Genomic DNA, 60,948 nt, shown 5'->3' with positions numbered 1-60,948 from the left:
AGAACCATCCTCGTCTTCCCCCCAACGTTATCTTTTACAGATGTTTCAATCGCGGCGCTGCCGGCAGGCAGCTCAGGGAAGGCGGCCGGCTCCGGCCCTTCACCCCTCAGCTCGCTCCCGAGCCCAGCGCCATTTCCCTTCCCGGCCGCCGCGCCTCACCCCTGGCCGTGCCCCACGACGAGGCAGCCGGGCTCGGCCCCCCTCCAAAACCTCCCCGCCACTAGACCGGCGCGGGGCCGCCTTTCCCCCCGCACCCCGGGCCCCTGAGGAAGAGGTGTGCCGGGACGGACGACGCTCCCGCCCGCACAACCGCCTTCAGGCGGGGGCGAGGCCCCGCCCCAACGGCTCCCGGCCGGCGCGCACACCCCCCGCCGCCGCCGCCAACTGCCGGCCCCGCCCGCTCGAGCGCGGTCCCGGCCCCCCGCCACCGCCCCGGAAAGGTCCTTAGGCTTTCCCGGAAAGGTTCTCTTTCCGGTCCGCCACAGCTGTTCGCTTCCGGTTCCGTGCCCCCAACATGGCGGCGGCCCCTGCGCCAAGCGGGCTCTAAGCATCTGCCGAGCCCCCCTCGGTGCCGCCGCCGCCCGCCCGCTCCAGCGCCGGGGCCCGCGCCTGTCCCCGCCCCCGGCTTCCTCCCCCTCCCTCCGTGCGGGGTGAGTCGGGCCGGGTGCCGGTGCCGCCGGGAGCGCCGTCCGCCCTGGGCTGCCCAGCGGTTCCTGCCCGGGGTTGAGGCGCTGCTGCTGCCGCCGCCGCCGCCATGGCGCCGGTGCAGCTGGAGAGCAACCAGCTGGTGCCGGCCGGCGGAGGCCCAGTGTCAGCCCCGGCCCCGCCGGCCCCCGGGGCCGTGACAGCCGCCGCCAGCCCCGGCTACCGGCTCAGCACCCTGATCGACTTCCTCCTGCACCGGACCTACGCCGAGCTCACCGTGCTGGCCGACCTGTGAGTGCCCCACATTCCCTCTGGCCTGCTCCCGTCCTTCTCCCGGTCCGGCTGCTAGGGCTAGGGGTGCCGCCGCCTGGCATCCCGGGAGGATGAGAAGGCCTCGCCAGGGATCTGCCCCGGACCACCGGCCCGGGCTGGCGGGAGGGGAGGTGGTTATTCCTTCCCATTCTCCCACCCTAGGGAAATGCACGCCCTGGTTTGTCTCTGCATCGGGCTGTGTTGAGGGGCCTAGCGAAAGCTGCTGGGTGATCTGTCATTAAGAGCAAAGATGCTGGTGAGGAATGCAGGGCAGCTGAGTGCAGGTTGTCTCATGAAACACTTAAGTTTGCCCCTGAGTTACTGTCAAAAAAACTCAACTGCAGTGGCTGTGCCGATATCAAAATACATTAAACTGTAACATGTGAAACGGATATATTTCAGATGCTGCAAGTCCTTGAGTTACCTGTGTACTCTTTAAAATACCATTTGATTATTTGGGGGAAAGAAAATAAGTTATTTACATTTACTCTACGATCTGCTGTGCTGATGTTGTTGTGTTTGAAGTGGCAAAACAAAGGAATGTTTTTTGGGCCAAGAAAATCTTTAATGAAAGCATTGGACTCTGAATAAACCTCTTTCCCTTTTAGTTTGTTTAACCTTAGAGGTTCTTGTGGGGAACCTGTATATTTTAAGAAGTGACATACAGAACAAGTGGAAAATATAGGTATAGTTCTTGCAAAATACTGTGTCTGGTAAGTATGAAAACAGAGTGTTGCTTGGCTTGGGTTTAAGAGTGTTCAAACTCTGGAAAGGACAAGGAGTTTTAGAATTTTAGTTAGCTTTGGAAGAACTTCCAAAAGGTCAGTCAAGAGGTCTTTCCTGTGTGTTTATGATATGTGCAGACAGTAATTGGTACTGTATGCGTTCTTGTAGGAGTGTGTGCCTGTGATGTCTTTTATTCTTTTTTTAAGGTATAGAACAGGTCCGCTTGGCTTAAATATGTCATTAAGGTACAAAATAAAATGAGTAGTGTGAACAACACGTGGAGAATGCCTTGGGCACTTTGATTCACCAAGCAGTTTATAGGTTATTTGACGTCCCTTCCAAAAGCAGAGTGAGCTAGATTTTTCCATTGTATTTCTCCCTAAAGTATGGATTTGGCTAGTAGAAAGCTCAGATGGAAAGTGTTCTTTTCCTTCCCTCCAACAAAATGATTTCCTCATTCTTTTACCAGCACCAGCGTAGTCCTAGAATAAAAAAAAACCCAAAAACTTTTTAAATGAGATGCCTGTGATACCTGTAGAATGTTACAGAAATACTTGTCACACGGGTCACTGATAAAGTTCTGGAGTATGGCATTTCTCCACTTTTAGATTCATTAAAAAGTGAAGACAAACTCATTTCAGGCAGGTCAGGAAACAGCCAATTTTAACACCTGCTGCAGATGTTCTAGGGTTGCTACTATGAATTGAGTATGCTTAAACCATAGGCATGGATGCTTAGTGAGATTCATCAATTACAAAGCACAAGCAGTGATACTATGTCGTTTACTAGATTAGCAGAAATCTTGGAATTTCAGCACCCTTCGTCAGTTTTTAAATTAATTTGACAAGTTCCAGTTTATGTGGTACAGAGTAGTGGCAGGTACCCTGTGGTGCCATTATACACTTGATCTTATTTTCTTTTTCCTCCTTAACTAGGTTGCTTTCTAGAGCTGTCAAGCTACTTCCTTTATCAAACACGTAATTTCATTGTATTTAGTACACATTTACAATCATAGAAATTTTGAAATGCTCTTTAAAGGTATGTGGAAGTTCTTCATGTACTTAGTTGAAGGTTACTAACAAAATTTCTGGTAGACTGAAATGTAATAGAACAATATATAACGCACATTTCTTTTTTTCTCCTCCCCCCCCCCCTTTAATATAGATTACCAAGAAAGACTGATATGGAAAGGTGAGTTACAATAAGACAATCCGTAATGCATGTTAAAATATAGAACTTTGTTGAGGATGTTAAGATTGTATAGAACTGTTTAAATAAAAGATTTCTCTCCTAATTTTAGATTTTATGCAAGAAAGTAAGCCTTGTCTGTCTTGCTGTCACTACATAGTTTCAAGATTTTTCTCAGCATCAGTGGGAATATTAGTTTTTGTTGGGTTTTGGTTTTGTTGTTGTTTGGGCTTTTTTGTTGTTGTTGTTGCACTGTTCAGTAACATACTGTTGCTGTTACAGTAGGGGAACTCTGTTAAAGGCATTTTTTTCTTCATGAATCTTGAAGCAATTAAGTGACAGTAAAGCTGATGTGAAAGTGAACTGGAGATCCTAAATAGATTCTAGTTGGTATGATAAAGAAACTTTTTGGTCAGAATAAGCAGTTCAACAACTAAAACAAGGTAAAAACCTCTTTTCTGCTTTTTTCCATTTTACTTAATCTTTCTTATCATGAACACTGTTTTCTGCTTCTGTTCTGTGGGGTTTTTGAAGTGTGAAAATTATTAGAAAACAAATGTAAGAGACCAGAAAAGGCCTTTTTTTTTTTTTTTTTTCTTTGCCCTCACTGCACTACCCTAACCGCTCCTCCTCCCCCCGCCAGGGTGAAAGAACTTGATTTTTTGTTTCTTTGAATAAATTTTATGGAAGTAGTCAGAAAACTGTTTCCTTTGCTATTTGTATTGACATGCTAATTGACCTAAGTTTCTTTGGAGACATACAGCAGCTATGATATTCCTAAGAATGTTAATAAAGAATTCTGTGTACCAGGATGATCGTTAATGCAGTTACCTTAAATCTTCCAAAACTCTAATAATGTGTTGTGGAATTAATCCCATTTTCAGCGAGTCATAACCTGGGATGATTCCTTGTGCCCCTTTTCCTTATGCATAATATTTTATGAAGAGAAAAAAAAAACTGTTTTTTGTTGGTTTTCTGATTGTTTTTTAATTATCACTCTATTTGCTGAGGAAATTACATTGATCTTAAGTCCAGAGCTCCCGTGTACTGGGGATGGGGGGTTGTCGCATTTAAATGTTTAGCGTTTCTTGGTAAAGCTGGAATCTACTTTGTTGGGCACACAGGTCTGGAGCAACAACTAGTTTTCAATTATAGGAATAAATAACTTTGGCAACAAGAAAGAAGTCGTTGGATTAAAAAAAAACATTAGTACTGTGGTGTAAAATTAATAGTGCTGAGTTCTAGGGGAAATCCAGGGGCTTGCTTCTTGATAACGGAGACCTTTTTTTTTGCTCAGTATTCTCTATCTTTTCCTTTTTATCCTCCAATAAAGTGTAATATGTGGGGAACTTTTATCTAAATACAGTAATGGCTGCATGAGATTTAACTGGAACTTGAATTATAATGACTTTGCAAGGCCCTATCTTCTCTTGTGGGGAAATGAAAAGTAAAACCTTACACCTGCATTCCTGAATGAACAGTTCCCACTGAGAAGTATTTAAAAGAGAATTACTGTTAAAATACTTCCAAGAACTACATAAACGTACTGTTTTCCAAAAACAGGCTGTTTTCCTACTGATTTTGCAGTAGTTCCTGAACAAGACTCTTACTTCTCAACTTGCAGCAAACGCTCTATCAGCTACAGAAGTTTGGGGTTTTGTTTTTTTTTTTTAAAAAAGCCATTCAGAACTGTTGTAAAAACGTGTTACTTATTACTTCAGCTACAGTGCAAATGCACACCTAATTTTTGTGAAACATTGAGTTCCATTCTTTTCTAATGACAAAATGACTGTTACTTTACTTCTTTCATAGGCACGGGTAATAATTTTGGTTGCAATGGTACTTTGGAGATACCTAGTGCAACGCTCTACTTGAAGTGAAAGACAGTTGCAAAGTTGATTCAGGTTGCTTAGGGTCATATCCAGTTGAGCTTTAAATATTTTGAAGGATGGGAATCCTGTAACCGTTCTGGGCAGCCTCTGTCAGTCTTTGACCATCTGTGTGTTTCTTTGTTTTCCTGATATCTAACTAGTTTTTCACTGTTTTAGTTTGTGGCTGTTGTCCCTCAGCCTTTTGCACTTTTGAGAAGAGTCTGGTTCCATCATCTCTGTAACACCCCTTTAGGTATCTGAAGACAGCAGTAGGATCTCACCATAGCCTTCTCTTCTTAAGCATAAATGAACATACCTTCCTCAGCCCCTAACCCAGTTCTGTACAGCAGGATCTTTCTTGCCCAGGGAGTATAAAACTGGACATAGCGCTTCAGATGCAGTCTCACAAATGCTGACTCAAGGTGAACAATCCCCTTCCTTGACCTAGGCTGCCCTGGTGCTAACACAGCCTGTCATTGTTGCAAGGGCACATTGCTGATGCCTGTTCACCTGTCCAGCAGGACCCCCAGGTCCACTTCTGGAGAGCTGCTGCCCAGCTGCTGCTTGGTACCCATCCCGTGCTGTTACACAAGATTGTTTGGTTCCAGATGCAGGACCTTTCATGTGGTTTTGCTGAACTTCATGAGGTTCTTGTCAACCAGTTCTTCCAGACAGCTGAGGTCCCTCTCTTTGCACCCACCGATTTGGCATCACCTGCAAACTTCCAAAGAGTGCGTTCCTTCGCATCATGCACGTTGTTGATGGAGGTGTTAAATTGTGTTGACCCCAGTATAGACCCTTAAGGAACACCACTAGTAACCAGTATTAAAGAAATCCATCTGGTAGCCAGTCACAGCCTTTTATTCCTGACAGTGCAGCCAGTTTTTCACCTACCTTGTAGTCCATTTACCCATGTCGTATCTCACCAGCTTGGCTACAAGAATGCTATGGGGGATCTTGTCAAAAGCTGTGCAAAAGTCAATGTAAATGTATCTTCTGTTCTCACCTTGATCGTAGAGCTGTTCGTCCTGTGGAAGGCAATTGCACTGATCAGGGATGGTTTGCCTTTGGCAAATCTGTGCTGACTGTTCCCAGGCTACTTTCATGTTCGTTATTTATCTGGACGTAGCTTCTGGAAAGATTTGGTCTACAAATTTTCTTCTTAACTGAGCTTAGGCCAACTGGCCTATAGGTCCCTAGATCCTTTGTGACCTTCTTGAAGAAGGGCATGATATTTGCCTTTTTCCAGTCATCAAAGATCAAGACCTTTGATCACTATGGCCTTTTGAAAACGATGGAGAGCTACTTTACAGTGGCACGGGTCAGCTCCCTCAGCACCCTTGGATGCATCCTATTCGCTCCAATGGACTTTTGTATGTCAAGCTTGCTTAAGTGGTCCTTAACTTTATATTCTTCTGCTGTAGCTAAGGCTTCACTCCCCCAGACTCAGCTACCAGTCTGAAGGATCTGAAACCCCTGAGATCAGAACTTGCCTATAAAGACCCAAGGTACAGAATGCACCGAGTACCGTGGTCATTAGAAAGCTTTTTAGTGTGCTTTGCATTGCTTTTATAGGCCTTGTAAATGTACTCTTTCCTTAAGTTTCATCTTCCTTGAATAAAAACTTTTGTGCAGCCCAGCATAAGGTCCTTTATCTATAATTAAGGGCAAAGAGACGCAGCAAAATTGAAATACTTTGGGTTTTTAGTAGATGAGTAGATGGATGTGAGTTCCCAATACAATTGTTATTCAGGTATGATGGTGGCAGTTCTGGAAGCGGGATTCTGTCAAGTAGAAGGAACAAGTCTTCTGTAACTTCATACGTGTGGTATTAATGGAACAGTTACTGGAATACTGTATCTAGTTTTATCAATAATTTTCATTATTATATTGCTGTGCTTTTTTCTGCGTTTTGGGTGGTGTTGGAGGGGATATCTACCTTTGACTTCCAGTCGCAGAACATCGGTTTGAATTTTTCTTTCTGTTGTGCTCTTTTCACCACAGAAGTTTGATTGACATAACTACTAGATTTTAGCAACTTCTAAGTGGAGTTTGTCTGAGAGATTATGGGCTTTCTGAACTCTCGCTGTAGACATCTTTCAAATCCCATAAAGCTTTTTCTGAATCTTTCAAAATTCTCAGTATCTTTTTTTCATAGTGTGATTACTATTAGAGCAGTATGTACTTACAGTGGCTTGTCCACCACTTGGAATCTTTAATACCAGGCTGAATGCCATTCTAAAACATATGCTCTAGAATACAGAGAAGTTATTGGCTTAATGCCCAAGATGAGGTTTGTAGTATATAATGCAAGAAACCAGACCAGATGGTATTAGTTGTGCGTCTGGCCTAAATGTTCATCTGCTACAAGCAGATTATGCTTTACTTATTGCACAAAAGAGTTAACCTCATTACACCAACACTTTCAGCAAAAACAGGCTCTATCTATGTTATGAGTATGTGTTCTACAGATCAGGGTCAGAAGAAGATGCAACTTCTGTTTGGTAGAGGCCAATATCTGTTGCACTGATTAATGTTATTTTTGTCCAAATGCTTTTGTTACTTTAGAAAAGCATATCAGGAAAACATCTTGGCTTTGTGGTTGTTTTTTTTTTTTCAAAGTAGCTGGAAAATCATGGTGAAATTAATGAACTGAATGTGTAGAAAGGGAGGAAAACCTCTATAAACAGCAGACGAAATGGTATTTCAGGGTGTATAGTAGTACAGATCTACATTGTAGATCTGTGTGTATTGTCTACAACATAGATCTATAATGAAGGGGGGAAATCTGGGTGTGATCCTATTACATTGTCTCTTATGAAAATTAACTCTTAAGACATGCAGCTATACACTGCCTCATTTTGACTATTTCGTGCAAAGCAGGGTGGGAGAAATATTGACTGTTGCTAATTTCTCCTTACCCCAATTTCTTTGAAAGGCAGGAATGGAGAGGAAAGTAAAAGGGTGGGGGGTTTTCTGGTCTTCCCCACCACCATCGTGTTGCCTGGCAAAATGGTAGCATATTGTAACATATGGTGTAAAGACATCTTAAAATTACTACAGTTACATTTTGTTTAGCATCTGATTTACTTATTTATTTTTTTTTAGTGAATGTCAGTGTAACGTTCCTGCCAGGTCCTGTAACCCTTAGGTATATTGCCTTGTCTACTTTAAATGTAATCATAAGCCCTGGGAAAATCCTGTAAAAGATATTAAAATAATTCAATTGAGTTCACTAGGGAATTGCTTCTCTTAAAATTTGTGATTATTTCATGTGAGTATGCTTTTTTGTTTCCCCAAACAGCCTTGATTGGTTAGAATCCATGTGTGTTGTTAGCATTTAGGTATTCAGAACAGTGAGCTTTTTTTTTTTCCTATGTTCTAATCAAACAAGCCATATATTAGTGATGATTAACACACTTTGAAGTTATCATTATAGCTTTTTTATTTATGCGGAGTTAAATTGCTGCTTTATCTGAGCACTGGCTTAATGGACATTTGTTCTTTTACAGAAAAATAGAAATAGTGCAGTTTGCAAGTCGCACTCGTCAACTGTTTGTTCGTTTGTTAGCCTTAGTCAAATGGGCTAATAATGCTGGAAAGGTGGAAAAATGTGCGGTAAGTTAGCAACAGAGTTTGGTATGAAATAATCTCTAGGTGATATGGGATTTTGGTGCAGACTAACTTCTTGCTACTCTAGAAGTGTTTTTTTTTTAAAAAAAGACTATTTTATAGGCAAATAAATATTAAATTATAACCAATTTCTTCCTATTTAGAAATTTTATAATCTTGTCTTTCAGTAGTTCACGTTCACAAAATCTCATTAGCGGCAAAAAATGAAAGACTTGTCTGCACATAGTTTCAGGAGCGCTTTGGGGTTAGGTGATAGGACAGGTCTTGGTGTGTTAGTTCTTATTATCACTTTCATCCTACTCTTGTTTAAATAAGAATAAAGTCCAGAATGTTGCAAAAAACAAGCCCCAAGTGATTACAAACAAGTATGGTTGCATTCCAGTAGCAATCATCAGATAAAGAAAGAGCTGTGAGGCTTTACAGATCCTCCACAGCATCAGAAATGGCATGCGGATTTAAAGTGTCCTTGCATACGAATGTAAGAAATGACCAGAATAGTTATTCTTTCTTTGTTTTATAGGTGTGATTACTTGAATTGGAAGTGACAGATAAAAATCATTTCAGTCGTGTGCACTAGATGAACTGAATATAAAGGGGCGTTGATTTGTGCATTTTTTTGGAAACATACTTTTTTTTTTTTTCTTTTTCTCCCTCCTCCTTGTCCTCCACAGATGATATCAAGTTTTTTAGATCAGCAAGCCATTCTGTTTGTGGACACTGCTGACCGCCTGGCGTCGCTAGCTAGAGATGCTTTGGTTCACGCTCGTCTGCCTAGTTTTGCTATCCCGTATGCTATTGATGTTCTGACAACTGGATCATACCCGCGTCTGCCAACCTGCATTAGGGTAAATAATGCTACCGTATGTCTTGTGGGGGTGGGGAAATCCCCTTTACAGTATCAAATGCATGTTAATGAAACTAATTGTCTGTGTGCAAATGGAACTGTAGTTTAATGCAGGCCTAGCGCCAAGTCTCTCCAGTGTCAATTTCTCATGCAGAGCACTTCCTACTTGAACAAGTTATGGTTTCCCAGTAAAACACTCTCTCCATTTAAACTGGTTCTGCTCTAGGATGAGTATAGTAGCAACTCATCTTTCTTGGTTCTTTAAGTACTTGCATGTGCTAAGCCACCATTCTAGAAAAATCAAGTGTGAAAAGGAGATACTGACATCTGTTGTTCTTAGAGGTTTTGCCTGTATTTGGAAATGGACTGAAATAATTAACAGCTCTCTCTTAATGCTGCTTTTCTTACTGTTAAAATGCAGAATTACAGGATTTTGTGAAGTAATATAAACCTGTGACTTAGATCTATAGCTACAGATAAGGATTGGCTTTCAAATCTTAGTATTCAAAAACAAGTTTAGCCTGCTGTAAGGTCCTGAATTTATTTAATTGATCCTAGTTGAGCAATTTTATTCAGTCACTGGTCTCAGGTAAAACGTAGTCAACTAGAAAACAAATCTTAGTGTAAGATATAAAACTTCTCTTGTGTGTAATGGCCTATAGTATTTTCAGACTTCTAGTCTGGTTAGTTTTCACCACTGATACTGTCAATGTATTATGCACATTTAAGCTATGTAGGCTTGTTTGTGTTTATTTTAACAGGATAAAATAATCCCTCCTGACCCAATAACCAAGAGTGAGAAGCAAACCACGCTTCATCAGCTAAACCAGATTCTTCGGCATCGACTAGTGACTACAGATCTCCCTCCACAGCTGGCAAATCTTACAGTTGGTAAGAACTGGAATTACTTTTTGAAGAATTTGACTATTGCAGACTGATTTAAAATGGTTGCTTTAGTGCCAAAGTAAAGCTAAAAGATAGCTTAAGTGAGACTGTTAGGCGTTGCTTCATCTATTAAGACTGGGATCCTGTCTCTGTATGACATGAAAATATCTGGTTTTCCCCTATTGAAAAATGACAGCACTGATAATATTCCTGAAATATGGTTTACTTTCAAGAAGAAATCCTGTGCAGGTAATGGCAAAAGATTGTAGACATTGTCTTGCTCTTCCAGCAAACGTGTTATGTTAGTCTTAGGCCTAACAATGTAACTGCTTTATCTTAAGTTAATTTTAAAATGCAATTTAAATAATCTGCTAGGTGTTTCTGTAGAAACTCTTTGAACTTTAGCTTAAACAAGTCACTCCAATGTTGCTTTATAATCTGTTTTGGTATTCATTTTCATGCATAGAATTTGTTCATATTTATGCATACCTTTTGTTCTGTGGCTCACTGCAGTGCCAGATCTCTTAATCTGTTTTCAGGTCTCTGTTTTCCTTTAGCCCAAGTAGTGGTATTCATTAAGATTACCTTTTTTTTTACAGGAAGGATGTCTATAAACTGTACTAGGTTATTGCAGAATTGCAGAGAATAGGGCTGGAATGGACCTAGTCCATGCTTTTAGCTAAAACAAAGTTAGCCACATTTAAACCATAGCCCAACAGACCCAGACTGAAGATGTTTCTGAAAAATCTTGGTAATAGTTTTCACTGGTCCCTATGTGAATGCTTGCAATATCGGTATTAAAGCCATTTTTGCCTAACGGAAGTGTAAACGGATGTGTGTCTGAGCTCTTCAGATTTTTCAGTTAACTAAACATTTCAATGACTAATAGTTTCTGGTTTGGGGTTTGGTTTGGTTTAAGAGCGTGTCTGGGATGCTTTTGAGAATGAAACTTCATGAGTTAAAACGATGAAAATTTCAATAGGAATATGTCTATTAATGTCTGCTTGTAAAGGTATATGGCATATTTTGTTGACCCACAGGTTAGAGTAAGGACTTGTATTAAACTGTTTGCTATGCCACTCATTCTCTTTATGACCTTGCTTACGTATTTTTCACAGTCTTTGTTCCCAGCTCTTGAAACTGATAGCATTGTTCTCAAAGGTGTGAGGATATGTATGTCAATTAGATAAATAGTGTGCATAATCTTTGCTTGTGTGCATATATATGTTATGCAAAAGAATATCTTCCTCCCATGAAAATGGAGTTACAGTACTTTAAGTAAATGGTTTGCAGTGAGATGTGTTTCCAGGGCTAGATTTCAGCTGGGGCTGAGATTGTGTCTGGACCTCTTTTGCATATTGCTTAAAGTATTCATTTTTGATACAGCAAAGAATTGGAAGAATTAAGCAAGACGTTTTGTTTGTGCGACTTGTCAGGCTGGTAGTTAGCTCAATGTTTCCCTGTATTGCAGTAGCAAAATGCTGCTTATTGACACTGGTTCCGTTGCAGAAGTAACTGTGAAGTCTTCAGAGAGCAGAAACCATAGGGAAGTAATCTATTGTGAGTGCCAGGAGCCTACCACGCTGATATTTTGAGGTATCTTAGGAGACTGAGTAAAATAAAACATTTTTTTGTTCCTTAGCCAATGGCCGTGTGAAGTTCCGAGTTGAGGGTGAGTTTGAGGCCACCTTGACAGTGATGGGTGATGATCCGGACATCCCCTGGCGCCTTCTCAAACTGGAAATTTTGGTTGAAGACAAAGAAACTGGTGGTAAAAAAAAAAAAAAATCAAACCTTTACACTTTCTTTTTAACATGATGTTCATATCTGATGCTGTATAATTCTTGTTTATACTGGGTCTTCTGCATATCACATCTTAAGATAATGAAGCTGTATATACTTGTGCTGTTTTCACCTTGCTCTATATTTTTTAATACCTTAACAATGGTAGACTGTGACAGTGTAGTAGACTGAAGTTTCCAGAGGAAACCAAGGGTTTTGTTATTTTGTTAGAAATTCTGGTGTGGAAATTGCTCAATACAGTTTTTTTTTCTTTTTGATTTATTAATTTATTTAATTATTTTAACTACCTAGTTTCTTGATGTCTAATCTGAATTATTTTTAATTCATGAAAGATGGTCGAGCCTTGGTTCACAGCATGCAGATCAACTTCATCCATCAGTTGGTCCAGTCACGGCTGTTTGCTGATGAGAAGCCACTTCAGGACATGTACAGTTGTTTGCGTATCCTTTTGAAAGTCGCTTCCAAATAAGCTGTTTAATGTAGCCTTACTATTCCTAGTAGCTGGAGGTCAAGAAAGATGGATTCCCTATTAAGCTAGGGGGAAATGTCTGGATGTGGAGTAAAAGTGATGGCCTTGGAAACAGTTATTCTCAGGTGCCAGCACATAAAATTTGATTTTACACCCTTAATCAATGAAGGTAAAGGTGAGGTACTCAAGACAGCAGGTTGTGTGGTAAGTCAGTGCAGCAGCAGCTGGCTGCATGTGCTAATTTCAGAGACAATACAGTGCTGACTTGGAAGGTATTGGGAGCTGACAATTCTTGCTACCAAGAACTGCAGTGAGGTGATGATGGTGTGTTAAATGTATTGCACCTGTGTGAATAATAACATGAGATATAGCACGTGAAGGAAGCAGCGCAGTGATTTTTACATGCAAAAGGAACATTGCTTGACAATGTGAAACAGTTTTCAGTGAGCTTCTGCAGAAGCAGACAGAACCATGTTATTTTAGGGTGACCATGGGAGATGGGTTATAGGGTGAATTGAATTTCTTTGTTAGTCATCTTCTTTTCCCGAAAAGATTTAAAATCTATAAAACAAAGCTATTGTGACGCTCTTGTCTAACGTCCTGCTGTAGATAAGAGTTAAAAAAAAAAAACACAAAAAAACCAACACAAAACCCAACAACTTTTGAGAAATATTTGATGCTGCTTTATCTCTGGATTAGTACATTAGTGTGTTTTCAGATAGCATCTTGTCTGACTTCTGTGACAAATGGATTTACGTAGTGTATGGAAATGGATTTATGTAGTGTACAGACTTTTTGGAGGTCTCGTATTTTCTTAACTCTGTTAGACTCCTTCTGCTTAGCACTTCAGTTGGAAGTCTTGCATTCACAAACACTAATGCTGATTCGAGAGCGCTGGGGTGACCTTGTGCAAGTGGAGCGGTATCATGCAGGGAAATGTCTCTCGCTCTCTGTTTGGAAGTAAGTTAATTTTAAAGGGGCTGTTAACAAACAGTAAACGAAATAATAGGAGGGTTTTCATTTACTAAGCTTGAGACAGAATTTTCAGAAATGTGCTTTCTTTTTGATGTGAGACTCCTAAATTCTTGTAGTTAAGTACCTAAACATGTTGCTTGACTTGCAAAGAAGTGAGGGGGTACATCAATGTACAGGAGAACAATGGATACAGTTATAAATCATATCATATTTGTGCAGATAGCTAAATAAATTAGTTCTTTGTCAATCTTTTACTATATTTATTGCTTGACTTGGACCAGATAAAATTTTAAAAAGCAATCCAGATGCTCTTCTGTGTTGAATTTGCAGCCATCTACAACTTCTTTATATAATTATAGTTTACAAACAGTTTTGCATTAAAATGTAAACTAAAACAAATGCTTTTTTTTCAGTTCAGCTGACATAATCTTTATTTTTAACCAAAACTCTCAAAATCAAGGATTAGCAGAAAATACGTTTTTCAGTAGCTATTACAGTTACATGGTTTAATTATTTTCTTTATTTTAAGTCAACAGGTGCTTGGCAGGAAAACAGGGACAGCATCTCTTCATAAAGTCACTATTAAAATTGATGAGACTGATGTCTCAAAACCCTTACAAATATCTCATGAGCCTCCACTGCCAGCCTGTGATTCCAAACTGATGGAAAGAGCCATGAAGGTAAAGGTTTGCTTTCCAAGAGGTGTCTAGTTTTATAAATCAAAAACTTAAAAATGCTTTGCATTGTCAGTTTGCTTCACTTTGATTCTATTTAAAGAGCTGTTTCGAAGTTTTCTAGTCATCAGTTACTGTCAGTTGTGCTGTTTGTATGTTGGGACATAAAGTTATTGTTACAAATTATTGGCCTTGACTTCATTTTAAAAATTACACCTACTTCACAGTGCATTATGTACCACTTAGGGGACAGAATGCTGAGGCTGGGGGGAAACAACAGCAAAGTTTTTCGGCTATGGCTAGCATTTGGCTTGAAATGCTTTATAGAGAGCCAGTTCTTCCCTTTTCTGTCTTGGAGATGCTGTGTAAACTTCCTCTGAAAATCAGCTTCCTTATGTCACTTGAGTTGGCTACCCAGCAGTGGTATTCACTTTAGAAAAATCTTACGTTATGATTTGGACATCTTGTGCGAAAGAGCTAACGTGTCTTGCTTGTTACAAGTGTTAGGTGAAGCTTGGTTTTACATCACAACTAACCAGATTATGTCATGTGGCCTATTTGAATGTGCTTTTGTATTGTTCAAATTCATGTATGTTAAAGGTGGGATTGTTGAAATGATCCAAAACGAGTAACTGCAGTCAACTTCCTACTGGGATAAGGCTTCACTGGTGATAATTATAGATCTTAGTTAATGATATGTAAGAGAAACTGCATTCTAGGTTTTATAATAAGTCTTCTGTAAGATCCTCAGCAGGTCTGGCTGTGATATATCAGGATGTGTGTTTGAGTTTTTTAAGAGTTAACAAAATGGAGTGAATGGTGTAGTTTTCAAACTTTCAGTACAGTTTTTCCACAGTGGAAAAAATCCCCAGCTCAGATTCTTCACCTGTCTTACAGAACTTTCTACTGATGATAGCATTCACCTACTGTACATACTTTGTATCTGAGCCTCTTGGCCCATCTTGTTTACCAGGTCTGACAGACAAGTCTCTATATGATGAATGTCAAGAACTTCATGTGTTTGGGCTACAGTGGAATGTGGGAAACTTAGTGGAGCATAGTAGCCTTCTACTCTACTTCTAGAGTAGAAATTCTACTGTTAGTATAGTACATATATACTAAATTTACTCATTTAATAGCCTAAATTAGCATAATTAGGCTACTAAATATACAGTTAGTTTAGTGAAGATACTGTATTTATGCCTAAATCCAGGAAAATGTGCTTTATCTAGAACATCTGCTGAAGTTCCACTGGTGCTGACGCAATCTGAGCTCACTGAAGCAGGTCTACAGACTGTAGATTAAGATACGAGGTGGCTGTAAATTTGAGACTTATCAAAGTTAATGCTGACTCCCTTTATAACTACTTGCTCTGAGCTTAAAAAAATTATCTGCTGTAGTATATACACTGCTGTTCTAGTGTTTGAATAATGATCTCAGCTGTAATGACGTAGATAGTGCATTGTGTTTCTGTATATTTAAGATACTGTATAAAACAGTGCCATGAACAAATATATTTATCTAAGCAGGTTATTATACATTAACCTACTGAAAATTGGAGGTAGCTACAGAACCTGTAGTTGCTTGTTTGTGAGGAAGATTTAACTCATAGCAGCTGCTGAGTTGAAATGCTCTTGTGGGTGGGTAAACATTTTTAAGGCCTTGTCTTGGAAAGCCAGTCTTTAGGGGAAGGTTGTTCTGGTATATATGAAGGCATGCACTGAAATTCTATTCTGGCATAAACTTCTTCTGCGTTTATCTTTTATGCTAGAATAAAATTTGAGTGTAATTCACCTTGAACAGTTTTCAAAGCAGTGTGAGGTTAACTCGAAAAAGGTTTTGCAGTACTCTGTAGCTTTGCTTATGCAAAATATGTAAATAATATGACTGTAATGTGAATGGATATAAATGCAAATGCTTTAATTTAGGTTGGACAAATAAGCTACAGTGAATATAAGTGGTGGCATAAGCTTCAGCACTGGCAGGGCAACAGCCTCTAAATGCAAGCCTCTAGATACTCCTGGGTCAGTGTCGGCCACTGCATCTTCACTGCATTGTTACCCTATTAGCAGGACTACAACTAGTGTGTTTTGTGTCATGCTGCAGCTACATATGTGTTTGTGTAGAGGCAACCATATTCCAAGAGTGTGGGTTTTTTGAGTTTCGTTGTTGTTTTGAACAAGCAGGTCTGCACAGGGAGTGGTAACAGCATAGTTTGCGAAACTTCTTTTCTTTTACATTTTCTTCTAGTTTTCTCTCAAAAACCCTCACACTGCTTGCTGCACAGACAGAATCTTATGTTAGTTTGTTCTATTTTATAGTAATCCAAATGCTCAACTTAATAGTTCATTTGTTTCACTACAGCTCTAAGCAAATTCTTTCTGAAGTGATTGTTTTATTAAGTAGCTTTGTTCCAGTGTGCTAATGCATAAAGTCTACGTATCAAATTTGAATTTGCTCAAGTACATTCCTTTTTTACAGATTGACCACCTATCAATAGAAAAACTCCTAATAGACAGTGTCCATGCAAGATCTCATCAAAAACTTCAGGAGCTGAAAGCCATTCTTAAGAGCTACAACGTTAATGACAATTGTATGTATTTTCTACTGAAGTTTGTTTCAAGTTAATTTCTTTTTGTGCCTAGGATTCATTTCCTCTTTTCTTGTTGTTTTCATTCATTTAAATGAAAATATGAAAAAACAAAGGGAGATGTGTTCAGAATTAATAAGACTTAGTTTTAAATTATTCTGTGTTGATAACTGTAAAATACTCATACCTCTAAATGCAGTATAATAGATGAAGCTGGTAGAACATTATAGTCTGGGTTGAAAGGTTAAAAGCTGTCTACTGTAAAACTTGCACGTGTTCAGAATTGAAAGCAAATCCTTCATTGTCTTGAGCTAGCTTTGGAGGAGACTTTGCTTAAACTGTTGCTGAAACTATTGTGGTTTGAATTGAGCTTATCGTGAAGCAGTGAGTTAAAAGACATTCACGGATTAACAATTTCCTTCAAATATGGTCTGTCTTTTCTTGTTGGTTTGTTACTAGGGCTGTTTTCACAGAGATAATCTTACATTCAGTTCCCTCTTGATGTTAACAGTCTAATAATGTGCAAACGAAGATGCATCTATGAGAACAAAAGTTTTGTGGTTATAATGGACTACGTTTTAATATGATGAGCTTGAATTTTGTGTCAAATCATTAACATCGATTTTTTTTTTTTTTTTTTTTTTTTTTTTTTTAGCATTCATTGAGACGGCTCTTCCAACTCTTGTAATTCCAATTTTGGAACCATGTGGTCGATCAGAGTGCCTGCATGTATTTGTTGATCTCCATTCTGGAATGTTTCAACTGATGCTGTATGGTGTTGGTAAGTAGGAGCAAAACCAGGTTGTATTTAATATCTTGCAAGAATCCTGCATTTCAAGGTAATTTTGTGTAAACAGGTCTGTCAAATCTGTGAAGTTCTGTAAATAAATAAGGGTAGTGCAAATCAACACTTGGGTCATCATCTAGGTATTTGAATTTGAGGAATGGACAGGTGGGTCTTTGTGCTTCATGGTCACGGTGCAGTTAGGTATATTTTAAGAGGACCATAGACTAAATATTGCTAGGCTTCATTTCAATGCATATTCTTTATGACTCACGATTCCTGCGTTGTGCTGCTAATGGATGTGGTTGTTTCATATGGACCTGGTTGAGAATTGAATTATGTGACCTTGTACATCTTGAGTTACTGTTCAAGTCTTAACTTCAAGTTTCAGATTACTTAAGAAAAGAAGGAAAACAAATTCTTTTAGGTTATTTGCCTAATAACATACTGCTGTGGTTTTACAAGCATTATGGATCATTTATTGTGTATCTTAATCTCTCTCTTCACAATGAGCCACATGGAGAAGACAAGGGGCAGCAATTACAAGTTGCACCAGGAAAGGCTTCATCTCAGTATAAGAAAGAAATTTTTTACAATGAAAACAATCAGTCACTGGAACAACCTCCTTCCCAGGGACATGGTGAAATCCCCATCACTAGAGGTTTTCAAGATGCCATTGGACAGGATGTTAAATAATCTCATCTAGGCTCCCTTTCCCACAAAGGGTTGGGCCAGATGATCTTTCGAGGTCCCTTCCAAAGTGGGCTGTTCTATGATTCTGTGATTAATTGTTAAATTAGATGAGACACTTTCCTTAAAAGGTCAAAATTGTGTTTGAAGAGCAGCTGTTAACACCATTCACTCAACTAATGTTCTTGCAGATCAACTGACGCTCGATGACATAGAGAAGTCTGTTAATGACGATATGAAGCGTATCATTCCTTGGCTTCAGCAACTCAAGTAAGTGACTTGAGTAATTCACTTAGTTTGCATAGAATGAATCACCATATTCGTATTTTGGATGATCACACTTTCATGGCTTTGTGTTTTACCACAGTAGGGGATATCCTTTCTCACTGTTCTTAGCAACCTTGAATATTTGCCATCTTTTCTAAATGGGTGGAGGAAATTCTGCTTTTGCTTGGAGTTGATTCCATAATCCTCCTTTAGTCTGGCCTCTTACACGTAGCCTCATGCATTGCTATGTGCACACTCCACATGAAGTCCTTTCACTTTAAGTCAGTAGCAGACCACTTGCTTCCTGAGGAACTCATTTTGTGATCATGTTCATCTTCTATCTCCTTTATTCCACTCTGTTTCTACAGCTGAACTCTGCTTGTTTCTCGGCAAGAGCGATTTATCTTCTCACAATGCAGAGGAAAAACCAGGAAGTGGCCTAGGATGATCTAAATAATATCTGTTTGTCTTCTAACACTTCAGCCCTTGCTGGTTTAAACTAATCTTCCTTCCATAAAGCCCTGAGATTTAAGTACAAAATACATTTGGCTCCCATAAGAGGTTGTAGCAGATAATACAAATATGGTTTGCATCTGCATGAAAGCTAAGTTCCACCTGCTCTGTCATTTTGGAAATTCCCAGTACTGTGAGCTAATTGCAGGGTGAAACCTCTATTTGAGGAATTTTGCTTCTAAAAGAAGCATGATGACGCATGAAGCACTGGCACCCTGGAGAAAGTAATCAGCCTCCCTTTGTTACGAATAATGTACTCGAGATAATGGCTTGGGTAGTGCTGAGGAAGCTAGGCAGTCCCACAAAATGTCTTTTAGGACAGCTATATCTAATGTGTATCTATGAGAATAAATGCGGTGTGTCATGATGGAGAGATACTGAGCAACCACACTTTCCACTGCTGTTTTCAGTGGAAGTTTGACTGAAAAACCAAGTCACGCATTTCTGAGCCCCTTTCAAGCCTAGCTAGGCTTTCTGGCCTTGTCACTATAGCCAAAATCCAGTAGGACAAAGTTTAATTCCAAACATTAGAATAAATTTGGTGTCTTGCATGTGGTTCTTTGTGACCAAACTTATTCAGGTGAATGAGTTTGTTTATAACGTGATCCAGAGTGACATCCAGCTTTGGTGACTCTTCTTGCTGTATTGCTTACGAGCATATGGGAGCAAAGGTTTTTTCTATACCAAAAAATAATCAAAGATTCCAAGTTGTAAAATAACTGTAATCTACATGTTTTTTAATTTGTCCCTTCTTTTTTATATTGTAATTTCATATTGTGTATAAAAAAAATTATTTATTCCTTCAGTGAGTAATTTCAGGGCTGTTCCTCTTAAATTAACAGCTGTCTGTTACTCAAGCTGAAGACAATATGTAAAGATAATAGTAAGAAAATATAAACTCATTAAATTTGCTGTGTGATTTTTCTGTATATAACTCGTGCAGCAATGATAGTTGTTGACTTAGAATATGACTGACTCTTAACTTGACACTAATGCTCTAAACAGCAGTTTACTCGAAAAATGTAAAACAGTCTCAGGGTACTAATACCTTTATTTCAATGCAAGGTTCTGGCTTGGACAGCAACGTTGCAAACAGTCTATAAAACATCTGCCTACAGTGAGCAGTGAAACTCTTCAACTAGCTAATTATGCTAGCCATCCAGTGGGAAACCTTTCCAAACACAAATTGTTTATCAAACTCACTCGCCTTCCACAGTACTACATTGTAAGTAACTGAAAAATGCTTCTATCTTTTGCTCCCAGTCGTGGGTATACCAGATAGTTTGTCTCTTGTACTGTTGACTCGAACATTTGGAACCAAGTGATTGATGTAATCCTTGACTCTCCCCTCTCCCTCTTTTCTCATACTCAGTGGGTTTGTTAAGCAGTCAGGCTTATAGAGAGGAGGGGGACATAAAGGTTTATTTCTCAGCAACCTTCCCATTCTCTCTCCATTTCCCGAAAGTTTAGTCTTCCTTCTCTTCTTGGATCCCTTTCCTAGCCACAGTATTAATATCTTGAAAAAGACTAATGTCTTTTCCTTGAAGGGGAGAGGATAGGAGCTGATACAGACATATTCTTAGCTTGAGGGTCTTCTAAATTTGTTGTTTTGGTTAAACATAGGTTGTAGAGATGTTTGATGTTCCTGGCAACCCCACAGAACTAGAGTACAAGTACCATTTTCTCTCTGTGAGCTATGCTGAAGGAGATGACAGCCCTGCTACTGCACTTTTACTACAGCAGTTCAAACCAAACATTGAAGAGTTGGTACTGGACACAAAAAGTGGGAAACAAATGAAAAGTGGTGTCAAGCGCAAGGTATGTCCTTCAAAAGCCATTGGGCTAGTTATAGAGCGTGAAAGCTAAACATGTTCTGGGCATCAATACCAGCTTTAGTAGTGTTGTTTCAAAAGTTTGTATGGTTGACATCTTAATTGCGTTGCGGCTTGGTTCTCTGGACTGCTTCCCTAGGGAGATGTTGGGAAACTATTTTGCAACAGTTGTCTTTTAATTCATGCCAGGCCTTCTCAGCTCTTCTAAAGAGCCATGGCAGAGCACCACACTGAGGTAGCTAGAGTAGCTTGTATACGCAGGGCACTGGTATTTGTGTGATAGGTTTTGTGCCATGTAGGTGTAGTCTTTGAAAGACTTGCAGGGTCTGATAAGAGTTATTTCTTAGGGTCAGGCTGACATGGCTTAGTGATATGTAAGTACAATTTCAAGGAAGAAGGTGATTACAAAATTACTTTAACTGAATTGTTTCAGTCCTGAAATGGACCATATCCTTTCAGGAGTTTGTGCTCAGGGTACGACTCATTTAAAACTGGGATGAATAAGAGTATTCTCTGACATCTTTTCAAAATGTTTACTCCAAATGTGCAAGTACATTTGTCTTTATTTTAATTCTAGTTGTCTGGTGATCCATGTTCCATAGAACCTAAGAAGCCAAAACGGTCGGGAGAAATGTGTGCCTTCAATAAAGTGCTAGCTCATATTGTAGCCATGTGTGATACAAATATGCCATTTATAGGGCTCCGTATAGAGGTATGTATTAAAAAATATTTTGTTTCCTTCCCTTCTACTACTCCTGATTCTATTGTCTAGATGCAACTATTCGGCAAACTTGTGGTCATGTGTTCACTTTGGAGTTTCCCCACCAGCTGAGCCTGGGTGACTGATGTTCTACACTGGATTGCTGTAGTCTTGTTAGAGCTGGTCCTCTAATACCAAGCACTGCAAAAAGCTTGAAAAGATGAGGAACAAAGGAAAATGAGAGGATGAAAGACACACTTTTGGCAGGGGGTGGGAGACAACTTCATACCAGATTTGCACAGACTGTTTTTCGGCTTTCCAGTGTTTGAGGATGTGAAACATCTGTCACCCTTAGGGAAAAAAAATCCTTGAAAAAGTTACAGTCATTTTTCTTGACTTTTTGCTTGGGATAACATTTTCTTGTTCATTCCTAGTTATCTAATATGGACATTCCTCACCAAGGAGTACAAGTAGAAGGAGATGGCTTCAGCCATGCAATACGTTTATTAAAGTAAGAGGATATGTTTCTGTGTTTTGTTTTATTTCTGTACATATGCTTGAGGGGAAAAAAAAAGCATTGTTTGGAGAGTAACATTAAAAATATCGAGGTGGGTGGAGATTTTTTCAGGGGGTATTTTGTTTGTTTGTTTTAAATTATTGTGTGTCTTGCACTATCCTGTGATGCAGTGCTGGAGAAAGAGGAAGTAAGAGTAGACACAGAGCCAACTATAATTTGTTTCCTTCATTGGCCTAAATTGGGGAGCTCTGAAAACAGTCTGACAGTCCTCAATCCTACAATCCAGGAAATACTAAGGAAGATATGGTGATGGTTCGTGAATGTGTAACTGCAATTTTAGATCAGAGGCCTGCATATTCCATATGTTATTTGACGGTTACCGGTATCTGATACTGCAGAGGAAAATGCAAGGAATCCCAGAAAAGACAATTGCATGGTAAAAAACTTGTAGAGGAAGCATCTGAGAATTGTACAGACGTTTAAGAGTGAAGGGACCGGTGGAGGTCATCCGATACAACCTTCTGCTTAAAGCAGGGCTCGTCAGCTGCATTTTCCAATCTCCACGGGTTTTTGTGTCCTCCCTGGGCACAGCAGTCTCAAATGCTGACTAGGGGGGCGTAGTCACTTGATTGCCTGGCTAATACAGCCCAGGATGGTGCAGTCTGTCATTGCAGCAAGGGCATGCTGCTGATTCCTGGTCAGTCTGTCTCCCAGGCCCCCAAGTTCTTTTTCTGCAGAGCTGCTACCCAGCCAGTCGGTCCCCACTCTGCTGTTGCTTGAGGTTATTTAAGCCCAAGTGCAAGACTTTTCGTTTCTTTTCGTTGAACTTCATGAGGTTCCTGTTAACTCGTTCCTCCAGCCATCTGAGATGTCTCTAAATGGCAGCCGTGTCCTCCAGCGTGTTAAGTGTTCCCTTCAGTTTGGTGTCATCTGCAAATTTGGTATTCCTTTGCATCATGTAGGTTATTGAAATTGTTAAATAGTATTGGCCTCTGTGTTAACCCTGAGGAATGACAGCCAATACTTGGACATGCAGCTGTTGACCACAGTGCTTTCCACCTGGCAGTTCAGCCAGTTTTTCACACTTCTTGGAGCTTACTTCAGGCCTCACCGGTTAAACTTTGGATTGTGTTATGAAGTAAAACAGATTATATCAGTTTAAAACATAAAAAAACAACCCCCAAAGACACCTTCTAGAGTAAAACCTTCGAAACTTCTTTTATGCTGCATTAATGTGTAGTGATATAAAGGCAGCGGTCTCTAAATGCATCAGACCCTACCTTTTTTAACTTTACATGTGAACAGAGAAATACTGAGAACTTGAGATGAAGTTAAGGGTGGCACATGAAATTTATGAATAGACTCTCAAGAGATTTGAAAAAGTTTGGCATGTTTTTACTTACGCTTTATTTAGTCTGTCCCCTGAGCTCAGTTCCCACATCAGGGTACGAATAAATTAGTGGGTACTAAGATAACTGTGAGGTTGCTCACTGCATTTAGAGTGAGCTTGTTCTAGAAAGGGAACTGATTCATGAATTCAGGTTGCCACAGAACTTACTTATTTTCATCTCTTTTGGCTTGTTTCTCCATAGAAAAGCTTTATATTGGTACGCTCTTACTTCACCAAGAGATCAGGGCAATTCAACAGATCCCTTAACAGTCTGTAATTTGCAGGTGTTGAATCCATATAAAAATCTGTCTTAACTCAGAGTGCTTTTGTAACATGCTTATTACAGTTCTTGAAGAGGAATAGGATATCTCGCTGTGCAGTCCAGCTGTCTTTGCTGTTCATTTGTCCATTCTTTCATGTCCAGACTTGGAAATCCTTCAGGAAATGGTAGAAGGTAGTATTTTTAGTTTTGGAACTGTGCTGCATGTAATTGAAATACCTTTTTTTATCGTGAATAGAATTCCTCCCTGTAAAGGTGTAAATGAGGAAACGCAGAAGGCTCTGGACCGATCTCTTCTTGATTGCACTTTCCGATTACAAGGTAGAAATAATCGCACGTGGGTGGCTGAGCTGGTGTTTGCAAACTGTCCACTTAATAGCACTTCATCCAGGGAGCAAGGTAAGTTTTATTTATGAAGACTGGTACATTTTGTTTCTTTGTGGTTTACATGGTCTATTCCAGTAGTTCTAATGTTTTGGTGTTACTGGACAACTGGCCGCTATTAAGATTTCTAATAAACTACAGTGTACCTAAATAAAAATTTTGACTGCTGAGTTGATGCACTTCTATTATTTAAATATGCTTCCTGGTCACTTGCTACAGTTCACTCATAGTCTGTAAACCACGGTTTAGGAACCACTAGTTTAATCAGTATTTACCATCTTCTAACACTGCAGGACCAACCCGTCACGTTTACCTGACGTATGAAAACCAGTTATCTGAACCAGTTGGAGGTCGCAAAGTTGTTGAGATGTTTCTTAATGACTGGAACAGTATCGCTCGGCTGTATGAATGTGTCTTGGAGTTTGCACGATCCTTACCGGGTACAGAAATCACCTCCTTTTCATTAAAATGACGTGTTTATAGATAACTATGGTTTTCTCAGTCTAACTCTTTTCCCTCCTTTCTTCAAAGACATACCCAACCACTTAAACATTTTTTCAGAAGTTCGTATCTACAATTACCGAAAACTTATCCTTTGTTACGGAACTACCAAGGGGAGCTCAGTAAGTAACTCCTAAGCGTACTTAAAATATGTGTTTGAAAACAGAATGGATAGGCTTAGTGTTCTCAATTGAGCTACAAAATATTTCCTTGTATTACATTATTGTGGAATTAATATTGATGAATGTAGAAAAGACAGAAATAGAGGGTGCCACATTGCTAATTTGCTAGGTCACTACATGTTCGGAATTTTTGAGAATTTGTGTAAGATGCTTTAAATTGTGGGAAGGACAGTTGCGTGCTCCTGATTGATGAAAGCTGGTGTGACAGTCTTTGTCTGACAAATTTCTGGTAAGTGTTGCTACTGGTCACTACTCTACTGGGATACATGGATTATATGTAAGCTGAATGCCTAATTCTGCCTTAGAAGAAAGGACTCTAACAAAGTTTTAAATGTAGTAGTATGCTTTCAGATTAGGTGGTCCTTAATTATTTTGTAGCATTGCTGTTCCCTTGTTCAGAACTCTAGCTTACTCTGTAGTATTTGAATTTACATCTTCTTAATTACTTGGATAACTGAGTACTTGCTCACACTCTTGCCGTAAATGCAAGGTAGAGGAGGAAGTACGTGCATGTTTATTACAGACTAAGAATATATTTTTGTGTGTGGCTGCTGCAAAGCAGCTGATGCACTTGAAATTTGCTTCCTGGAAGGTTTTTGTGTTCAAGTTCTAAGCTGAATTTTTAAAAGTATTTCTATGTGCATTTTATTGGGACAGTTAATAAGTAGCAAGAGTAGTGGTGTGGATTTTGCATGCCACTTCCTTACATATTAGCATGTCCAGTTCCCGTTTTTGTGTGATACAACTGAGAAAACCAGTCCACGTCCATCAACTCAGGAATCAGTTCTTTGCAGCATGAATCTCTCGAGTTTATTTTGTCTATCTCACCTTTGGCACAAAAGGCTTTTTTTCTTTCTGGTTGACTCTCTAAAATAATTCCTTGGTTTTGTGGTTGCCAACAATCCAGTTAGTTAAATGGATAATAAAGTTAATAGTGCATTTTTTTCCCCACAACCTCAGCAACTTTTGAGGAAAGTGAGTTAGGAATCTGTTGAGGTGTGAGGAAAAATAGGGGGAAAAAATTGAAGCAGACCAGGTTTCTTGTTATAAGCTTGTAGTTGTTCTAGTTTCCAAGACCATTTTATGTTCTTGACATTGCAGATCAGCATTCAGTGGAACTCCATACTTCAGAAGTTCCACATTTCACTGGGAACTGTTGGCCCAAACTCAGGTTGCAGTAACTGTCACAACACAATTCTGCACCAGCTCCAGGAGATGTTTAATAAAACACCAAATGTGGTGCAGTTGTTACAGGTAATGTTTTAAAAACTTCTCTCGAGAAAAGTGCAAGATAATTAAAAGCTGAATTCTGATGAAACTGTTCTGTTCAAAATTACAAGTGTGTTATGATTGTTTATGGATCTCATTGGCAGAAGGTGGCTTGGGGAAGATTGTATCCCCCCCATGCCCCATTTTCTCTTACCTTTACTTAAAGGTAAGCTACCTCATATCTCAATATCTGTTCTCTCTCAGGTTTTGTTTGACACTCAGGCTCCATTAAATGCCATCAACAAACTTCCAACTGTGCCCATGCTGGGTCTGACTCAACGCACCAACACTGCTTATCAGTGCTTCTCAATTCTGCCACAGTCACCCACGCATATCAGGCTGGCTTTTAGGAATATGTACTGCATTGACATCTACTGCCGGAGTCGTGGTGTTGTAGCGATACGTGATGGGGCGTACAGTCTCTTTGACAACAGCAAAATAGTTGAAGGTTTTTACCCTGCGCCTGGATTAAAGGTGACCGTTCCTGCGTTTTCTGGCATGTTGTAAATAAATAAGCTTCTTATTTGAAATATGTATGTGAAGAGCTGCAGTCCTTCCAAAATTCTGAGCACAGAAAGAATTTTCTGATTTACCTGATTTATTTGAATTAACACATTTCCTTTAAGAAACTAGCATGAAGGGTCAGGGCTTTTTTTTCTTATTTATGTAATAAAATAATGTAGAGGCTACTTCAGGCATGCTTTTGTTTGAACTTGCTGAAGCTTTGTGACTAGGCTAGATGTATTCTCCCGAATTAACAACAACTGCTCCTCACAAACTATGTTGTGTGGCAGGACAGTGCTCATACCTTGCAGATGAGGAAGTGCTCCATGTTAGATGTTTCTAGACAGAAACTTCTCTTTTCAAATAGTTTCCATCAGTGTGTGGCAGGAGCCTGTGGCTTTGCTTCTGAATACAGTGCTGGTTTGCTCTTCCTGAAAAATTAATCTGTGCACGCTGACAGAATACCTTAGCTGAGGGCAGCTTGTACCAGTACTAGTTATACTGAAATACTGGAAAGTGGGGACCCGTTGTGAAACAGGATAGTTTGCTAATTTTTTCTTCTGACAGTTGCAACTGAACACTCGTTCTCTGGTACTGCAGTTAGCTGATCCTGAACATCTACCTCTCTCACAAATACTGAGTGGAAGGCTAATGAGAAGAGGAAGGGGATTGTAGATACCAGTGGAAAGTATAAGAGAATTAAATTGGGAAGGTAGAGGAGGAAGTAATTCAAGAGGGTTGGCAAATTGCTCTGGGTACAATGGAATGCTATGGAGGAGATGTCCTGGGCATTCTTACCCAAACAGGGCAGTTGTAGGTGTGATAGAATGGATTAGTAGGTTCCGGATACTAATGAGTTGTTCTGGAACAACTATTTCCAAGTGTTTCTTCTGTACAGTACTTGATAAAGGTAGTATTAAAACTCAGCAAATACTGTGTTCATTTATATAATGAAATTTAAATGGAGAAATTGCTAACAAAACTGATTTTTCCACAGACATTCCTGAACATGTTTGTTGACAGCAATCAGGATGCACGAAGACGATCTGTAAATGAAGATGATAACCCACCTTCTCCTATTGGAGGAGACATGATGGATTCTTTGATATCTCAGCTTCAACCCCAGCAGCCACCGCAGCAACCACAACAACAGGTACCCTCCAGGCAAAATAAGAAATGTTTATTGTCTTCCACAACTGTACGTTTCTAAGAACTAATGTTCTAAAAGGATTAGCTGTAAAAAATGGAAAGTGAGACTATAAAACTGCTCTGCTGTGGAATTCCCCTTGGGGCAAAAGTATTAATTTATTTTACCATTTCTCATTCCAGTGTAAACAGCCCATAGCATATGAACAGCAGCTTTGGAAGGTCACATGAGACTTGCTGCCTTAGAAGTGAAGGACTGAGGGGAGGGAAAATGACTGTTTAAGATAAAACATGGGAAGGGGAGTCAGGAGGCTTTGCTGTTATAGGGTGGCAGATAAAAATGAATGAGGTGCCTGAGGTATTATGTCTTGAAGAGAAACTGCGAAAAGTCACTGAAAAAATAGTGAGCACTGAACATGGTGATATAGAGAATCAATCAGTTATGTTGATGCACCGATCAGATTTCATAGGTGGGGACCAAACTGTCATTAGTGTTCTGCTCCACGTAATTAACTTTAGTTTTAGTACAAAGTGATCAAAAATTTTCGTTGTCCTGTGTTGACAATTTCAGCCATTTGCAAAACAGGCAGGAGCATCGGGAGCATATCCTCTTACTTCACCACCCACCTCCTATCACAACACAGTGACGCCATCTCCATCCATGATGCACACACAGTCACCAGGTAAGATGGCTGAAAGTTTGCGTGCTAACCATGTGCTGGTAACACACATGCAGCTCTTTGTGCGTGCGTGCTTTCTCTATTATTTCATCTGTGTTTAGCTCCAAGTTAGCCAAGAGAATGCACCTTGTATCGGGGAAGAATATCAAAACAAAGTCCTGCCATGCATGTTTCGGAAAGTACATTTTGAAGCTAACAAAAAAAAAAATTCTGTGGAACTGTCATCTTTAGCTATGTAATATTTGTGACTGTTTCATTCTTATGGCTTAAAACTTGCTCAGATCAAAATCTGTTAATTTTAAATAACTGCTTCAGAAAAGCTTTTCATCACCAAAGCTCTGTTTTCTGCTCCCAGCTGTTATAGCGCAACAGCTGAAAATATTTAAATTTGGGGAAGGGCTGGGCAGGAGGGAAATGCCATTCTTCAAGCCAAGTATCTTGGAAAGTTTCCTTTGTATGGTGAATCAATCTGGAAAATACAACACTTGTGCATGTACAAAATAAAGCCTTTGAGTGCAATAACAAATTTTCATGAATCTTGTTGGCTGTCTCCCTGAAAAGGAGATAGCTGTAGCAGTTGATAAAAAAAAATTATAACAGAAAAACAGGAAATATGTATGTGGAAGTGACGTGCTGTCTTTGATTAGGAAATTTGCATGCTGCAAGCTCACCTAGTGGAGCTTTAAGAGCACCATCACCAGCATCCTTTGGTCCAACTCCTTCACCTTCCTCTCTGGGAATCACAATGGGACAAACAGCTAACTTTGCCAGCCCACATGGTGAGTTCTTTACTGGCAGGTTTATATATAGTGACAGGGAGAGCACATTTGCTTCTTGAAATTAAGTCTTCCGGAGCAGACCTAAGTTAATTAAGAAAAATTTCGTGTTTTGTAATGGGCTTAAGTAGCTGTTTTCTTACATGTGGGTGTAACTCTTAACAGCAGTCAAAAGTAGCTGCATGGCATGTTGCGGTGTTCCTAACATTTTAAAAATTGACTATCAGTCAGTCCTTCCTGCTTACTAATGTGGGGAAATTCCGTGTGGTCTTGTAGCAGAACAATGGCTGCAGCTTTTAATGAGCACTGTGTCTTGTTAGATTAGTTAATGTATTTTCACTGCTTACGCTTCCTGGAAGAATAACTGGAACAGGTTAGAAATTCAAATACTTGCAATTTGAAAATGTTGTCGGAGTCTTGCTGGTTTGACATATGTATATATTCAAGCAATGTGCCTTTTGGTTGTTTCCTTTATTAAGTTTTTTTGAAAAGCTGCCAAAATAATTGTGTATTGTAATCACAGTGCATTGGAAACCATTCCAAAGATCACAATAAATGAACAGTTCAGATTGTAATTTTAGCACACCAATTTAACTGTCAAGATGAACAAAGTGAGATGGATCTACAACAGACTGTTTTATGAAGCTTGTTCTGGTCAGTCTTTATAGTGGAGTACAAAACTGAAGATACTTTTGCAGAAATAACTGCAAGATACTGGATAGATAAGCAACAGTCTAGCTGAGGCTTTCATTTGCTATGGAGCAGTAGAAGTCCAAGTATATAGGCAAGAGCTCTTTTTAGTTTAGACCCCATTACGTGTTGAACATGCCAATTTGCCTTAACGTTCAATTTTATTTTACTTTTCAAAAAATACAATCAGAAAGCACTTGAATCTGTATCTTGATTTTTATTTTTTATTTATTATTCTTCCCCTCTCCCTCATTGTGTTTCTTATATGGTTGTAGAATGTATACTAAAAGCTTGCAGACACTTTCTTACTTTACAAATTTTGGTAAGCCTTTTTTTAGATTTCTAGATTAGAAAGTCTTGTACTTTTTTAAAAAAAATAAATAAATAACAATGGTCTTGTAACATCTGTAGGTACCATAGACCCAAGTTCACCATACACCATGATGTCACCCAGTCAGCGTGCAGGGAACTGGCCAGGATCTCCCCAGGTCTCTGGTCCATCACCAGCAGCACGAATGCCTGGAATGTCACCAGCCAACCCTTCCCTTCATTCACCTGTCCCAGATGCCTCTCATTCCCCACGAGCTGGAACAAGTAGGTTTCTTTATCAGTGTTACGACTGTGAAACACTCATGTTTCTAGTTCTGTTCTTTTTGTTAGTTTTGTGTGTCGGCCTAACAGTCGTTACTGCCCTTGTGCGGTAAAATATCTAAGGAAATTAAGCCTTTATTCCGTCCTTGTTCAAGTCTTCTGAAACAAATTGGAAAACGAGTTCAATCACATAGCTTAAACTTCAGAAGGAATGATACCTCTTGTTGCACTGCAGAAATTAGTTTTAAACTATCAAGCTCTGTGACTAAGAGAAAATTCTTCATAATGAAAGCAATGATAGGTATATTTGCCTACCCAAATACTAACTTTTCACATCATAGAGCTGCAATGCTGCTCTTGCACGACTGATTTAGCCATCTTCACATCTCATTGAGTTTGTTGTACAAACCTGCTGTCTGCTGGCACGCTGCAGAAAGAGAAAAAGGGAGTAAGACTTTAATGTTACTGAGACTCTTTGCGTGGGTGGAGGGTTGAAACTCTAATTCTTTGACTTTGTCTATCTGTTGCCTATCACTAGGCAGCCAAATTCTTTAATACGAAAGATTAAACTTTGATCTGGAGAAGTCGTTGCTTGTAGAGTGACAACAAGTAAAGTGAACATATCTTAGTTTCAGTTTAAGTCCTTCCTTACTGCAAGTACTTCTTCCATATCAATAGGTTCCCAAGCAATGCCAACTAGCATGCCTCCACCTCGTAAACTACCTCAGCGCTCTTGGGCCGCATCCATACCTACAATCCTCACCCACAGTGCCTTGAATATTCTGCTGTTGCCCTCTCCTACCCCTGGGCTTGTGCCGGGACTAGCTGGCAGCTATCTTTGCTCCCCTCTTGAGCGATTCCTTGGATCAGTTATTATGAGGAGGCATCTTCAGAGGATCATACAACAGGAAACGGTATGGTTTACGTTGTTTTAATATTGACCTGTGAGTATGACTTCACAACGCTTCTTTTTCATGCTTCTATACTTCATGTCTTTCAAATCAGGCACAAACTGAAATGCTTCAGATACAGTACGTATGTGGTGTTGGACTTGTGCTATGCTTCTGAATCTTGACGTCTAAAGTGTCAAAATTTAGAGAAAGTTTTTAATTCCACTTCTTTTCCACACAAATTGCAAGTGGAAAACCTGTTTGGTCAGGTGAAATACGATAACTTATATGATCGTAACTGTACTGTGACTGTTGGGAATTACCTAGAACAGCCACAAGGTTACTATGGATGCCACTACTTGGCAGGAGTGCCCAAGAAATTAGTTACCAATTGACAATAACTGAACTGCTCAGTCATGAATATTGCTTTAGGGTTTGGGACAGACAACTTCCACTTCTTCACTTCTTTGGCATTGATTCAGTGACAGAGAAAGAAGCCAAATCTTGCATAAGCTTCATTCTCAAGGCAAATTTACCTGTACATAAATATCACATTTCTTTCTGGAAAGAGGGCAGATTGATCACTCGAGTCTTGGTAGTGAACGTGTGTGTGTGTTCATGCTATTTAATGAATGACCGATTGAATGTGACGCTTCTTTTTATGCAGCTACAGTTAATAAACTCCAATGAACCAGGTGTAATTATGTTTAAGACGGAGGCACTGAAGTGCAGGGTTGCTCTCAATCCCAAAACCAACCAGACCTTGCAACTGAAAGTAACACCTGAAAATACAGGACAGTGGAAATCAGAGGAGTTACAAGTTTTGGAGAAGTTCTTTGAAACAAGAGTATGTACTCAAATCATTAACGTTTATATTTTTGTGCATTGCTTTTAGTCTCTGTTGGTGTTTTAAGTGGTTCTGCTGACTTTGCTTGGCATGTGTAAGGGCTGCAAAACTTAAAATTAACAGCTGTGCACGCTGGTTAGCATATTAAATAATATAGCTATTATCTAAATAGAGAGTACTAAATAGTGTCTTTCTTTAGGTTGCAGGACCACCTTTTAAAGCGAACACTCTAATAGCCTTCACAAAATTACTAGGGGCTCCAACGCATATCCTCAGGGACTGCGTGCATATCATGAAACTTGAGCTGGTAAGTTAACCGTTCTATTTAGTTCACCCAACGTAAGTTACTGTATTTATTTCTTTTTTTTAAAAAAAGGTATCTTTATCTAGAAACACATAAATTACTCTACATTTATATGAATGTTATTTAGTGTTAATAAAGGAAGCTTCATTTTACTGTTAGCTCTCCTGGAAACTCCCAAAATTTCTTTTAAACTGATGGTTTTGAGAAACGTCAGGCACATTACTGCACAATGGGCCCGTGCATAAGCTGGCTGGAATCTTTCTGATTGTATTCTTGTTTACCATATGCCAGCTTCTTTCAGAGTTATTCTGACTTGTGCCAAACCTGGCAACATCTGCAAGTTTAGCTAGAGAAGCACATTCTACTTTCTCACACTTCCTTAGTTCATAGCCGTGTATGTCACTGACGTGAGATTTTTGCTGTTTTTTCTCTGTCCTGCTCTTTCTAAACAGTTCCCTGACCAGGCAAGTCAGCTGAAATGGAATGTGCAGTTTTGTTTAACAATTCCTCCTAGTGCACCGCCAATTGCGCCTCCAGGAACACCTGCTGTTGTGCTGAAATCTAAAATGTTGTTTTTTGTAAGTAGAGCTATCTGTTTTAAAATGTTGTGGGCTGCATGCCTTTGAAATCATCACCAGTTAGTAGCAAAACATAAGCATGCCGTATCAGACAACCATAATAGCTAAAAATGCTGTTTGGAAACCTAGATTTGTGTGCATCTCTTCTGTAATGAGTTTGGATGGTATTCCTATTCTCCCTCCTACAAAAACACAACAACTCTGTGTGTTTTGTGGTTTTGGAGAGATGTTGGCAATGTATCCTGAAGTTCAGTTCCTTTGGGTTGTGGGTATCTTTGAACGCTCAGCTTCTGGGTATTTTGTTCTTCTTTGAGGCAAAAACCACCTAGGTTAAGTGATACACACATTAGTGGTGCTGGGAAAGGGTAGCAGGAATGAGACGTTTAGAACAAATACTAAGTGTCGTCTCTGAGGCAATGCTTACTGTAGGGTGCTTTTGAGAATAAAATAGTCTACACCCGATTGACTTCTCTGTTACAGAATTGACGTTTGAAAACTGACAGGCTGGAAGTTCATGCTGTCTGTAGGTCTAAAGTGTTTAACTGTATCGGAAGTTGTGCTGAAGTATGTGGTCATTCAATTTAACACACTTCTTTGCTTCTCCTGCAGCTCCAGCTAACACAGAAAACAACAGTCCCACAGGAAGCTGTTAGTATTATTGTCCCAATTATTTATGATATGGCTTCGGGTACGACGCAACAGGCTGACATTCCCAGGCAGCAGAACTCTTCTGTTGCTGCTCCAATGATGGTTAGCAATATTCTAAAGAGGTTTGCTGAACTGAATTCACCACGACCAGGTACTGTACATGTCCAATAGATATATTCTCTTCACCCAGACTTCTGTGACAAATCTCCAGTGTAAAACTAAATCTCTCTTAAGTCTGATTTCTGGTTTCTATCATACTTCTTTAGCCATTAAAAACTGCTGATGTGACAGACGATACATAATAGCAAGTACTGGCAACACAGCAGACATTTATGCCAGAGGGTTACACTGATGATTGAGGCTGGATTTTGCCATTCTGCCAAAATTATAGAATGCACCTCTTGTTGGCTGCATGGTGGGAGTCATAGTTTTTAACAAATGGCCCAGAGTGAGTCACAAGAAATATGCTATGGTTAAGTGTCAGTTTTCATGGTTAATTCTGAGGTTATTGAGCTTAACAGTAGAATATAAAGGGATGTTAAAAATAATTATCAGAACTTGTCCACGTGCTGTGAATGATTAAAAAGTAACTGGAGTGATTGTATACTCCTTTGTCAGTGTGTGCACTAACAAAGGCGCATATAGTTCTGTCCACCAAACGTGCTGTGAAGTGCTTGAGCTAAATAGGTTGTTCTCAATGTTCATTGGCCTGTAGGTAGTGCGCTGTGAGCAATGTTGTGCTTTGCTTTCCCTCGTGTTCGTCATGCTTTTTATTTATTTATTTTTTGATATCTGAAACGTAGAACAGCAGCAGCAGGTTCTTTGGGCAGCATGTTGTCTGTAAGCAGTGGTTTGGGGTCCTAATGCACAGATGGCTCATAAGAACAATAACTTTCAGTTCTGCTGTATCTACACGCTAAAAAACAGACTTTTCCCAATAACCCAGTGAATAGATTGAAGTTGTGAATCCAGAGGTTGAATTCCACTTCTCTTATGTAAAACTATTAATCTCGTTGTTATGCGGTAATTTTAACTATGCTCGATGGTTTATTTCGATTGCTAAAACATGAGCAATGTTTATCTTAAATTGGTGTGGATATGCATACATTTCTGAAAAATAGTGATGAGATTAAATTAATATGCATTTTCTGGTTAACATATAGTAATAGTGTAGGTAAATGGGAGAGAGAATAGCCTTGAGGGCATGTGGGGTTACCTGTAAGAGTTCTGTATGTGGTACAGAACTGTTGTTTGTATAGCACTTTTATTTCAAGATAACATGAACTAAACTTCAGGTGGTTTTTAGGAAGGTGCTTCCCCACTGAGTTCCCCTAGCACAGCGGGGAAGGGTAGATACTTGTTTTGGTGTTTGTTATTGCATAAGCTGTGTTTTAAGGTAAACTCTCCATGAAGTACCACAGCTTAGGGAGTAACTGTCAAAGCTACTCTTGAGTATTGCAGGTGAGGTGTCTTCTGATGATCATTAGATAGATCAGGATAGACAATTTTTGTTTGTCACACAAGTTTTGAAGTAGTGTGGGAGTGCAGTACAGGGAGCAGAGTATAGACAGAGAAAAAACACATATGAAGAGCGCTTGTGGCCCCAGGCAGGACCTTATCCAGGCAAATAAGAATGTAGCTAGCTGAGCAGAGGACATTTCTAATAGTCCATCCTCTGACTTGTAAAAGAAAGAATGAGTCTGGATTTATTTGTTTCTTTATTTCTAGCACCACCACCCAGCTAAAATAGGATCTTCCCTGAGAACACTTAAGAACACAGGAAATTACATTTTATTGTCAAAACTTACACTATTATATCTTACAAAAGAGAACAAGATACCTTCTTTTCTTTGCCATTGAAAGGTGGTAGGGGAGCCAACAGACGAAAGTAGATAGTTGGGAGGCTTCTTTTACGAGAGCGGTACATGGGAGATCCCAGATGCATATGCTTTCCCTTGTGGTGCTATTGTGCTGTACCCAGGATTTTCCTACCTGCCGTTAGCTCTTCTGCTGCACTAATTGCAATTTGCTTGGTTAAGTGAATTTTTCACTGTTTCAGTCAGAAAAGACCAGGGCTTCCCATCATGCACGTATGATACTACTGGCACTTTCATTGTAACCCATAATCAGTGTTGCCTTGTTTTGGCTGTATCTTTTTTACCTTTCTCTCTTCGTGAGGAAGTATTTTGTATTCAGCTTAATTTTCCTCTTAATAAAATGGTAGTGCCTGAAAAGTAAGTTCTTTTGGAAGAGTTTTCTTTTCAGACCTGTGGGCAGACACATTCTGCTGTGTTTAACAGTAAAACATTGACTCATTGTGAGTACGCTGTCTTTCTGAGATCACTTTACCTATGCCTCCATGGGGAAAAAAAAATTTTATTTTTGGGAAATAATTACATGAACTGCGATGGAATCAATGCCCTGGAATAATAGGGTTAAACCTGAGCTGCAAGTCTACGACCTGCATTATGTAGTGGACATCAATCTGGCAAGGAAAAAATGTCCCTACAGATGCTGGAGGTGACACTTAGAGAGGCGCTCAGGGGACTCGTGATATTTCTTAAAGCACTTCACGACTAAGCATTTTTCAGTGTCTGATTTTCAGTGATGTGGTGGATGGGATGGTATTTAGTCCAGATTTGTAGCTTTGATACGATAATGACCTGCCCAAAATAATCTTGGGAATCCCTAGGTTGGCAGTTAGGATTAATGCATCCCAACAGGCTCTGCTCTTATCTCTTTGCTCACACTGTTGCTCCTTCAGCAACAAAATTCAGTGTCTTCTAATGGAGGTTTCTTGAAATATGCAGGAAAAATTCAGCCTGCGGTGACCAGGGTACGATAGTGGCTATTAATTGTATTCTCTTATCAGGAAACAGTATATGAAAGTCACAGCTACCTAATACTTCACCTTTTGTTCTAATGAAACCCTTCTGATTCTATTGGTTTTAACTTTTTTAAGCTGTTTCAGAATGTGTGTGTGTTTTTTGTCAAAAAATGCTGGTATTCAAAACTTGAGACAGCTGTGGCTGGTTTTTCCTCTCTGTATTAGAACTCAGCTGTTGGAAACAAGTTTGCTCTGTGTTTTATTTTGCAGTTTAGATGTCAGGGGTAGAGCCAGAGCAATTTGTGTGAAAGAAACAGATTTCTCACTTTTGCCCAGTCTTGGAATTAGAAATGTTTCCAAAACTAGGCTTAGGACAGAAACCATCTTCCAGCTGTTTCAGACTTGAGTCTTTTGAAATGTTTTGTTTCTGCTCTTAATGAATACAAATAGAACTGGAAAAAGGTTTTTTTTTTTTTAATAAGATGTTGAGCTTTTAATTAATAACATAAATAAAAATATGGATCGCAGTGCCACGTATGAGAAATTCTAGCATAGATTCAACCTGACATTCCAAAGCTATTTAAAAGTTAAGAGCTCCTTGCAATTTCATGACCAACAGGAGCAATCCTGCTGGGAAAGCCAGAGTTCCTTCAATTAAAATAGTGACAAATCCTGACGTCCGTGGAGGTGGCTGGGATTTGCGAGTGGCGGTCACCCGTCTGTGGTCACCCGTAGCAGGCAGTAGCCGTGCCGGCGCAGTGGGAGTCGGTGTAGCGCGCTGCCTCGCGAGGTTTTTAGAGTGAGGTCCTGTCTGTGAGGTGATGCTAACCTGTCTCTTTTCCCTGTTCCAGGTGAATGCACAATATTTGCAGCCGTTCGTGATTTGATGGTTAATCTTACGCTGCCCCCTGGTGGGCGTCCGTAGACACTTTTAAAAGAAGGCTGAAAGTGAGACAAAACGGCAAAAAAAAAAAAAAAATCCAAAAAAAAAAAAATAGTAAAGCCTTCGGTTAAAAGAGGACGTTTTAATTTTACCTTTTTATTAAGAGCTAACTATAATAAACTGGCAAACTTTCAGGGATGCACTTTCATCAAATGAGTATCACCACGACTTTTGTATAGTGCTGTTGTATAGTGTGTTTTAATGGGAGACACTTCAGACTAGGTAACAGATTGAAGTATCAGCTTGCTGGTAATAGATTTAATATTCTGTTTTATACTATAAAGATTATGAAAATGCCAAACTTGTTTGTTTTTCTGTTTTTTCTTATGTTTTGGTGTAATAGTCTTTTTTTAAGGCAGGTCTGTCATTTTTGAATACTGTAAAACTGTGACAAACTTTATATTGAAGCTGTATTTTAATATGACTGCTTTGAATCCTTAAACAATTTATTTGGGCTTGTTGTAAACATGTCCCCAAAAAGCAATATTTAATAAACTGGATTAAAAAATCTTAATGTTGTATAATCTTAAACTTTATTCCTCTCTACTGTAGCCACTGGCCAGATCTCTTGTATTCACACTTACTTGGCTATCTCTGTATCTGATCTCGTTTCTGCACATAGAGGTGCTGCTAACTTAAAACTAAACAAAACCTTATTTGTTTATTCTGTGGGTTTGATTTGTTCCAAGTCATAGGGAAAAACTTTGTTCATCTTCCTGATTGTATAAATAACGAGTAATTACTTAAAACAATGCTTTGTTTCTTACAGTCATAAGGAACTACATCTGTTCTGTCCCAAAAGCAAAGTTTAGTGGACGAAAGAACCTTCTTTCATCCATTATGGAGTTTGTAGTTATAGACACCTCTGTAGTAATGGGCTTTTATTTGTCTTATGGTAAAGGCAGGTGAGGTAGAAGCTTGGACTGTATACCATGAAATTGCAGAGGCTGATATGAAAAAGAAACAACCTCACATCGAACTTTTTTGATTGGATGTATGTAGGTAACTTAGTGATGACTGAAGGCTCTTGTAATTGAATTAAATTTCCATCCTTTGGAATTACTCTGTGATTTAACCATTTGTCTTCATGGATCGGTATTCTCAAATTTTTGTTGAGTTCAAGTTGTTTTGTTGAGTTCAAGGAGTCAAGTTCCTGACTTCCTGCAAGAGGAGCTTTCTGCTGTGCTGCCTCATGCCCTTGGCACAGCTCTGTCAGCTTCCTGCTCAGTTGTAAACTAGTTTTAAAAATCTTTTGGTGGATGTATTCTAGCCTGCCTTGCTGGCTGTAAGGCTGCCCATTGCCCCTACAACTGTCACAACCCTTCTTTCTCTATGAATTAATGAGTCTCTTTCAAAGCTCTTGCCATTAGAAATAACCTTTTGGTTGGTGTCCACTTCAGATTTCAGCCTTGAACCTGTGTTTTGGGGTATTGGTACTGTGTCAGTAGTTCTCTGATCTCTGTGTATCTAACAGACGGTGTACTGGTTCAAGGAAAACAGAACCAATTTTCTCTTCAGTAATTTCACTTTTCAATCAAGTCTCTTCTAACTAACTGCACTCTCTGAAATTAACGGCATATACGGTTTCTGGTTCTGAAGTACAAAACTCATCCACCGGAGTGAAAACCCTGGTTCTCTCTAAATGCTGCTGCTGCTGCTACGCAGTTGGAAAGATTTTGTGTTTTTATTTTTTCGCAACTAAACCGATGTTTTAAACTTGAGAGGTGATGCAAGTATGTCTGAAAAAGACCGGCTATTTTGCTGGCTACTACTCTGGATTCAAGGTCTGAAACATTCCCATGCGTAAAAGCAGCTTTCTGGTACGCAGAGAAGTATCTGCTGTTCTTTGTGCTAAGGGGGAGTGAACGTGCTGGCGGGCAAAGGCCCACCCCCTTGAGAGCTTCAGGACTTGAAAGTAAAGGGGAGGGGGGAGGTCTCCCCACAGGGCGGAGAGAAAACAAAATAATAACAGCATCAATGATAATACGTAAACTCACGACAGATGGTTATGAAATGATGTTCCCAACCCGAGATTGTGGGGAGATTCATGAATTTTATTTTACATATATACACCACTTCTCTTAACATGCGCCACATTTTAAGCCTTTATCCTAAATAATTAAATTCTCAAGGAAAACACTACTAGTAAAAGGAAGCATTTCCCACTGACCAGTGCCACTTGTTCATTTCAAAGGAATGACACCGTCTATTTGTAAGTGCAGTTTTAAGTTTCATTTTTCCATGTGTTCGGTCTAGTTTTCTGGTAGCCAAATGTTACACCCACCTGCTGCATTGGGATCATTTGTAGATTTTAATTGTTATCGGAGACTTGGTTATCCATTTATTTCGCTAAAAATGCTGCAGCGGCTGCACACCCTGCGGTACCTGTACATTGTTTCTGATAAACCGGCCTGTGGGACAAGCGTGAAAGAGAGGGACTGTTCTGGACTGATCACAGATCTGGCACAGCAATGTCAGACAGCGTCAACTGGGAACACACAACTTGTTAACTGTCCAAAAAGCCATCCCAGATGACGGCAATAGACTTTGTGGCTTTACGGATAACAAATATTTATCAAGTTGCGTTAAAAGTTTTTTTTCAATATAGGAGTGAGGGGAGAGGCTTTTTTTTTGAGCCCGGCAAACACTGACAAGGAGCTGAATCGAGGTGAGGTTTGGAGGTTTTTTTGCTTGAAACTAAGTTTAAATTAGTTGCTATCCTTCCACATTGGAGTGTCCTGCAGATTGCCTTTAAGACTGCAGATGTTTTACAAAGATTGCAGGAAACAAGTTCTGATAATAAGTAGCTGAGACGAAACAAAGCTCCATTCAACTAGAACCTGTTTTTCTTTCAAGAGCTGTAGTTTATCTCATCAACTGAGTGTGTGCTCAGTCTCTTCTACTAGTTGAAAGTTGCTCAAGTTAGCGGGCATTTTAAAGCAAAATCTTCTGTATGAGAAATAGCAGATAGACTATGAGGAGAATATTTGGGTCATTTTAATCAGACTTATGATTAAACTGTCAAAGGTGTCACTTCAGAAGTTGTGCTATACTGGTTATTTCAGCTCAAGTGGTTATAGTTGTTCCCCTGGCCCAGAATTTCCATGTACCGCGGAATTTCAAATGTTTTTAAGGTAAGAATCTATTTCAATAAATTAATGTGTAATTGAAATGTATTAACCATATGTAGCATCTGTAGTTAACAAAGCTGCGACTGCCGTGTAACCCCATAATAGCAATATAATTGAGAGTTTTGTACTCAGATTAAATCGCGTTGACTTCAACTATTGCGGGGTTTTTCCTAAGACCCTCCAACAGCCACTGGAGGTTTGGCATTCAAGGGGTAGGCCATAATTTTTGGGAATGTTTTTAAGACTTAACTTTTCCTCCGGGAGCATGGCACGCCCGGGAAGCAGTGCTGTGCTGCCCCTTACCTGCGTGACGCTCTCCCCGTGTACTCCTCACGTTCCTGCAGAGCAGTAATTAACTTCTTTGGGAAATGACCCCACGTAATAGGTTTTACAGGAAATGTCCGGCTGCTGCTCCAAAAGATAAGAGATGCCGAGCAAGGAAGGGGTTTGTACATGTGTTGGCTGGGGGCTGCGCAGAGCAGCACGGATGCACAAAGCTACGGCAGATTAAGCCTGGACAGCTTGAATTCCTGCCCCAAGAAATGGAATTGGGAGGGTCCCGAGGAGGCAGAGCCCCCTGGAGCAGCACCGTCCCCTCGCGCTTTGCCAGAGAGCTGCTGCAGGCACCCAGGAGCGACCGGCAGAAGCGAGTGCTGTGGGGAAAACGGTCTCTGCTATTGAAATAGGGCTCTCAGGGGGGTGCGAAAGCGAGATGTTTAGGCTTGTCATTGACTGTTTTTACTCCTCCTGTGATTCCCTGCCACCACGCATGTTTTTAAAAGGCCGTTATCGAGGCCACAAATACCAGAGGGGAGGGGGGAGCTTCAGCTGCACCTGAGGCTTTCTTCTGGGGAGCAGAGGCTAAAGGGGGAATTTGTCAGAAGCTACAAAAAAAGGGGTGTGTGTACAGAAAAGCTGGTCTGAGGCACGGAAGGGTTTTGCTGACATCCTTGGCACCTGTTAAGGCAGGCAGCTCTCAGGGCAGAGGGAGGCCAGGTGAGAAGAGTTCTCCTCCATCTCCTCTGCCCCAGCTAGGGATGCGCCTGCCTCCCTGATGCCTAATCCCTCTGTGGGTCGCTGCAGCTAATCAAAGCTAAATGAGGACTCCTACCCTACCCTTAGGAAACCTGCACTGCGGCCTTCAAGCACTTGCATCTCCGCATGGCCGTAACCTGCTGTGTATGTGCAGGCGAGCCCAGCCCCCAGCTCTTGCCTGCAGCCCCCCACCAGCTTGGTGGCCCTAGTGGTCCTGCCGGCAGGGACCCCACACCCCAGGACCGTCCTCCCCGCAGCCTGGCTCGCCCACAGCCCTGCCTGCTGCCGCGGGGGCTGCTCCCTCATCAGGCAGCACACTCCTTTCTGCATCTTTATAATAAAGACTTCCTCTGTGAGGAATACAGCCTCGAAAGCAGCTGGCAAGCCTGCAAAGCAGGAGGCAAACCTTAAGTGCTGCGTTTAAAAGAGACAGAGCAAAGCGCTCCCCGTCCTTTGAAGCTGGTTTTGCAGCGGAGGGAGGGAGGGGGCGGCTGGGCCCTGTTCTGCTTTCGGCAGGGATCCGTGCAATGTCGATCCCGCAAAGCCGGGCCGGAGCCAGCCTGGCCCAGGGCTGGGAGCTGCCGGTGGCGTCTCCGGTGCCGCTCTGCACGGGAGCTCCTGCCTTGCTCCTCGAGGTTGCACAGAGTAGAGTAGAATAGTGTCCTGCCTTCAGCTGGGATTGAGTTAATTTTCTTCCTAGTGGCTGCTGTGTTTTGGATTTAGTGCGAGAATAATGAAGATAACACATACTGTTTTAGTCATTGCTAAGTAATGTTTGTATTAAATCAAGGACTTTTTCAGCTTCCCATAGAAGCTGCAAGGGAGCATAGACAGGACAAGCTGGCCAAAACAATATTCCATACTGTAGATGCCGTGCTCTGTATTGAAACGGGGGTTGGCCGGGGGGCAGGAACCTGCGATCACTGCTTGCTGACAGGCTTGGGGCATTGACTGCCTCTCTAGGAACACGCTGTTCCAGTGTTTGAACACCTGCTCGGTAAAGAAGTGCTTCCTACTGTCCAGTCCAAACCTCCCCTGACTGATGTAGCTTTGAACCATTCCCATGGGTCCCATCACTGGATCCCAGGGAGAAGAGCTCAGCGCCTCCCTCTCCACTTCCCCTCCTCAGGAAGCTGCAGAGAGCAATGAGCTGGTCCCTCGGCCTCCTTTTCCCCACACAGGGAAGCAGCCTGCTTGAGCCCGTCTTAGCCACCGAGTCCTGCCTAGGTGTCACCTCAGTGCCCAGGGGAGAGCTGCCAGCTTTTCCGCCAGCTGAGCCCTAATCTGTATTTGAACCCAGCTCTGCCCTTTCCACCTGCTGAGCGCTTTTGGGTTACAGTTTTCCAGTTCAGCTCTCACTTAACGTGTAAGGACGCCATAAGAGAAGCTGTTTGCTGAGCAGCCATCCCAGCAGCACCCTCCTGGCAGCTGCTGGAAAAACACCCCTTGTGTTCTCTAGCCTGTCGCACTGTGCCAGCAGGGATGCAGGAGTCGGCTGGGGAAACCGAACCACAGACCTCAGCTTTCCCCGGGCAGCTCTTGGGAACCCGCAGCGGTCACCCTATTGAATTTTCTGCTTAGCAGGAGTCTCCGAAGGGTGGGCTCAGTTCAAGCGCATTTCCCCCTACTAAATAATAGTGGGCCAGGGAGCAAACCCGGGCTTGCCATGCTGACCTGCAGAGCCTGCTGGCTAGCAAACTTGCCGGCTCTGTGTGGGACCGCTCCGGCTAGCTCTCCACAAGCTGAATTTGCTCAGGGTGGGTATGGACGCCTGTGGGTGTGAGTCAGTCCGGGACACTCGTCCAAAGGGCCCAGGATGGGTCCTGTTCCTTTCACACAGCAGCGCAGGTGCAGTCCCTCACTGTCATGTAGCTGCATGCTGAACTCATGGGCATAACGTGTATTTGGGGTAGCTCTGGATGGTCAGAAATGTTAAATTCTTTTTGATTCCTGTGGGCTGAAATTTACCTTGGGAGCGACTGCTGTGATGGGTGGTGTCTTTCCCCTCCTGGCATCTCACAAATGGGGAGCAGAGCAAACTTTATAAATAAATCCATTCTTTTCTATGCTGCAGGTATCCAGGTCTATACACAGTTGGTCGTAGTCAGCTTGACTTCATCTTAGATTTGAAAGCACACTCACGGGGCCTGAAACTGGAATTGCAAGTTTCTTCTCTTACACAATTCTGCATTTGTTTTTCTGAGTTTGTTTTGTTGCAGACGGGTGCTAAAAAAAAATTAATGTTTGCCTATACAACCTCCTGCCTCTTGCTCGCTGCACAGTTTGTCGCAGGATGGTACCATCCACGTTCAACTCTTACCGAAGAGTCAGCTGCTCAAATAAGGAAAGATTTAAGTCTGAAGAAATCAACCTTTTTATTCAAACATGCTGTTAACTAGCAAACAGCACATTCTGGGCATCCTGGGAAGAGGATTATTCCAGTTTGTTTCTTTTACTTCAGATGATATGACCTTGAAACAGCAGTAGCGTTCACGGTCAGGTAGTGATGCTGATGCCCAAGGTGACCCATCAGCCATGTGGGTTTTGTTGTGCAGATGTACCGAGCTTGTGGGCAGAAGAAAGTTTTGGGGCCAGATTGGTGGGACGCAGCAGCACTCCTCCATCTTTTTAACTTCTACGACTGCCTCAGAGACATAGATCAGCAGAAAGTCACAGAGGTCATCCTGACCAGAGTATTTCCAAGGAGTCCTCCTTTCTTTCATAATATCTTACATATCTTACACATACAGCCCCACATTACGCAAGTTATTTGTGGGCAGCAGTACTGGTGCTGGGTGCAGAGCTGTCGTGGCCCTGTGGTGGCACTGCTTCTGCTCTTCACCTTCTCCCTGGGGGGCCGGAGGCCGCAATGAAGTGATGTGTTTTGCAGAAATGAGTTTCTTCTTCCTCCTGGCTGAAGGGGTTTGGGAGGGAGACCCACGATTCACTGTGCGTGTTGCAGAAGGTGCCAGAGGTGTGACTGCTCATACGGCTATAAAAAAAGGTAAACCAACGGGTTCTGCTTCGCATTTAGTGAGATATATAGGGCTGGCAGTGGCCTCCTGTGTCTCCAAACCCAGATCCATTGCAGGAAAACACACTGTAAAAAGCTCTTTATGAACTTAGCAGGCTCCATCTTAAAGTTAGATGCTTTGGCCTAAACTGACAAGTCTGCTCAGTATCCCCCGGGGAGGGTCTTTGAGATCCTCACTGCTCTGAGCTTTGTGGTGCACTACAGAGGTTATGTCAGGCACAGAAATCTGTGAGCATGAGGTGATATTTGTAAGCATCCAAGGAGAAAAATGCCCCTGTTCTATCTTGTTGCTGAACTCCAGTCCCTTTGGGCAGGATTAGGACCACAGTCAGGCAGCAGCTGTTAAATCGTGATTTTAGAAGCATCTTGACTTGTTCTCCTGCAAGAACAACAACAGCAAAACCCACCCGGCCACAGCTCTCTTAAAAACCTAGCTTAAAGTTAGGGAGGAGTGGAGGGAGCTGGAGGAAGGACTGCAGCACAGGCTGGCCCAGGAGTGTTCAGCATCCTGGGGAGGACCCACCATGGGCTGGGTAGAGGGACTGTCCCTGCTGCTTCCCTCCTTCCCCTTCTCCACGGCCCAGGTGCTGGGGCGCCCTCCCTGCAACTGGAAGGGAGCGGGAATGTCTCTCTTGGGCTGGCGTTGCCTGTCCTGTTCTCCTCTTCATGCCTCAGACAGATCATCGGGCTGGGTTGTCCCTGCACAGGAGGAGGCAGATCCATGAGGTGGGTTGCAAGAAGAGATGGGAGGGTGCTTGATCTCTGTGCAAGTAAATGAAATCGAGCAGGAATTAATAAAGGAGAGACTTCAAGAGATCTAGAAGAGCAGGAGAGGCTGCCTGAGAAGGTACTTCAGTCCTCCTCGTGGAATTCAGTATATCATTTCAGAGAGGTTAGTTTTAGGAAAGCAGCAGGCACATCACTCTGTAGGATTCCTTGTTTGGCCTTCGGCAAAGTATTTGCTGATGAAGGTCTGCACAAGCAAAGGCAGATTTTTGGTTTGCCATGTGACAAACTTGGAGCCCCTCCAAAAGGTATGAGAAATGTTCTCCATCTTCTCACAACTCTCTTGTTCTAGTCAAGCTTAGCAATTTTGCAGGGAAGGCCTCAGGCATTCGCCTTTGCCTCCGTTGGTGGCATTTGTGAGCTGCTCTCTCGCTCCTTGGTGCAGTTAGGCAGCGCTCCCAGACACTTCTTACCAGCCTCTGCCAGCAGCAGGGCTCCTCAGTTAACCAAACGAAACAAAATAAACACAAAAAAAGGACTTTAAAAGGAATTTGAGCAGCCTGGTCTAGTGGGAGGTGTCCCTGCCCATAGCAGGGGGGTTGGAACTAGATGATCTTTATGGTCCCTTCAAACGCTAACCTTTCTATGATTCTATGAAGTTATTTTTCTCTGATTTTTTTCCCCCCACTGTTTCTTGGAGCCTTTTTTCTTACAGTCAAGATTCTGCATGCATCACACTATAACTCTGGAGGACTTAGGTTAGCAAAGCTTTTACAAGGAAATGGTTTAAAAAAATACTGAAGCCAACACGTCATTATCGGGTTTTGGAGTGAATGTAATTATTTGAAAGCCTGTTTATGTCTACATGGTTTGATTTAACACTACAAGGAAATGTTCAGACATTTAAAGTTTTTTAAACATTTTAAAAGTTTAGAATGCGATTATTACGAAATCAGTCTCTTATGCGAAGTCTAATTCCAGTGGAGATAGCTGAGACAGGGGTACTGGGTTTTGGGGTTGGATTTTGTTGTTTGGGTTTCAGGTTTTTTTCAATGTGAACACCATTGTGTTGTTGCAAATCTGAATACAGCGACATTGTGCTAATCAACACCACCAAACAGAAAGTGAGGCGGACCACCCTGTATCATTGTTTTATTTCAGTGCTTTTCATACCTTAGTTTTTAAGGAGAGACAGCAAAATCTTACTCTGATTCTCTTTGATTTTCCAAATTTTCCTCACAGTTTGAGTTGCACAGACGTTTAAATAAAGAAATAAAAGTAACCCCCTCCATCCCATCCCAAATTTTTGCCAGGGTGCCCCGCTTGCTACAACATGCAGGATTCGCCTGGTTCGGGGATTGGCAGAGCGCAGGTTAAAGCTGATGAAACGAAGATCGTGCAAGCTGTGCGGGTGCAGGCCAGCCACGGAAAATGAATCCACATCGTCCTCTTGAGCGAGAGGTGTCCCGAGGAGCCTGCTTCTGGCTGGCACCCGCGGGAGCGCACCGCAGGAGACCTACAGGTCTGGGGCCAGGACCGCACGGAGTCCTTTTGAGCTCCATAAGCACTTTGACTTCGGAAAAGATTCCTTCTTCCTCCCTTCCTCCCTTCCTCCCTTCCTTCTTTCTCTTTCTTTCTTTCTTTCTTTCTTTCTTTCTTTCTTTCTTTCTTTCTTTCTTTCTTTCTTTCTCTCTTTCTCTCTTTCTCTCTTTCTCTCTTTCTCTCTTTCTTTCTTTCTCTCTTTCTCTCTTTCTCTCTTTCTCTCTTTCTCTCTTTCTTTCTCTCTTTCTCTCTTTCTCTCTTTCTCTCTTTCTTTCTCTCTTTCTTTCTCTCTTTTAAATAAAAAAGTGGCTCTGAACCTAGGTTGAAAGGAAAATGCGTTTAACCCTTTAGTTTCCAACTGTGGGAGGATGCTAAACATACATGTACACACACGCGCTCTTATTTTTACTTTAGGTGAACCCACGCTCTGGACTTCACAGCGTTATCCCAAATTCGGCTGTGTTTGACTGCTTTGATAATGTTTTGCACAGAGAAATTGGGTCTTTCCTGCCCTCCCCCTCACCCCCCAAGGCCTCTATTTCATTCTTGTGCCTTGAAGCCTTTGGGCAGAAGCTGACGTGGGAGCTTTAGGAACAAAAAGCAACTAATAGCTGGGGTTCGGTTGTGAACCGCTGCCCACGTTGGTAATTTCTGACCTTTAGTTTTGGATGTGCACTTACAAAAACCGTGCCGTCAGGACCCCGTTTTCCTGCTCTAAATATGACTCCGGTTTTGACAGTCTCTGCTATTGTCTGGCTCACAGCTTCCCCCAGCCCTCCTCCCTGCACAGCGCTCGCTTGTTTTCCTCCACAGATCGGGAGTTAAAATAAAGCTTTTAGCAAATGTGGCATTTCCTCCTCCTCCACTCTTCTGTCGTCACAGATGATTTGATAGAACAAATCTAATTTTACCTTTAGCAAGCGGGGTGTTTTTTGTTGGTTTTTTTTTTTTCCTTGTTGTTGTTTTAAACAGCAGTTCTTATAATGACAGTGGAAATGTTCTTTTAAACAAAGTAAGTGTTGATTTTTCTGGGGAAAAACATCCTCTAGCCTAGCTTTCTCGTTTCACATATTTTTCCTAAAATTTGTAGCAAGTTTTCAATTTATATGAGTACTTTTAACCTCTTGGGTACTTGGGACATACCTGGATCCATAAGAAAATGAAAATGAATGTTTTCCCCTTTAACTGTTTAATATAGGACAGTTACTTGCTGTCCAGCTGCGCTGTATACTCAGTAGCATCCCTTCAGATGGAATATTTTCAGCATTTTGCAACCAAGCTTTGTGTATTGGAGGGGTTTTCCACTTCTGTTCTCCTTGTCCACTTTGGGGAAGAGTGCCCACGCTGTGCATGGTCACCTCCCTCCATCCCTCCCCATCCGGAGAAAATCTGGCATTTCATAGGCATTCATCTGAGAACCTTTGTTTAATTTCACAGATTATCTTCATAAATTTGTTTCTGATGGGGAAACTTAGTTATTTTTTTTCCCCCTGTACTCTCAGCACCAAAATCCTCCTGGTGTTTCACTGTTGGACACGGCAGAAATTTTTTTGGACTCTCCCACTGTTGGAACACTCATGGAGCATGGAGATGTGGTCCAGCGCTGCCCCCCCAGCACGTATGAAGGGCATAAACTTATCGCTGCTCCCAGGAATGGCTCTGGTGGTGGGAGTTTCTCAGGGCAGCCGTAGGTTTGCCAGGTCCGAGCAGGCGTTCCTCGGAGCCGGCGTCCCCGGCGGCCTCGCTGCTCTCAAGGACAACTTGATTGTAAGGCTGCAAACCGATTTTCTTCTTTTTTTCTTTTGCCCACTTTCCCTGCGTGCGCAGGCAGGCTGGGGGGAGCTGCCCCAGGGGGGCTCAGGCCATCCTGTGGCAGGTGCTGGGGGGACACAGCTGAAAATGGGGCACGGGCAGCTGGGATTGCCCCCCTGTTCTGGTCGGGGACAGGGGGGGCTCCACATTTCCATTCCGGGTGTAAATGACAAGGTGAGACGATGACTGAATGATCTGTGCCATGGGCGGCTGGGTCCGTGCTGTGGCCAAGCGGGGTCGTCGGAGGCTGCTCTGACTTCGACGGGCCGGGAAACAACCGGATCTTTCACACCACGTCCTGCTTCTCACTGAGCCGCCGCTTTCACAAGAGCATTTAGGAAAATGCCGGCTTTTCAGATGGCAAAGTCCCAGAAGCTGGCCAGTCACAGCCTGGGTGGTTTTTAACACTGGGAGGTGTTAAAGAACCTGCCAGCGCCGTAACCCGTTTGTTCCAGGTGTTTTCTGTAGCTTGGTCTTTTCTAGATCCTGACTCTGATCCATAGCTTGTGCTTTTAAAATCATTGAACCACAGTTATTTTTTGCAGTTTGTGGGAGAGTCCAAGATCAGAAATGTTTATTTCTGACTAGAAAACACACAGGTTCACATTAGACATCAGCTATGAGGAAAATGAGGCACTTCTTTACGTGGTTATAATTGATTGAGTTAGAATATTTTTGTCTATTTGTGCTACTCCTGTACTTGTAAAAGATGCTGATAACAAAGAACTCCTTGAAGGAAAGGAGTGCAGAGGCTACAATGCTTTGAAAAACAGAAACCAAATTTTAACACAGACTGGAGAAGAAAAGCTTGAGGAGGAAAAAAATGAAGGTAAGAAAGTAAATGTATTTATTTTCTAGCGAAGGCTATGTTGCACATTGCAGGGAAATTCCTAAAGGAATTTGGCAGGCAACAGGGTTTAAAGACAGGATTTTAAGATTTTTTTTTTCCGCTCTGCCAGATAGTTAATTTAGGCTACAGTAACTAATGACTCCTCCACAGCGCTGGAAATGCTAGCAACCGGGACTTCCTTCACCATTGCCAACAATCTGGATATTTCAGCAGCTGTGGAATTTGTTAAGAACCAGGTCTGTGGTGTGGAAGTGGCCAAACACAGGGTGGAAAGGAGAAATAAAGGTGATTTGTGTGGATGAACTCCTGGGAAGCTCTGGGATAACAGAAGGTAAAAAAAAAAAAAGGGCAGCATAGGAGGAACTAAAATGCGGAATGGTTGTTTGTGATGCTTACATCTAGACTGTCCTTTCAAGACAAGGAAGCCGGTCTCATGATGATGATCATGACTCCTATTGCGACATAGTATCATAGAGTCACAGAACGGTTCGGGTTGGAAGGGACCTTAAAGACCATCTAGTCCCAACCCCCTGCCCTGGGCAGGGACACCTCCCACTAGACCAGGCTGCTCAAAGCCCCATCCAGCCTGGCCTTGAACACTGCCAGGGATGGGGCTTCCACAGCTTCTCTGGGCAACCTGTTCAGAGGCTTCTTTCCCAAGCAAAGTTCCTGGGATGGAGCAGTTTGTCCCAGCAGCAACCTCCTTGCTGGGAGCACGGGAGGCTCCAGCTCTGCCCTGAGATTCCAGGGAAGACAGACTTCGAGGGAGCGCTGCCCTGGAATGACTTTCTAAAGTCTCAGGCTTTCCGCTGCCGTTGGGACGAGCTGCTCCTGGGCATTGCTGTGGGGAAGCGTGAAGAGGGGGCAGCGGGCTGGGGGCTGCCTGTGCCCAGCAGCGTGGGGTCCCTGTGGGGTGCAGGCAGCTTGTGCCCCTGAGCTTCCTAAAAGTTGGGAAAGAGGACGGAGGGGGCTGGTGGCCACAGGCTTGGCACGCGTCCCGCGGCACCTGCAGCTGCCTGCAGGAGGTATCGTGGCTTTCAGTGTTGTGCCTGGCTCCTGTGACTCCCTCTGCGTTCCCTCTAGTACTGACTTTCCCATTCCCTTGGATAAAAAACAGTAGTTAGGGGACAAAGGCAAAATTAAAGTGACCGCTGTGCTGCAGGCTGACACGGAGGCCATTATGCTTTGACCGTACCGCTTGTGCCCCGGCACGCTTATTTTCCTGATTCGCTTGTGCTTATTTTTGGTATGCTTGTTTTGTTTTTCTCCAAAAGTAACACACATCAAAGCCAGTTTCCGCAGCACCTTTGGGATATTACTGGTATGGGCACAGTTTTCCTGCAGATGTTTTTACTGGCCATCTTTCTAGATGTGTGTATTCCTATGAGCTTATAAATCCTCATTTTTACAAAATATTGAGCATACTTTTTTTTTTTTTAGTCTCCTTTAAAATATGGAAAGAATGTAAAAATATGTCCACTTTTTAATAAAAGTAACTTTTTTGAATAGGGGGAGGAAACCTCTTTTTCCAGCGTTACATTTGTAAAGACCATTATAACGGTGCGTGTGCACGCGTGCAGGAAGACATCAAGACCAGTTTGTATATAGAGAGTGCTTATCTTAGTTTTTGCTTTTTGCAGTTATGCCTCCTCACCCCATCTGCTGCTCTGCACGACTGACAGGTGATTGCCCTTCCTTTTTCTAGCACATTTTCCTTGCAGGTCACCCAGAGCTACTCTGACTCACTTCCCTTGGAAATAAAGACGACGCTCAGCCATGAAACAGAGCCTCTCTGCCCCCAGGGACAGATACAATAACCTCGGGCTCACCTCCCTGAAGGTTTACAGAGCTGCACATTCGCCAAGGGGGCTTCGGTTACACCAGCTCACCTCTTTGCAAAGCTGATGACTTTCCCGGGGTTGGCTGCCCCGGTCAGAGGTGCTCCAGCAGCTGCGGAGGTGGCGACTCAGCCGTGGGAAGCGCTGGCGGTGGAGTCCGAGCTGCCTCCTCTGGACTCTGGCAACTAGCTGAAACATTGGAGATAGGTCGCATGAAAATAATCGGTATAGCTGGCTTTATGGTTGGGTTTTGGTTTTTTTCCCCCTCCCTTTTTTTTTTGCTGCAGCAGAGGCTGAGCGCAACAGAAATAGATTCTTAGGAGCCGCGAGCAGTCTGATCACTTAAAGGTTTTTCTTTCTTTCCAAGCTGATGCTGTAGATTAGTCAAGATTTTGATTGATGACCTACCGAAGGATGTAGTTAGAGCTCCCGTTTAGCTGTGCTGTGTTCCAAATGCTGTAACTGATTACACAGGTATTGCACCAGACTTTTTTTTTTTTTTTATCAATTCCTGGGGTACTTTGACCGTGGCGTTTTAAGGAAGTACTTAAAGTAAGGGGGTTAAGCAGATAAGTAGGTAGGCAGCACTGAAGTCTTTCAAGTCAGTGACCTTACAGTGTTGGCTATAAGCTACCAGCTAAATTACTATGAATTTATCATCTTAGCCATATTGCTTCTATTCCCATCGCCTAATGAAAAGCATATGCTCACTAGATTAAGGGCATGTAAATTTGTCATCATAAATTCATGCACTGGAACATAATTAAAGTGGAATTTGACTGCCTTTATAAAAACATTTGGCGCAACCATGAATTTTGTTTCCCTTATGAAACACTCTAAATATTTTATGATGTGTATTCATGCCAAGAACGTAGCTATGTATTTCTGGTGATGCTGGGTGACATTGATGGCATTACTAAATTGGATTGGTGGAGTCCTTTAGTGTGAAGCTGTTCTTCAGCAATAGAAGAATCTCTTTAAACTCTGAAAGTGCACTGGGAAGGTAAGTCAGTCCCTATTTAAAGATGGGGTTTATATTCTAAAAGCTGTCCTCAACCACTCTTGAGTACAGATGCAATTTAGCGTGCCTTTTTGACCTATTCTAGACAAGGACTCCTAATAATTTTGTTGTAGACATCTATCAGAACCTCTACAGTTTCAGGGCACCACCTGTCCGTTCCTGGTTTTAGACAGCCTTTCAGCAGATCCATCCCCTGCCCATCACAGACAGACACCACCAGTAGCAGTTGATTTTCCAGCAGCTCAGGTAGGAAAGTGCACTGGAGCAGGTTATTTGGATGCGTGGCTTCATGCCATCCATCAGCTTCTGCTCCGTTTATTTGGGAGGACTGTGGTCACCTGGGCTTTCCGTGCCCTGTACCTCATCGTTGGTCAGGCAGGACAAGTCTGAGCAGAAAGAACAGTGATTTCACAGAAGCTGCATTGCTCTGAGAAGTATGGGAAGTGCTGGAACATCTGCTAGTGCTTCGTTGACTATGAGATATTTCCTCAAAAAAAAAAAAACCCAAGCTGAGGGACCCAAATTTGTCACTGGACCAGGAGATTGCAGACATTTACAAGACCAACGGCTTGCCCAGGAGCGGTCACAGTTCAGAGACTTGCTGCGGTCTGTGGTTGCAAGCAGTGCCTGGAGAGGTTTTGGGAGCAGCGGCGCCAGCATCTGTGCCAGCTCTTCACAAAGGGAGTTCTTGGAATCTCCGCTCTCCAATCCAGTGACACACCACATACCAGCCCTGCTCCTGCAGGGATGTGTACAGCACCCATCTCTCACTCATTTCTCTTCCATCCTTCAGGCCGTGAGCTGCAGAAGCCCTTTATCATTTAGTGCCTTCCAAGTAATTGTAGTCCCTCCACAGCAACACCTTGTTATTGGCTGAACAGGACCGAAAATAAGCTCCTGGGTGCCTCATTTATTCCCATTTCTTTTGTTCTGCTGGATTTGAAATCTTACAGTTCCACTTCTGTCTTCCTTGATCTGCCTCCTTTTCTGTCCTGCAATACTTGTGTGGATCCCCTCTCTCATCTCTACAAAGATTAAATTCCGAAGAATATAGTTCAGAGCCTGCAGAAGAGAAAATTTTAAAATGCAAGACAGTCCCCAACCCTTGCTAAAACAAGGAATCTAATTTTTTTTCGAGAATATTTGGGAATTTTAGCTCAAAGCTAAAACACATTTCACCATAGACAAAAAATAGTGACAATAATAGGATTCCAAAGGTCATTGTTATTGTGGGGGTTTTGATTTGCTTTGTTTTGAGACAGATGCTTCTCTCCTTACACTAGGCTCTGGCAGTGTCCTTGTCGCCTCCATTAAGGCTGACCTATAAATCCCAGCAATCACTTGCAAGGTTGCTCAACATTTGCATTTATTTCAACATGGTTTCTTCATTTCCACTTCCTTTTTAAGACTTGAACATAACATTTGCACATCGCAGATCTGCTTTATGTTTCCCGTGCCTGTACGTTGCAAGAACAGTGCGTTGGCTGGAAGAACTCAGAAAGCTGCCATGCCTGCCACAGAGAAGTCTGGGAAGTTGAGGCGATGGCAAAGCCTAGGTTATAGCTCCCTTCTGCCGAGTTTAGACTTTGGGGAATTATCTAGGAAAAGCAGCATACTGGCTCTTAAAAGAACCCTTTCTTTTACGGCTTATTTTCTCTTTTCCATCTTACTATCAAGAGCGATGCTCAGGCTTCAATTCTGACTCGAAACACTCTCCTTTTTCAGAAATGTCAGCACTTCACGAGAAGAGATACCCGGGCCCCAGGTACTCCCCGATCCAAATACTGGACACCACACGACTAAGCTCTGAAGCAAACCCCGTCAAATACATCTCACCCTTTTTGCCCGAGGCCAAGCTCCCCACGGCAAAACTCTCTTTGGTGACCAGATCAACACTCCCTGCAGCGGTTACATCCTAAGTCCCACAGGCAACACCGCACCAAGCCTTTCCCGGCCTGGCTGAAAGGTGCTTGCTGCTGAATGTTGCATGATGACTCTCCTGCCCTTCTCACTTCGAGCAGACAGGATCCCGACACAGGCTACATTTTCCTTGCACCCCTCTCCCTCCCTTGGCCCTCGCAGGAGCGCCTCAGAAGAACGGTGATAACTTCCCTTTGGAAAACAAAACTGGGGGCTTCTGTCGTCTTCCTCCCCAGAGCTTCGCATGACAGTTTCGTTGCTTTCCTACTAGCTCTGTACGCAAACCCTACAATTTCTGCCATATCACATAAATCTTTTTACAATTTATATTCTTGGGAAGATTAAAGAGAATGATCAATAGCAGGTCTAATGATGTTGACAGCACTTTCATCATAATTAACTGAATTCTAAATATGAAAAGGCTACTCCTGGCTCAGGGATTCGTATTGTAAGTTCTTATTTGATTAGCAGTTAAGGCCCAGTACTGTTGTACGATATAATGTGTCTTCTTACCTGGCTCGAACTAAAGCACGGTGGCTTCAGAGTGGTTCAAAAAGTAGCTTGTGCTAAACAAAGCAAGAGGTATTTAAGAAATTGCGCACGTTAGAGTGCTCCAAAGCACCTTTAGTACCAGCTGGGGGCCTGCAGCCACGAGAACAAATAAATGTGGTACTAACATGAGAAGTGGGAACTCAAATGTGCCCTTCGAAGTAGTCTAAGACCAGCTTTAAAAAGTAACATTAGAGCCTACAGTAGCAGCAAGAACAGAGTGGAAACAGAGCTGAGAGGATGACCACCTCCACAGCAGGTCCTGCATTTAAACAAACTCCACACTGCCAACTTCAGACCGATTACAATATAGCTACCCTAGGTATACCTGGCATGCAGTCGTTAAAGACTTACAGTCTTAATTACACAGTCACTTTAAACAATTAGTTCCTGTAAAACTCTGCACCTGATCTGAAGTGGACTATTAATCTAATTAAAACTCTGAATTAAGTAAACTAGGACTGCATTAATTCAACGTAGACCAGTGAGAAGCTCAAGCTGAAGTAAATCCTCATCAAGTCTATAGAATGACTAATTATCAGGCAATCAACACTTCTCTTTGCTTAAAATGAAGAACCCATAGCCCGACAGCCTAATCTTGCAGAAACATTGGAAGTCCCAGTACTAGATAGTAGATGCCCAACATGTTTTAACCCTTTTTTTTTTCCCCTCCTTAAAAGGCCTTGCTGAAACACTCTCTACAAAGCCACAATTTTAGCTACTTATCGCCGATAAAAGCAGGTGAACTCTCTCAAAAATTCTGATACTACAGTGCTTGGCCTATCAGAATCACAATGTAGCGTATTTTTACTGCAGATACTGTTCTTCCCTCTGACAGAACCTCGCCAAAAGGTTCTTCAGAAAGAGTCTGTCACAATGACGCTTCCCGTTTCCTTTAAGTGAATTACGGCAGCTCTACTCTGGTGGCAGAGCTGAGCTCATTCCTAATAGCACATAGGGTCACTTTAGCACATTTTGTGATTGCTGTACATTGTAGCAAGTGTTGCAATTGACCAGAAAGTTCATGTAACAAGTCTCAGAAATGGAGCTTAAGCATCTCCTTAAGGAATAAGGGAATTGATACAAAAAGACTTAACAATGGTAAATCGGCAATTAGAAGCTTCAAAAAGTGATTTAAAATATCAGGGAACCTATTGCAGCACTGTTTTTTAAAAGAATATTTTAACATTTTAAACCTCTTAGTATTGTTTAGGTCAAGCAGAATCCCAGAAAACAGCTTACTCTTTTTCAACTGCTTTATGTCCAAGACAGCTGAAAACAGGGCAAACTTCTAAATATTCTTAGAGCATTTACCTTTGCCTTACCTTTCTCTGCAAACTGCTCCCTGCAATCTGGCAGTAACCTGACAGTGGTCATTCTTCCTCCTGCTGCATATGTAATTTTTTTAAGGTATAATTTAGTTGGAAATATTCTACTATTAATGAACTAGCCCCTTTTTTACCCTACATCGTGCTTCCTACTGAAGTTCTGGGGTAACATCTTCCATATTAAGCAATCTCAAAGAAATTTAAAAAAAAAACAACCAGACTACCACGTAATAGTTTACTTAAAACATTAGGGTTCGTGACTATCAAACGGGATGAGCTGTATTTTAATTGTTTTCATAATAAAGTTGTACCACTTCATCAGATGGATTTGATTCTCATCAAAACACCAAAAGTGTGTCACAGAATGTTCAATAATGAGACTACACATTCCTGTCAGAGAAACTGGCAGGGCAACTCTTCCTTTCTGTCTATTGATCTTAATCACCCAGACTAACTTTAAAGTGCCAGTAAAAGTAATTTCAAATGATTATAACATACACTCAACTGGGTTTTTCTGGACTTGGACAAAGCTGCAGCCCGTTACTCAATTCAACAGGAAGCGTTGTCCAGGATCTCCAAGAGATGAACAATCTCAACCCCTCCAAATCTGACATTCCCAATAAGACAAATTCAATGAGCAGATCTTTTCTGGAAGTGGAACAAATCTGTCTTAACAATAGGCAAAGTTAAGGACATTAGAGAATGTCCTTAGAACATGAAAAAAGTAGCTTCCATTCTCATTGCTGCAGCCTTGAAGAATTCCTTTTACCAGAAGAGCAAACGAGTTTCTGAAAAGTAAAAAAAGATTCGTACCACAGATTAACCACTTGTTTTAACTACACTATTTGGTTTAGGAAATTTAATCCACACAAGGTGATCTTCCAACATTGGCTTTTGAAAGACAGTTAAAACTAAACTTTTATAGACTTAGGCCCACTGCCACATAAAGGAGGCTGCCAGCACCCACTCTATTCAGCTGAGCTAACAGTTAACAGAAGTAGCCACACCTATGAAGCCACAAAGAGTAAATGCATTCAAGAACGACCGTTCTTTGTTTTATTGAATAGTTGAAGCAGGACTAATAATCCAGGTATACTTAAATCAAGTGTTGGTCCACTCTTATCATCAAAAAGAATTGATTTTTTGTTTTTAATAATAGCATCAACACAAATGGAAGGAATATGAAGCATCATAACAGGAACTTTCAACTATACGTGACGTTAGACCATGATCAGACTGGTGCTACTTCAATATTTATAGTCTCTCCACTGTATAGACCAGCCACACTAGTGTTATTTACCTCCAAACCATTGACGTTCTAGGTAAAGGATCTTTCTGAGCCATCAACATGAGATCAAAATGTCATTTGTGCCACGAGAATTGTAGTCTTGTAGAAATATTTCTATATTTAGTATTTTACTAAAGAATAATTACTATCCTCTCTGAAGTTACATATAGCCATTATAAATATTTACATCAAACATTTACAACTGGTTCATAATATACAACACAACAATTTAGCTATAATTTCTAATCTTCCAGTGTAAAAGTTTCAAACAACATGTTGCTATCATAATTTCAATTTATCTGTTTTGCACACAGTCACAGGCAGTACAGGGCATTTCAAAAACTCATGTTACATGATTAAAAAAATGGAATGATGTTACTTTAATAACAATTACTTTGAGGATTGCTCTTTTTTTTTTTTTTTAAACAAGCAGATTTCAAGTTCTAAATCCCATCTGGTGCTACTACTAACATTTAAAATAGACTTGAGGGAAAAAAATACGTAGAAATAAATACACCTTTAAAAAAATTCCACAATTAACCATGTCAGAATATTTGTTTTCCACACAGTTTGAAGGAGACCTTACTCTTCATCATTGCCTTGAGCCAAAATACAGTGCAGTTCAATCCATTCTTATCTTCTGATTTGTCATCCTGTAAATAATGCTGTCATACCCAGGATCCATGTTCCAGAGGTTGTAGGAGATAACTATCACAGCTAAAGCAAGACCTATCATCATCCACAGAATAATGTTGAAGATTACAGAGTAGTTGTAGTTATATGGATAGGCAAGGTTATACGGATTTTCCTTTTTGCTCTGTAATAAAGAAAAATGTGTATTACTCTAAAGTTAGCTCGCATACAAAACACATTCTGAGCAATCAAAAATCTGAGCAATCTGAATAGGAGAGATACATTTTTGTCTAGACAATTTTGGTGCTGGGGGACAAAATGCAAAAGTGATTATGTGACCGACATTAATGGGAATCCAAAAGAACGGGCTGACAGGAGCCTCATGAAATTCAGTTAGGACGAATGCAAAGCCCTGCACCTGGGAGAGAATAACCCGACGTGACGGCACAGGCTGGGGACTGACTGGCTGGGCAGCAGCCCTGCAGAGAGGGACCAAAACGTCCTGGTGGACAAGGGGAACAAACAGGAGTCTGCAGCGTGCCCCTACAATGATGCAGGGCAACTGCATCCTGGACTGCATCTGGAGTGCAGGCAGCAAGTCAAGGAAAACAATTTTTTCCCCACCCAGGAGGCAAGACTCACATGCAATACTGTTACTGGGGAGAAAACAGCAGAAATGGAAACTCTAACAAGACATAAGGGAAAAAGTTTTCATAAGGGAAAAAGTTTTCACAGTGAAAGTGGTTAAGACTTTGGAACAAGCTGTGCAGAAAGGCTGTGGAACTTCCAGCCGTGGACTTTTCAAGAACTTGGCTGGACAAGGACCTGAGGAGCCTGATCTAACTACTAAATTAATCCTGCTTTGAGCAGTAGATTGCACTAGATGACCTCCAGAGGCCCTCTTCAACCTAAATTACTATATGATTAGAAGAAGATCAAGACAGGTAAGCTGACCTCTTTGCACCTGTGCCTAAATCATAGTCAGTCCTTAAAAAAAAGTTACGCTCCAGTAAAGTAGTGATGGATCACTTTTAATAAGTTATATATAGAAAAATGTGCATCTACTACCTCTGAAGACTGGAGAATGGAGCGAGTCTTCCTCATGAGGGGAGAATTAAACGCCTTTACAGCCACCACTTCTACTACTGCATTCCCGCTGTACAGATTAAACATCTCATCTGCAAACTGGAAAAGCAAAAGTGATTTAATTTAAAACCTACACTGTAGCCAGGAATTAAGTAGAGCGTTGTTAGCAAGATGCACTAAGCCATAAGATGACAGCTTCAGGAATAAGAAGCTTATGGAAAGTTGTAAAAATTTACACTATTTTAGAATTCCACTATGAAAGTGCCAACTTTCACCTGGTTTATAACATCTCTTTAAAACCCCTCAGAAACTGTTCAGCAGACTGTAGCTTGTGACTGCTTTCTGGGCTGAAACTCATTCTTTCATCCCTTTTACAAAAGGTCCATCACCATATAGTTTCCAATTGTCTGTCTGTCAGTTTCAACAAAATATTTAGGTTCTCAGCCTTTCAATGGGAAATTATGAACCTGAATATTTTAATCTCATACGAAGACTAATATGTCTATTATTTAAATATATTTGCTTAACTGCAAAGAGGCCAAAGAGTAATGTTTAGAGAAAACAGTTATTCGGCTTAGCAAGTTCATGCTTTTAACACTTTTCCATCGTGCTTTTGAAACTCTCAAAAGTGACCAGCCTTTAAGATTTTTTCTAATGATTACAAAAGACCTGATAAAGAATTACTTTCTTGAGCTTTTTGATAAGATGAACAGCAGTTATTTTAGAGGCCTGGAAATTTAGATTCCTATAGCTTTATGGGCAAGGAGAAACTAACGACTGTACCCTGGGATAAATATATTTCCACATTTCTGAGAGCCAGTTTTTGAGAGACATACTGGCAGTTTTAAGTGCAAGATACTTATTTAGGAAAAACAAACACACTGAGTCATATTGACATCAGTATATTCCTACTACTTTATACAGAATATCTAACACATTGTAGAATCATGTCAACACTTTCCAGAGTGACAAAGTATAACATTCAATTTTATAACTGAACAACTACATTTTGAAAACAAAACAACAAAAACAAGCATCAGTCAAGCCATCACTAATGAAGTGAAAATTCAAAGCAGAAGATAGTCAATAAACTAACCCCTTGTAGTTAACACAAAGAAAATATTTCTTTAGTATTCCTGTGAGTTTTGTTAATTAGGTAGAAAGCGTACCTTTTGCAAAGAGTCTACAAGAATTTGAGAAGCATCCCTGAACTGCTGAGAGTCTTCCCCATACCGTTTTCCAACCTCTTCCAAACCAGCCAATTCCAGAGAATACAGGTCTGGAGAGTGATCTTTGGCTAAGTGCTTGTGTCGAGACAGCTTTGGCACACCATTGAGGGCAGAAAGAAATTAATTAATACACAGGTTACTTTTAAAAACACATTTCACAAAATCAATTTGCTGGGACTAATTCAGCCTCACTTTCCACAGTCATATTCCATATTGATTAGGAAGTGGAATTTCTTGCCAACTTAACTAGAAGATGTCCACAACTGTTTCTTTTCTTATTCTACAGAAAAAAGCACATGATCGTACATGTTACATACATGCAATACAGAGCTCTACTAAAAAGAAACATTATAATTATTCACATCAGAATTCTTGTTCTGTAACCACCATAAAAATAAAACTTGGGAGAAAAAAAATCTCACGTAACTACAACATTTGGATACTACTATTCCCTCTGCTGAAGCTGGCCCTTGCAAAACTGAGTAGGTTGCAACTTCTACCTTGCTGTTGCCTGTGTACAAAAGTAGTTTACTTAAGGAGTATCATCCCATTGTCATAAAACCCAACCAATATAATCC

At 41.3% G+C, this 60,948-nt stretch overlaps 2 protein-coding genes across 2 annotated transcripts in view; one reads left to right on the top strand and one right to left on the bottom strand.

Annotated features, from left to right (window-relative positions):
• The first annotated feature begins 497 nt into the window (after nucleotides 1-497).
• On the top strand, nucleotides 498-37,957 carry MED14 (mediator complex subunit 14). Its single transcript, XM_063343971.1, has 31 exons — nucleotides 498-936; nucleotides 2,848-2,874; nucleotides 8,255-8,360; nucleotides 9,047-9,220; nucleotides 9,981-10,110; nucleotides 11,747-11,875; nucleotides 12,240-12,347; nucleotides 13,204-13,336; nucleotides 13,881-14,031; nucleotides 16,507-16,618; nucleotides 17,271-17,396; nucleotides 18,281-18,359; nucleotides 19,935-20,094; nucleotides 20,493-20,687; nucleotides 21,279-21,413; nucleotides 21,836-21,912; nucleotides 23,827-23,987; nucleotides 24,266-24,412; nucleotides 24,504-24,595; nucleotides 25,757-25,909; nucleotides 26,129-26,398; nucleotides 27,426-27,581; nucleotides 28,146-28,257; nucleotides 28,902-29,033; nucleotides 30,132-30,314; nucleotides 30,990-31,225; nucleotides 31,869-32,048; nucleotides 32,248-32,355; nucleotides 32,805-32,930; nucleotides 33,540-33,729; nucleotides 37,257-37,957. The coding sequence occupies exons 1-31, from the start codon at nucleotides 755-757 to the stop codon at nucleotides 37,328-37,330; spliced, it is 4,344 nt and encodes a 1,447-aa protein (XP_063200041.1). The 5' UTR covers nucleotides 498-754; the 3' UTR covers nucleotides 37,331-37,957.
• Nucleotides 37,958-57,163: 19,206 nt separating this feature from the next.
• Nucleotides 57,164-60,948, bottom strand: part of ATP6AP2 (ATPase H+ transporting accessory protein 2) — a 12,996-nt gene continuing 9,211 nt past the window's right edge. Inside the window, exons 7-9 of the mRNA XM_063343957.1 lie at nucleotides 60,311-60,460; nucleotides 59,124-59,240; nucleotides 57,164-58,239 (exon numbers count right to left, since the gene is read on the bottom strand). Coding sequence (XP_063200027.1) covers nucleotides 58,045-58,239; nucleotides 59,124-59,240; nucleotides 60,311-60,460 — 462 coding nt within the window. The 3' untranslated portion in view covers nucleotides 57,164-58,044. The remainder of the gene's footprint in view (nucleotides 58,240-59,123; nucleotides 59,241-60,310; nucleotides 60,461-60,948) is intronic.

Source organism: Chroicocephalus ridibundus, chromosome 1 (assembly GCF_963924245.1).
Source record: "Chroicocephalus ridibundus chromosome 1, bChrRid1.1, whole genome shotgun sequence".
Taxonomy (NCBI): Eukaryota; Metazoa; Chordata; class Aves; order Charadriiformes; family Laridae; genus Chroicocephalus; species Chroicocephalus ridibundus.
Note: the sequence above shows the minus strand (reverse complement) of the source record. Positions and strands in the feature narration are given on the sequence as shown.

Excerpts from the sequence above, each read along its gene's own strand:
- MED14 (XM_063343971.1), top strand. The coding sequence starts at position 755 with ATGGCGCCGGTGCAGCTGGAGAGCAACCAGCTGGTGCCGGCCGGCGGA. Across the intron at positions 12,348-13,203 it reads GGACATGTACAGTTGTTTGC|ACTCCTTCTGCTTAGCACTT; the intron begins GTATCCTTTTGA and ends TAACTCTGTTAG. Across the intron at positions 32,931-33,539 it reads AATCTAAAATGTTGTTTTTT|CTCCAGCTAACACAGAAAAC; the intron begins GTAAGTAGAGCT and ends CTTCTCCTGCAG.